This window comes from Vulpes vulpes, chromosome 7 (genome assembly GCF_048418805.1).
Source record: "Vulpes vulpes isolate BD-2025 chromosome 7, VulVul3, whole genome shotgun sequence".
Taxonomy (NCBI): domain Eukaryota; kingdom Metazoa; phylum Chordata; class Mammalia; order Carnivora; family Canidae; genus Vulpes; species Vulpes vulpes.
The window spans coordinates 39,123,383-39,184,330 of NC_132786.1; the positions used below are offsets into that span (position 1 = coordinate 39,123,383).

General features: G+C 49.6%; 1 protein-coding gene and 1 pseudogene across 2 annotated transcripts; both read left to right on the plus strand.

Annotated features, from left to right (window-relative positions):
* The first annotated feature begins 33,902 nt into the window (after positions 1–33,902).
* On the plus strand, positions 33,903–34,399 carry LOC112916261 (large ribosomal subunit protein uL11-like; annotated as a pseudogene).
* Positions 34,400–44,779: 10,380 nt separating this feature from the next.
* DUSP4 (dual specificity phosphatase 4) lies at positions 44,780–60,490 on the plus strand. 2 transcript variants are annotated; one of them, XM_025993536.2, is made up of 4 exons: positions 44,780–45,593; positions 54,609–54,754; positions 55,747–55,966; positions 56,479–60,490. In XM_025993536.2, exons 1-4 carry the CDS (start codon positions 45,185–45,187, stop codon positions 56,862–56,864), a joined length of 1,161 nt encoding a protein of 386 aa, XP_025849321.1. In that variant the 5' UTR covers positions 44,780–45,184; the 3' UTR covers positions 56,865–60,490. The 2 variants fall into 2 exon arrangements, with proteins under 2 accessions (XP_025849321.1, XP_072619676.1); XM_072763575.1 differs by lacking the exon at positions 44,780–45,593 and adding an exon at positions 50,001–53,592.
* The last annotated feature ends 458 nt before the right edge of the window (positions 60,491–60,948 follow it).

The following is a 60,948-nucleotide window of genomic DNA, read 5'->3' on the forward strand; positions in this document are numbered from 1 at the left end:
AGATGTCATTTTCATCATTTCAGAATTTCATCATTCCTTTATTTACCAAGTTCTGACTTTGTACTAGGAATTGTACTCACTCTGGGGATACAGAAGTGCAGAAAGCACTCGCCTAGGTCATTTGCTTAGATCTTTGACTATAGATATTAAAATATGGGTGAAATAAAAACTTTATTCACCTAAGTAACTTGGCTTGTCAGCCTCTCTGAATCAGTTCCTTCATCTGTAAGATACACATAATACCTACCTTGCAAGGGTTTTTTTTTTAAGATTTTTTTTTTACTTATTTATCCATGAGAAACCCAGAGAGAGAGAGAGAGGCAGAGGCACAGGCAGAGGGAGAAGCAGGCTCCCTGAGGGGAGCCCAATGTGAGACTTGATCCCAAGACCCCAGGATCACTCCCTGGGCTGAAGGCAGATGCTCAACCACTGAGCCTCCCAGAAGTCCCTACCTTGCAAGGTTTTTATGATTAGCAACAACGCCTGGTATATGAAGAGGAAACTAAACAGCAGCTATAAATATTTCCTTTCATATTTCATAAGGAGATATTTTTGGCAAAGAATGAGAAGGTAGCAGAAAAGAATTTAAATGATCTGATTATCAGTTGCCATTTTTACATTATTCTTTATTCTAAGACATCTTCATGTTTGTGTTTCTTTTTTAATTTAGTAATTGGTACCAATCGGCCTTCCAGAGCTGCTCTAACTAGTTCCAGGATTCATAGCAAGTAGCCTGGGCTTCCCTGGAGAAGAACCACCTCAGAGTGGACCCTGTGTTTCCATGGGCCAAGCTTGCTGAGAGCAAGTATCACCTTCCCACAAGCTCTCAGGAGGATCTGTGCCCAAGGGAACCTGTCACATGTGGGGATCTTTTCTGCCTTCAGGTCAGCTCAAAGGTGGGAGAGGCAAAGCGAGAAAAGATGGCGTCTGTAGAGAATCAGTTGGCCAGAGGGACTTGAGAAGGTATGCATGCAATAATTTTCATCAGTGTGAATGAATGTGTCCCCATGAGTGGGTGTCCATGATTCAGGGCAGGCCCCAGTGCCTAAGGATGTGCATCATTTAGAAGTCTTCCCCATCTTCCTCCGTGTCAAATAGAAATTGAGAAAAGAAGCTGCAAATGGAGGAAGTTTTCTTGAGATAACCATCTTTGCCATCTCGAAAGAGTCCCTCAACCCTCCCAGCAAGAGTGATGACATTTGGACCGTCTAGAAAACATGCAAAATAGCCGAGCATTTGCTTAATCTTTAGGACTGGAGCAGCAATGGAAAAACAAATTCAGTCCTCACACCCTGGGGAGCTAATCCAACCCAGTGAGTTTTGACTAACAGGCCTGAGGAATGGGCAGGTCTTAAGGTGTGAGGATGGTGCTTTCAGTCTGGTGACATGTCACACTTGCAGCGCCTATGGAGCCAGTGAATATGAATGTCAGAAGTATGAATGTCAGCCAAAGTGAAATGTTGAGGCTGAAGATAAATATTTGGGAGTCATCCTTATATAAATTGTAATTGAATCCTTGAAGATGAATGAAAATAATTCAGATTCTGGACAGTGAAGGTAGGAGTGGTAAGAGGATTGTGTGAAAACCATCAAGATTGCTAAGAACAGCAGGCCTTCTCCATGGTGCGGCTAGAAAAGAAATAAGAAAAATAAAGAGGAACTTTGGGTTAGTCCCTGTCTTTTGTTTCAACCATTAAAGCCTCAGAATGCCAGATCTTCCTAAGCAGCATAACATAAAAATTAAGAGCACAGGGTTTTAGAATGAGGTAGACCGGGATTTGAATCCATTCTAAAATGTACTGCATGTTTGACTTTGTGCAACTAATTTAAGCTCTGAGTTTCAGTTTCTTCATCAATAAAATATGATAATATCTACAAAATATGATAATATCTATAAAATAGCTGTTTGTTAGAGAATTGCACTAGAAAGTACATATGTATATCTCACAATGCCTTGTAAATAATGTGTGTAAAAATGATCAGTAAAAATAGTATGATTATGATTATAACGAAAGATAGGTAGGTGTCCAACAAAAGCCCATACTCTTCCTTCCATGATGTAGAGTTGTTGCAAAAAAGTGGGTGCCCCGGGGTCCCTGGGTCAGTAGGTTGAGGGACAACTCTGGATTTTTGTGCAGGTTGTGATCTCGGGGTCATAGGATCAAGCTCCATTTCAGGCTCCATACGGCAGCCTGCTTAAGATTCTCTCTCTCCTTCTCTGTCCCCCACTCCCAGATCTCTCTCTCTCTCAAAAATAAATAAATAAATAAATAAATAAATAAATAAATAAATAAAGCTAAAAAATGGATTCCCAGTCAGAGACTACATTTCCCAGGCTCCCTCGCAATTAGGGGGCCATGTGACTGAGCTCTGGCCAGCAAATGGGAGATATGCACAACTCCCAGGTCTGGCCCATAAAACCCTGCCATGCAGTGCTCCTCCGTTTTTTGGGTTTTGTTGTTGTTGTTGTTTTTTCTCCTTTCAACTGATAAGAGTGTCAGTCTTGGAAGCCACATGTTGGAGAGAGCAGAGCCAATGGAGCCAGGGTCCCAGAATTATGATGTGGAGGAGGGTTATCCCGCTGAACTCTTCAATCACCCACTTGTTACGTGAGCAAGAAATGAATTTTGAGTGTGTTAGAGCCATTACATATTTGGGGATCTATTTGTTACAGCAGGTACAAACAGCAAATAACAAATAAGGTAGCAGTTAGCCTATTCTGATGGATTTTATCTTTTGGTGTCGTGGCTTCTGAGAGTCAAGCATGCATCTAAGAGGTACTGAGAGATCATAGTATTCTGCTAGTCCCTTCAGATACCACCTCTACTCGTTAGGGTGCTAAATACTCAGAGACGCATGCTCTAAACTTTTTGGAGGTTTAGAAGTTGATAGGGCTAGGGTTAGATATAATAAGCTTTTAATAATACACCATCAGAAACAAAGAAGGCTCTGAAAGGGGGCAAGGCATATGAAGTTGAAGTTTGCAGAAATGTGGTCAGTAAGGAATTTCTTGTGGCAACGTGCCAGTGGGACTCTTGAGGGTGTTGGGGGGCACCTGACTGACTTAGTGGGTGGAGCATGTGACTCTTGACCTTAAGGTTGTTGAGTTCAAGCCTCACACTGGATGTAGAGATTACTTAAAAATAAACTAACAAATGTCCAATATTCCTTTTTATGTTACTTACATTGCTGAAATACAAACCTCCTTCTCCCAAAATTTAAACAAGTTTGATATGTCTACACACACACATACATACATACATACACACATACATACACACACACACTGCATCTCTATACTATATATCCCTAAAAGTAGTACCATTTTCTGTAAAGATATGGCTGAAAAGCTTTGGGAAAGCCAAAACGTAAAAGATTAACTACATTGTGCTCGGACAGAAGGGTATTAGTAATCATGAAAACTTAGGGGGAAGGGGGTGGAGATGAGACGGTTAAAAAAAAGAAGAAGAAGAAGGATCAGACTTTGCCAGTGTTTGTCAGTGTCCAGGAAGAAATCCATTGAGCCTGGTTGACTATGGTATGTCCATACAATGGGAAAAAATCAGATATCTTGGAAAGATATCAAAAGTATAATGTTAAGTGAAAAAAACAAGGCATATCATGGTGTGTTTAGAGCACTAGAAGTTCACATAAAATATGAGTGAAAGAAATGCACAAACAGGTATGTCCCTACATATATAGAATATCTCAAAAAGGAAACACGAATATTGGCAGGAATTGGAGAACTTCAAACATTGGGTAGGAGATGACTGTTTTCACTGCATCCTCCTTTTTTATTTGAATTTTTTAGCAAGTGCATGCTTATTATTATTTTCCAGGAATAAAAATAAGTAGTAAATAAGAATAACAGATAATCTGAAAACCTGTTTTGTTTTGTTTCATTTTACTTGAGCAAGTCTGCTATGCACAGACAAAAACAATGAAAGGGTAGATAAAATTGAATGCGCATTCAAAATTTATTTCTTTCCCTCTGATTCTAATTACACCAAGGCCCTTTCTAAAATTATAACTGGCGGGGTACCTGGGTGGCTCAGTGGTTGAGCGTCTGCCTTTCACTCCAGTCGAGTTTCTGGGGTCCTAGGATTAAGTCCATTTCTCCCTCTGCCTATGTCTCTGCCTCTTTCTGTGTCTCTCATGAATAAATAAATAAAATCTTTAAAATAAAATACAGTTATAATTGGCAAATCTACAGAGAGAAAATGACCTGCCCAGTGAGTGAATTATCCTCTGATCCCTTTGTGGTTATATTTCTTATTCTAAATTGACCATCTGCTCTTGGGAGTTTGAGTATAATAATTGTGCCCATCTCTGCCTAATCAGAATACCTACATCTGACACTCTAGCCACAAGGCCAGATCTGGTAAGGGGATTTCTCCTGGAGATTGGTAGCTGGTCAGTCTGGAACACTCCATTCACCAAGGGAGTGGCTAATGACCAGAGGGGAAGAAAAGCAGGTTGCCTAAGTGGCCTATGTTAGCCTATGACATAGGCTATGTCAGCCACACTCCCCGCCTCCACTCTGCAAGCTCTTCCACCTGCCATTCATCCAGCCCTTTATCCCATGGAACCCAGGCCATTTCTGGGAGGAAAGGGAAGAAATGCAAATTTTTCTCACTAGCCAATGGTTCTGTACCTCATTTGAGGGTTAAAATATGAGCAAAGGTCCTGTCGTGAACCAAAAGAGACAAAACCACAACAAAAGCAAGCCTGGGCTATCTAGAGACTGTGTCATTAAAAAATGATTTCATCCCGCTCAGCTCCAGAGATGTGATTTACAGGAGGCAGTCAGCCTACCCAGGTGGTGGTGGGAGCTCAGTTTTTAATAAATGATAGCGAGTAGGTTTATCTCGGCCTGTGACTATGAGTCACCATATTTGAAGCTTTCTGACAAACACCATCAGAAAGAGATGACCTTGTCCAGGGGACTTTTTCTTTCAGGAAAACAAAGTGCATTTCCTGATAGTGGTATTGAAGCACCAATGTCTCCAATCAGATCAATGAGAGAGGCGGGGGCCGGCCACTGAGGACCAGACCACATTGTCGCCGGCGTCCCTTTCTCCTCCAGAAGTCTGTGATTCAGCGTGCTTGGAAACCTGGTAGGAGGAGCAGCATTTAATTCTGACTAAAACTGAAATACAGTGGGAGAGGAGGCTAAATTACGTTTTGGGGAAAAAAGCGATATGCTTGTGATTCCTGCTGCCACTAATAATAGTGCAAATTAATAACTGGCCTAAAGCTCAGCAACCATTTGTCACTTCAGATTCCTTTTCACTGTGACCGACCACCTCTCCACAGTGCGAAATGAGGAGACTGTTCACAGGTGCACAGGTATCAGGGGTGTGTTGGGCTGTGGGCCAGGGGCGTGAAGGAGGGATTCTTGGTGAATCTCAACAGATGTAGGAGTGACAGGGACATTGCACTGTCAGAGGCCACAATGTCACCCCTTTGACAGACACTTGCTGTCCACAGTCTGGGAGCTGGACAGAGCACAGCTTAGAGGTGCTTGGGGTAGCTTTCCAGAGGCAGTAGTGGCCTGCTGCAACCCCCTTCTCTCCTCTCCTCTTCTCTCCTCTCTTCTCTTCCTTTCTCCCCATTTCTTCTCCTTTTTGCTTCTTGCTTGAAAGTGCCATTCTATTATCTGATAATAATTTTTTTTTTTTAAGGCAAGAAGAAACAGGTGCTTGGGATCAGAGACAGAAGTGGCACTTTCTCGCTCAGCTAGAAGAGGGAAGACAGATTAGAGTCTGAATCTCAATCCCAAAGAAGAAAAGTACAGGTCAGTCCAGAGCAGAGCAACCAAAAACACACTTTATTTCCAGTTTTTGTTTTATTGTAAATTTGGCCCAAAACAAATGACGCCAGAGGCAGTAAACGCTTGTCTGTGTGCATGTGCATGTGCATATGTGTGTTTGCTTATATAAACAAAAAAGATCTCTGGAAAAATACACAGAAACATAACTTTGTTTGCTTCCAGGAGGGAACTTCTTGCACTTTCTTAATGTTGAATGAGGTGGGTATATTACCTATTTAAGCTATACATCAATAAAATACATAGAAAACAGAAAGCTTCTTAACTAATGGGTTTAAAGAAATGGTGGTTCCTATCTGAAAAGTAATGAGTATAATGTTACAGGGAATTGAACCTATCAGCAAATGAAACACTTCTAGGGGGATCCCTGGGTGGCTCAGCAGTTTGGCGCCTGCCTTTGGCCCAGGGCGTGATCCTGGAGTCCCGGGATCGAGTCCCGCATCGGGCTCCCGGCATGGAGCCTGCTTCTCCCTCCTCCTGTATCTCTGCCTCTCTTTCTCTCTCTGTCTATCATAAATAAAAAAATAAATCTTAAAAAAAAAAAAGAAACACTTCTAGATGAAAGTCACAGTAAGAGGTCTCACAATCAGACACAAACACATACATACCCCACTTCCAATACATGGTGGGGTAAAGAGGTTATAGTTTTGAGACTCAAGAATATGTAAACCTTTAATATTTCTATTTTGATCATTGTACAGGTAACACATACCAGATGTAGAAGATAATGAAAAAATATTTTTTAAATAAAATTACACTCATTCCCACAATCAGAATTAACTACCTCGAGTACTTTCCCTGCCTAGAGGAAGTAGATTTAAGATACAAGACCACTTTTTGGTCATATCTGACAAAACCACAATGTAGAATTGGCCCAGAGGGAGAAATCCCTTTTAAAAAAAAATCTGCCAACCCCAAACCCATAGCTTGATGTTTGAATATTTTCCACTTAAAGTCTTTCAACAAATAAGGCATTTTTTTTCTCTCTCTTGGGATCATCAAATATCTGATTCCTGCAAATGTGGGGAAGGTCCTCTAGGATCCCTTCAGAAAATATCTGGGTTTTTCCTAATCTGGATGGACTAGGTTGAGCTTTTCCAGAAAAGAGGTGGACTATCTGATGATAGAAAGGTTCTGACCCTGTAAGGTCAGCGACACCCCTTTGCCACCCCTTTGCCATCCACCCAACACTCCCTCCAAAGAAATAAAATTCCATGTGTTTACTTTATTTTATTCCTTAAGTTAAACTCCCTTTGGAGGGCTACAATAAAGTGAAATAAATCCCAAGATGCCACAAAGAGAAGGATGGAAGGTATAGTGTTGAACACTATTTAGAGGTACGGTGCCTCAATATGTACTCAACTTATTCACACCATGAGCACATTAGGCTCACTTTCCTTCACATGGCATTGTGATAGAGTATTGCAATTAAAAGCAGGGCTGTGGAGCCAACCAGACTAGAATCCCATTACTGGTGCTGCCAATTATTTAATTGGGACTTCAGGCTACATTTTTATTCTCTTAAGTCTCTATTTCCTCATCTATGAAATCAGGATAATAATACCTTCTTCAATGGAGGTTTTTATGAGAGTTAGATGAAAAGGTATTAAAAAGTTAGCCCGACACAGGAGGCATAGTGCACACTGAGTCAACATTATCTGTTACCATTGTTCACATACTGTGGAAAGGAGAGTGCCTGGCTCGTAGGTGAGTCAACATTGCTCATAGTTTCCTGTCCCTTTCTGCTGTTGCCAGTCTTTGACACTTGTTCTCATCCGTTGGGAATAGAGAAAAAAAAAATCCATTTAATTCCTTGTGTCTGGTTCACTTTATTAGATTCAAAGGGTTGAGTGAAATTGGCTTTTAAAATATCTATGAATTTCAAATGTCTCCGCCAGCTTTGGTATCATTTCGTAGCAATAACTGAGAGCCAGTTAAGTTTTTTTTTTATGTCAGACATGGTTAGCCATAGTTAGCCAAATTCTTATATTCTATTTTTCCAAATTCTAGAGCCCTTGACTTTTCAGGAGCCAGAAAATTAACAACTGCTGTCATGGGCTCCATCTAGTTCCATCCTTGCCACCCCCACAACCCACCTCATATGAATGAGCAAACAACACATTGTCCAAAAGGAATGGATTTTATCATTTAGGATTCAACCTAGATCACAGGTGAGCTATCTTTAAGAAAACTCCGAACAATAAAAAGATGTCTTAAAATGTGTTGTTGTTTTTTTCTAGTCTCAAATGGTCTGGGAAGCTTTGCAAGTTTTCAAAATCCTATTGGTCCCATGTGAAAAATGGAGATTCCACCCACAACTACTTCCAGCTCCCTAGACAAGAAAAGAATATCCCAGTTGCTCAAGGACCCAGCAAGTGACTTCAGAGGACTCGAGAGTGCCCAACCACTCTTTTCTAGATCATTGTGCGAAAGGGCCCAAGGTCACAGAATTTGGAATTTTTTTTTACATCACAAACTAGGCACATTTCTTATATCCCACAGCAGTGAGAAATGTCAGCATATAAGGCACTTGTGTTCGAAACGAACACTTTCCCACCAAAATAAAGATAGAGCCATGTAGATTGGCTTAAATCCAACTTGCTTGATATGTTCTGTAAATTCCTCCAGTGTGTTCCTAAAAGGAGACTATGAGAACACGTACTGTACTCCCACGGCTTTTCCCCTTTTCCCCCCTCCCCTCTTACCATTCCATTCCCACCCCACCCCTACCAAGTAACAATAACCTTTAAAAAATTAATAAATAGGATGCCTTGCATTTGTGTGATAGATTTTCCTAAAAGGAGGCAGTCTGAGGAGGGAAAGTAAAATGAAGTAACTTAAGCTGTTAATACAAGGTACCACCACATTGAATAAAACAAGGGCTACTGGACCAAAAGTAATTCTACCCCCAATATCTCAACATTGAGGAAATGAAGAAAAAAGGAGAATACAAAACCCCAGACCCAAGACATCGGTGTCTAGTAAATAGCATTTTTTTTTTAATCTAAATTGAGAAGAATCTATGCAAGGAGTCAGGCACCTGGAGGACAGTTGCTGAGAAGGCAAAGCAGGTGGATAGAGAAGAGGACTTCCTTGACTGGGGATGCGAGCTGTCGGGAGAGGGGAATTAATGGATATAGGGCAGCCATACATCCCAGTTGGCCTGACATCATCACTGACATTATGCCAGTTTAGGGAAACCTCCTTTACCCATTCTTGTTTGGGCAATAAATTATATATTCACTCTATGAATGCCATTATAAAGGCATTAAATGTTCCATGAGGGACAATAAGAAAGATTCATTTTTTAGAAGAGATAAAATAGAGGTGAGTTGATTGACATTCCATAGAGGATGTTGCGAGGCATAAATATCAATAGAGAAGAGTTGATACTGGACAGAGGGGAGCCCAGGCTATTATTATCTCTCAGGGACATGACAGCATATTATCACCCTTTGTCCTTTGAACTGCCTGTGTATTTTGTACTTGCACCATTGTCACCATGGATAGCACTGTCTTAAACTATAGCTATGTGCCCGTCATACATAGAGAGTATTTCTTCTACTTGGAGGTAAATTCCTTAGGGTAGAGATGATGCCTTTTTTTCCTCTTTTTATCCTCATCCAGTGGCAGGAAGACACAGTGATGAGAAGAGGTTTGTGTGCAAAGAAGTAATACATTCTTATATCTCCAATTAGAATGTTATAATTGAGGCTGCTATCTGCCCACCAAAATCCATTTCATCCTTATCTCTGGGCACATAGCCGACCATATTTCCCAGACTCCTTTGCAGTCAGGAGCTCTCCATGACTGAGTTCTCCATCAACTGAGTGTGAATGGAAATGGTATGTGTCACTGCTAGGTTTGAGCCTGAAAAAGTGGCTGTGTCTCTTCTGTATTCTTTTGTTCCTTCCTTCCAGCAAACCTGCCCACCATCCAAGCTTCACCCTTGTAGCAATTGTAAGACCTTGGTTGATGGTACAAAGGACTAGAGGAAGGAAACTTGGTCTTTGCTAGTTTATGTAGAGGAGAGCTGTCTGCCAGACTGGAATGTTCCTTTGGACTATTTGTGAGAGAAAAATAAACTTCTATCTTCTTTAACCACTGAACTATCACTACATCTTTATTATTATAGCTAGCCCTGACCCAATTAATAGAAATATACATTCCAGTAGGTTGCGGACCTTGTCTGCTTTGTTTGTGCCTCACAGACGCAAGTATTTGTGTATTTTTAAGTATTTTTAAACTAATAAAATTATTAGTTTAACACTGAATGGGCATTAACAAGTATTCGTTAAACTAATGAATAAAATCACTGCCCTGAAGTGAGGATGAGAGAAAATTTGCTAATTTAGAAGGAAAAAAAAGAAGCACATATGAATTCAACTGTTGTTTGTATCCATGTATCAGTAAGTATAAGCCAAGTTATGCTGCAAGAACAGAAACTCTCCAATCTAAGTGCTGTATAAGAACAATGTTTTATTTATTGTTATCACTCATGTGCCCATCATGGGCTTACAGGGGGTTCTGCTCATTGTGTGAGTCAAGGATCCAAACAGATGGAGAACTTCCTAGATAAATGCTGTCAGTCACTGCCACAGGGAAAAAAAAGATGACTGTGGAGGGTCTTGAACTAGCAATTAAATGCCCCATTGAAAGTGACAACTGGCCCGGTTTTCCAGAGATTGTCCAGGTTTACCACTATAAGCCCCACATCTTGGGAAACCTCTTAGTCTCAGGCAAATTGGGATGGTTGGTCACTGTTCTAGCCCAGAAGTGACGCATATCATTTTTATTCACTACTGCATGTCCAGAACCAGTCACATGGCTTCACCTAACCACAAGTGGGGCAAGGAATGACAATCTGAAAATGTGACCTGAAGTGGGAAGAACCAGAAAATGTTGCCGACCTTCATCAGCATAATCCCTTATCATGAACTGGTATTCTTATTTTTTTTAAAGATTTATTTATTTCTTTTAGAGAGAGAATCTGCATGAGTGGGGGGAGGGGCAGAGGGAGAAGGAAAGGAGAAGCAGACTTCCCAGTGAGTGGGGAACCTGACCCAGGCTTTCCATGCTTGATCAGAGACCACGACCGACCGGGGCTGAAACCAGGAGTCAGAGGCTTAATCAACTGAGCCACCCAGGCGCTCCATAAATTAGTATTCTTATTTATAATTCATTCTCTCATGAGCTTTTTTTCTCTTTGCTTTTGATTCTATGGAAATGTTGTTATATAGGTAAATGCTGAATTTGGCTCAGAGTATTGCATTCTCACCCCTATGCCAAGTTATGCAGGCTCTGTGGAAAGAAATCAACTCTAAACCCTGCCCTCAAAGAGTTTAAAATTATTAGGGGAAGTAAGATACAAATGTTATATGGAAGGTGGAAACAGAAGAATACGAAGAGGATGAGGCATAAAGAACCCAGTTGGGAAGACATTCCGAAGAGGAACCCAAGAGGAAGCGTATTAGCCCCATGACAACATTCTCTCCATTTTCCTTCATCAGATGATAGTAGCCATTAAAACCCTTCTGCCTTAAACAAGCAGAAAAGCCATTCCCAACCTTTCTGTATGGAAAATTAAGAAAATATTTAGTCTTTTTTTTTTTTTTTTTTTTTAAGAAAATATTTAGTCTTGAGAAACGTTTGGCATTTTCCTATTTCTGGTTGTGATCCATGCAGCCCGAGAAGAGCCAGTGTCATACATACTATTTTGGTACATCTAATCCCAATGTTGAAAAAAGTACAATTACTCCAAGTCAAGGAGAGAGATTTAACCACAGGTTGTGTTCAAATTGGATTCCTTTCGGTTTTGTGGTGGCAAGTCAGTCCTGCCTCCTACACAGGCTCTGTGGGCTATTTCATAAATGCTATCCTTCAAAGCCCTGTGAGGTTCCTCCATGTGATTAAAGTCACCAAGAAGTTTTATGATTGAAAACTCCCCTTTGCCTAGGATTTATTTAGCTATTCCTCTGACACACTCTCGCTAACTCTGTAGCTCCGGTGGGAATTGTACAGGGAAATTTACTCATAAGTCACAAAACCAAGCTAATATGACAAGCAGAGAAGAGCCATCTGGCAAATTGTTTGTAAAACACTTTCCTTGTGTTTGTTAAATCCTGTTTCCTTGTAAGTCACTTACCAGGAGACCTAACGCACACAGTTGAACCAATTCTAAAAGTCCCTCGAAGCTTTCTTGGTGAATATCAAGGGCAAGAGCAAAGTAAAAGCCTTCCAGGTATAAAATGCAGGCTTAGAAAGGAAGACTTCAGCTTCCTTCAGTGTTAGGCATTACGAAAAAGATGCAGGCATTATGAAACAGACTCAGAAGCTTCTAGAACTTCTAAAAAGTGACATTAACAAAACTGGCCTGTGGTAGGTTAAAGTGCCAGACTGCTTCCTTGGAATTTACAAGGGAGAGAGAGAAGGGTGCGCACGCGCACACATGCACACGCACTCATGCACACGTGGTCCCCTCAGACTCATAGGGCAGGGCCAGAGTTCTAAGATGGTCAGACACGCAGCATAGCAATCCACTCAGGACAAGAAGCATGAAAATGAAAAGGCCTCAGACTCTCATGGAGCTGTTGGGGGGTGGGGAGCAGAACCTATTAGACAAAATTCAATCAAGCCCAGCAGAGTCTTTAACTAATAAAGCACCAAACATACTCCATTTCGTTTGAAAACACATTTTACATCTCTCTAGTTACCCTCTTTGGGCCGTGGGACTATGATATGCTAAAAGACTAAATGGGTCTTGGATTAGCATCTGATAATTAGCAATCCCTATTTCTCACTTTGGTTTTTATTCATGGCTTAATTAGTGAAGACCATATTGACTCTTGGGGTTTGGAATAGCAGAGCGGAGCTTCACCCCCTAGCCCGCAACCCCTTTCTCCCTGCCCCCTTCCTCCCCTCTGCCTCACTCCCTCCTGACACCAGAAACACAGGTGTGGCCCTCACTCAGCCTCAGCTGCTCAGACTGCTCAGCAGCTGACAGTGTGGGCTGGGCTGTGGACAGCTGTTATCACTGGGGTTCCTACAAAGGGATAGACACCAGAGGTAGAGACCCGCAAAATGGATCAAATTTGTTTGAGTGAACCGAGGCGATGACAAAACAGGAATTTCCAGCCTGAAATGAATAAAGGGTTTTATTTTATTTTATTTTAATCCAATTTGCCAACATATAATACCCAGTGGTCATCTCATCAAGTGCTTAATGAAAGGTTTTATTTATTTATTTATTTTAAAGATTTTATTTTATTTATTCATGGGAAACACACAGAGAGAGGTAGAGACACAGGCAGAGGGAGAAGCAGGCTCCATGCAGGGAGCCTGATGCAGGACTCGATCCCAGGACCCTGGGATCACAACCTAAGCCGAAGGCAGACACTCAACCACTGAGCCAGCCAGGTGCCCCTTTCACTTATTTTCAAAGCAAGGAAATGTCATCCCTATTCTCATTAGCCATCTGAGCGGGAGAGATGAGATTGAAAGCCAGGTGTGCTCTGTCTTACAGGAAGGATGGGGACTCAGATCTGCGGCTTATTCAATGTTTATATTTTCACCAGCCTCCTCCGGGGATGCTCCAGGCTGCTTTCCCACCCCGCAAGGTCAAATCCCACTTCCATTCATTCACTGGAGTGGCTGAGTGACTTGAAGGTCAAAAGCCTTTTTCCCTCTGTGCTCTCTCTGGCTTGACACCCCCAACCGCCACCCCCCACCCCCCGCCCCCGCCCCCGGCCGCCCCAGTCAAGTTGAAAGTAGATAGGAGAAGCAGGAACAAGAGGGAAACAGTCTGGCTGGTCTTCCCCTGATCGCAAGTGTGCCTCCCACCCTTCACCCATCTACCATGTCCTGCCCCAAATTTTCAGGTCTCCCCACCACAGGTTTGAAGACATGGGACAGAACAATGACCACCAGAATGGTGAGGAGGACAAGGCCAGAGAGTTCACCTGACTCACAATTGGGAAATCAGAAAAGTTGATCCACACCTGGTGTTTCTTTGTTCCTAGACTTTGAAGAAGAAAATTCAGATCAGAGGGGGCACCTGGGTGGCTCAGTCAGTTAAGTGTCTGCCGTTAGCTCACGTCATGATCCCAGGGTCCTGGGATGGGAGCTCCAAGTAGGGTCCCAGCTCAGCTGGGAGTCTGCTTCTCCCTCTTCCTCTGCCCCATCCACCCTCCTCATGTTTTTTCTCTCTCTCTCTCTAAAATAAATAAAATCTTAAAAAAAAAAAAAGTTCGGATCACAATGTTGCACAAGCAAATCACATCACAGGTCCTGGAAAGCACTGTGCGTGTTGCAGGGGGAGGGTTATGTTGGGGAAAAGAAGCCCAGTGTTGGAGGGCCTGATGGCCTATGTGCGACCCACAGCCTCCTCCCGCCCGGAGCATAGGTAATTAGGTCCCAGCTGCGTGACAGCGTCCACAGGGTCTTCAGGAAGACAAGTGTTGAAATACAGACAAGGGAGGAAAGAAACATTTGCTTCTCTTTGTCCTTTGTTTTACTCTCAATATAACAGGCCCCTGAATTCATTGGGAAATAAATGCAAACACAAAGTGCTCCAAAAGAGATTGTGAAATTTGTGAAAACAGATGATGGGAAGGAATGAGGTAGAGGCATGGCCCAGAGAGTGGTGGTGAGCCCAGGGGTTCCACTTCCAGGAATTTGTTCCAAGAAATAACTGGATAAATAGATATGGGAGTGTTTGCATCTTAGCATTATTTATAATAGTAAAAAAAAAAAAAAGAGAGAGAGAGAGAGAGAGAAACTATCAATAGGGCATAAGTTAAACTGTGATATATCCGTAGAACAGAATACTATGGAGCTATTTTAAAACTTTTTTTTAGCAATTTCTTTTTTTTTAAGATTTATTTATTTATGATAGACAGAGAGAGAGAGAGAGAGAGGCAGAGACACAGGAGGAGGGAGAAGCAGGCTCCATGCCGGGAGCCTGATGCGGGACTTGATCCTGGGGCCCCAGGATCATGCCCCTGGGCCAAAGGCAGGCGTTAAACCGCTGAGCCACCCAGGGATCCCCCAAAACATTTTTAAAAAAATAAAAAGTAAGAAAAAATTAAAACATTGTAGGGGCACCTGGATGGCTCAGTGGTTGAGCACTTGCCTTTGGCTCAGGTTGTGATCCTGGGGTCCTGGGATCAAGTCCCGCATCAGGCTCCCCACGGGGAGCCTGCTTCTCCCTCTGCTTGGGTCTCTGCCTTTCTCTGTGTCTCTCATGAATAAATAAATAAAATCTTTTTTAAAAATTGTAAAAACAACATTGTGATTTTGCATTCGACCTGGTTAGATGTCTACAGCATGCATAATAAGTTTAAAAAGCAAGTTGCACATGGCATTGATAGTATGATTCCATGCTTTGGTTTAAAAGCATTTTTTTTTTAAATTCATCTATTCATGAGAGACAGAGAGAGAGAGAGAGAGAGAGAGAGAGAGAGAGAGGCAGAGGGAGAAGCAGGCTCCATGGGGGGAAGCCTGATATGGAACTCGATCCCAGAACTCCAGATTCATATCCTGGGCCGAAGGCAGGTGCTAAACCTCTGAGCCACTCAGGGATCCCACCATGCTTTGGTTTAAAAAACACAGGCACATGCATGTGTGATTTAGTGTTTCCCTCAAAATTATTTCTATACTATATTGGTATAGAAAAGGCTGGAAGAAATCACACTGACATGTAAATGGTCATTAGGGGTGGGTCCTGGGATCTTTCTTTATATGCAGAATGTCTTCATTATCTGAAATTTTTATAATGAAACACTTTCACACATAATCAATTTTCATTTATAAGGAAGCAAGGCCTGGGCTTCCGCCCCGAGACTCAGTGGGAGCCCTGACGTCTGTGCTCCGAAGCACACATGCCGTTCCAGCCAGCTCACAGGATGTCATGTGCATGTGCCAGGGTGCCCTATGCAGCTCGAGCTGCCCCCTGATGCCTGGCAGGAAGGAAGCTCCCAGGATTCTGTTTCTGTCCCCAGCTGCTTAATGGAACAGACTTGAAGATTTGTGATTTTGGTCACTCCTCAGAGGAAGATGCAAACACCAAATAAGAGAGAGAAACCAGGGCAGCCCGGGTGGCCCAGTGGTTTAGCGCGGCCTTCAGCCCAGGGTGTGATCCTGGAGACCGAGGGTCGAGTCCCACATCGGGCTCCCTGCGTGGAGCCTGCTTCTCCCTCTGCCTGTGTCTCTGCCTCTCTCTCTGTTTCTGTCATGAACAAATAAATAAAATCTTTTAAAAAAGAGAGAGAGAGAGAGAAACCACATGTAAGGAAAAATATAATAACCCTCCCCTGCTCCCACCTCAAATACACCCATCTGAATTTGGATATTTCCTGAGGCCAAGTTCAGGGTGATAAAAGAGACTCTGAAGGTAACCTCTGGTTTCCAGATAAAACAAAGCCTTACTTGAGGTCAGACAAACAGCAAAGGAGAACCTCTGCCTTGTGACATTTTCTGAGGACATCATCTCCCTTTGCTGCCTCTCCACCCCAGCAGTTTAAATTCAGACTCTCCCTGGTGGCCGCATGCCATTTTTTCCGCTATTTCCCCAGGCAAAGGCCTGGGCAGGAGGATTAAAGCCCTTGGAGCCTGAGCTGGTGAAGGACCAGGGCCGGGAGGGAGTACAGAGTGGAAAGATGACAAGAGAAAAGAAGGAAGCGACAGGAGCAAAGCCAGAAGCAGACCGGAGTGTCCGGGTGGAGTGTAGACCCAGCGGTAGACACGAATGCTGAGTCCTGGTGCCTCTGAAAGAGGGCAGGAGGGACGGGAAAGAAGTCTGGGCCCCTGTCGGTGCGTCTGGGTGCGAGTGCAAGACTATTAGCTCCATCAGTTCACAGCGTGAGAGTTAAAGGCTCATCCAGGTGGGGCACCTGCTTGGCTCAGCGGTTGAGCGTCTGCCTTCGACTCAGGGTGTGATCCCGGGGTCCCGGGATCCAGTCCCATGTCAGGCTTCCTGCATGAAGCCTGCTTCTCCCTCTGCCTGTGTCTTGCCTCTCTCTGTGTGTCTCTCATGAGTTAGTAAATGAAATCTTAAGAAAAAAAAAAAAAAAGATTCATCCAGGCTTCCATAGGCAAGGAGGAAAAGAAGGAAAGGGGATTGCCTTCCAAACCCCCTGCAAGAGGGAAGATTCTCTTTCTGAAGCAAGCAAGGGAGATGCAGTGGGCCTGGGTCTGGCCAGAGCCCTGGAGCTGTGGTATTAAAGGCTTGGGTGGTGCTCAGGGGCTTCTCAACACTTTGTTGCTCAGGGACAGGGCAACAGAAAGGCCTTCACCTCTCTTGGGGGGGGGGGGCAGGTGGGGGAGAGGGGGGAGGAGCCGGCAGGGGTCTGAGGCTCCAGTTGTTATTACTCCTCACTTCCTCTCCTGCTATTTCCATTCCTGTTCCCGCACACACCACCTGGAAACACAGCTTCCTCCTAAAATGACTGTCCTAACCCAAGGCCTTATCCAGCTGGCTGACACTATCTTGACTTTTTCTTATCAAAATTTAAGAATCAGCTTTTTTTTTTTTTAATGTGGTTTAACAAACTTCAACGAGCAGTTTATGAAAACCAACCATTCCCACCACCACAGCCTCCAATCTTGTGATCTAAGTTTTATTACCCTTATTTTTACAGGAAGAGCCTGAAGCTCAGAGAAGTTAAGAGCCTTACCAGAGGTTACACAGCCTAACAGGTGGTAGAGCTGAGTTGTGAATCTAATGTGTTCTGACATCTTTGGGGGAGTCATAGTGACACCACGTAAGACAAGATGCAGACTCGTGATCCATCCAAGAGCAGAAGTTTGATATTTTGTTTATAAGTATTAGGAGTAAAGACATTTAATAATGACCCAAAGGCCAACTTGTTGGGTGGCCCCAAGGGTAATAGTTCCAAATGTTTCCAACCATCTTTAATAATCCACTGAATATCTAGCACTCAACATATATTTGGTCTGCTCTGAAATACTTGGATCTTTTATCTTTTACCCTGAGTCACTGAGAATGGATTATAGGTTCATGGCTGGTTTAGGGGCCAGTTAACAAAGCGTCCACTGATGTTGAGGTAAGTGACCCAAGTCCCAGGTCCCAGTGTGTTATTTTGCTTGAATGAGCTGATGATCCTTTTGCTAATTTCAGAAGGACCACCTTCACCACTTGAGCCTCAGGCACCTGCTACAAGCAAGGAGGACTGGCCATTCTGAAGGTGTTGCTCAGCCCCTGACCCTGCAGTTCTGCACCCACCCATGACACCTGGACACCCTGTGTCCCCCCAGCTTCTGCTTTCCCCCTGTCTGGGTTCTAGTTCTCTCAGCTGGTCTGTTCCCACAACCCCTTTACTATTTTAGTCTCCCCCACTGGACATTCTGTGCATGGGAGGTTGTAGGCTGGACTGCACCCACCATCCCATCAGGGGGTAGTAGACATGGCTTCTTCTCCAGATGGGACAGTGCTTTCTCTCCTGAGGGTACCTCTCAACGAATAAGATCTTTTATAGTTAATAGCACCCTGGGTGAATCTGAGGTCATGGGCATCTCCAGATGAAAAACGCTTAGCAAAGCATCTTCAAGGAAAACTTTTTGGTCTCTCCCTTCTGCAAATTTTCTCTCTCTCTCTCTGTTTAAGATTGTATTTATGTATTCATCCATGAGAGACACAGAGAGGCAGAGACACAGGCAGAGGGAGAAGCAGGTTCCCTGCAGGGAACCCAATGAGGGACTCGATCCCAGGACCCCGGGATCACGACCTGAGCCAAAGGCAAATGCTCAACCCCTGGGGCCACCCAGACATCCCTGCAAATTTGTCTTTTCATGTTATTTTCTACAAGGGCACATTTCTGAAAGAAGGGTGACAGTGTGACTTTGCCTTGCCTTCCTTTTCTTTCTTTCTTTTTAAAAATTATTTATTTATTTATTTATTTATTTATTTATTTATTTATTCATGACAGACACACTGAGAGAGAGAGAGGGGCAGGCTCCATGCAGGGAGCCTGATATGGGACTTGATCCTGGGACCCCAGGATCACACCCTGGGCTAAAAGCAGGCACTCAACCATTGAGCCACACAGGCGTCCCGCCTTCCATTTCTTTAAAACTTAAGGAACACACACCCCCCCCCCCCCCCCGTAACCCATAACTCCCTGTGTTTGGTACTTCTGCTTTCTTTTTCTACCCTGTCAAGTTGCTCCCTTTCCATTCTTTGGATTCCTCAGAGGGTAAGTGTGAGGGGACTCCTGTTTAGAAGCTCTATGTGCTAGTCACACACACACACACACACACACACACACACTTTTGTTTATTCTACACACATTATCTCCTTTAATCCTCACAACAAACCCCTGGAGGGTACTATCATCACCACTTTATAGGTGAGGAAGCTGAGCCTTGGGGAGGAGTAGTAACTTACCCTTAATCACTGCTAGTGGCTTGTAGGGTAATTTACAAACAGTAGAAACAATGTGATACTTGGACAAGACACCTCTCATCTATACCATGGGAGCACCTAGCGAGGGAATATTTGAGGATAAATCAGGAGTGGCTGACAGAGGAAGTGCCCTAATCAAGAATGAATACCTGCAGAGGCTGTTCCTTAGCATTTAAATCATAGTATATCACTTTACTTTAAAGAGATTATAAGGTATTATTATCCGGGGGTGCTAGAAATATTCCTATTGGTGAAGTGAATAGGTGTTGTATTCTATTTTTTTTTTTAGAGATTTTATTTATTTATTTGAGAGAGAGAGAGAGAGAGAGAGAGTGAGAGAGAGAGAGAGAGAAAGCATGAGCAGGGATGGGCAGAAAGAGAAGCAGGTTCCTCACTGAGGAGGTAGCCAGAAATGGGGCTCCATCCCAGGCCCCTGGGATCATGACCTGAGCCAAAGGTAGACGCTTAACTGACTGAGCACCCAGGCGCCCCATGGGTGACACATTCTAAAGTAGATCACTGGTTAGAAAGACGACACAACCCCCAGTGCCATTGCATAAATGAAGCTTAAAAAGCGGGCCAATCCAGTAATTTAATGCCAAAGGGCCTCCCCACTGGTCCTGGGTCCCTCTGGTTCCCTGCGGAACTACCAGAAGGCATGTCCTGAAGCCTTGAGGAAAGCTTCCATGCAAGGTCATTTCCAGAGCACTGTGAAATAGGTTGAACAGGCTGTACAATTGCACCAGTGTGCTAATAAACAGATGTGTGATAGCATTTAGCCTACGGCTGGCTTTCACCGTCGCTGGGAACACCACTTTGGGGAAAGGAACACGAACTCACTTGTCTCTGGCCTCCGTCTCTGCCAGGTGGTCCCTGCCACGTCCTGAGTGACCAGACCGCCTTGTAGGCCATCCCACGAACAGTGAGGGGCCAGGCTGGAGTGTGGGGCCAGGTCCATCTCCTCCAAAGCCCACGGGCCAGCTCCTTCTTAAAAGAAGGGGGGAAGGCCAAGGTGAGCAAACAGAACCATTGGAGACCAATGGCTCTGTCGGCCAACAAAGTAGGAAAAAAATCCTCTTTATTGACTGAACTATCTTTAATCTTCGGGATCTTCCATTAAGTGAATCCTTAGAAATCCTACTCGAGTCCTAAATTCTTTAAAGGTCAGGCTTGAATATATAATCCACTTGAAGTCCTAACAGGAAACAAACGATGTTCAGCTTGAAGTATGTACTTAGAATATCTCATGTAAAATTCAGTACTCGGCCCACGAACGGGAGGGGCCTGGAGTGGAAACCACGGATACAAGTTTCTCAGTGTTCCCTTTCAAAAGGTCAGATTTATTTTAACTCTGGTGTCCCTGGGCCCGGCCGGGGAAAGGCACCCTCTCTTTCATGTGGTAAGACTCCAGGCTGCTGCTGTTTCAAGCAATCAGATTGTCCAGATCATCAACAAATACTTATTTTTAGACCTGAAAGGATGAGAATTTCCTATCCTTCCACTATCCTCTGAAGGCAGTTGGGGCCTTGTTTGTGAGTATTATCAACAAGGATATAAAGCAGAAAATCTTCCAGATTTTTTTCCATCCGCACTGACAGTTGGCTGAGAGCATTTCCGAATGGGACCCAAAAAAAGAATACATTGTGAGCAGGAAGGTCATCCCAGTGGGAATGAACAGTGAGTCGCGGTCTTTAAAACACACGTGCTTGTTGCAAGAGATTGCTGTGTTTCCCTGAGTGTGTTGATAGTGGTGAGCCCCACAGATCACGCTGAGGTTGTCACCTAGAAGCCCAGTTTTTGGAGTTGGAAGGGGGTCTCGAACTAGATGAAGGGGGTCTGAAGAGCTAGATGTAGAACTTAAAGAATGGAGGAGTTTGGGATCCTAGGGTCCTTCCCTCACCACCACTTACTAGAAACTCAAGCGCCTGTGGATGCCAGGCCAAGTGCTAGAGTTGGGGCATCATAGACAACAATCTCTAGATCCTTCTATATGAATCCTTTTATGATAAAGAGTCACACTGGGGACAGAGTGTCCAATAAACTTCCTCTTCACACTTCTCTTGAGACCTTCAGTTGTGGCCGAGAAGAATTTGAAGTTTTTAGTATTTGTCATTTAAGGACATCAATTCATCTCGGCATTGTGACAAACACACTGAAACACATTTTCTACCCTTTATGCAATCAACTTCCAATCCACAGCCAAGTGTCTGGTTTCCTGAAGAGCTGAGCGGTCAGAGCCCCTGGCTGGGGTAAATGAAAAGCTATCCATCATCTGGCTTTGTTTGATGTCTTTATGAAGATCTGGAAGCGTCAGTCTGAAGCAGCAACCGGAAGCCCGAGAGGCAGTGCATCTGAGACCTGGTGGGTTCCCTGGGGCTCTCCAGGTGAACTTCTTGATCCTAAAGGGAGGAGTTCTATGCTGGGGTCTACCAGCATACAAGAAAAAAAGAGCTAAGGAATGGGGTCGGGGGTAAGAGCGAGAATCCAACCTATTCTAACTTTACTCTGGGAACTCTTAACCTCCTCCTCCTTATCTCCAGAGCCCTCCCCTAGACCTTTCCTCCCTGTCTGACACTGTCCTTTGACTCTATACCCTGGAAGGTGTGTCTTTCCAAAAACCAAGGGTGATGTGAAAGCTAGGATGACCCAAAAGCAAGAGGACCTAGTGATTTCAACATCTGACAGCCTGTTTATTCCTTTTCGTTCATTCAGTGTGTATAGAACATTCTCTCTGTGCTAGGCTCTGTGCTTAGCACTGATGCTCTGGTATAAATGAATATCTACGTTTGTCCTGCTAACACTCTGTCTTACTCCCCAGGAGCTGACCGAGGTCATCCAGACACCTCATGTCTTGAACTAGGCTTGAAGAAGTCCGCATCCCTCTTTGTCTTTCATCCATTCAACAAGACTTATTGATTTATCCGCCATGTTCAAAATGCTGTCAGGGTACACGGATGAATTAGGTAAGCATCCTGTCCTCATTGTCCAGGAGAGAAGATGCACGTATAAAAATAGAATGCCCATTTGGGTTGTTTCCAGTTTGGGGCCATTATGAGAAAAGCTGCTATGAATATATTTATATGGTTCTTTTTATAGACATATGTTTTCATTTATCTTGGGTAAATATGTCATCCAAAGGTCCATTATCAGGTGAATAGATAAATTGTGATATATTCATCCAATGGAATATTACTCAGAAATAAAAAGGAGTGAACCACTGGTATTTGCAGCATCATGGAAGAAACCCAAAACCATTATGATGAGCAAAAGGAGCCAGGCACAAAAGAGTTCATTCTGTACGCTTCTATTTATATAAAGTTCTAGAACAGGCAAAACTAATCTATTGTGAGAAAAATCAGGACAGTGGTTGCCTCTGGCAGGGGGGATTGACTGGAAAAGACACATGAGAGAAAATTCTCTATCTTGTCCTCTCCGGGGTGATGGTGACACAGATGTACACAATTGTCAGAACTTACCCATACTGTACATCCACAATCTGTGTACTTTATTATATGTAAATTCTGCTCTAATAAATATTTAATTAGAAAAAGAAACAAGGCTGCACAGGGTTTATTTGTATTCAGAATAAAAAGTTAAAATATGACCATGAGGTGCTCCTCACATATGTTTGTTGGTTACCATATTATTTCTGTACTGTGCTTAAAAAATTATTTCTGTACATACTCTTGAAAATTTAACAACAAAAAAAATCTTTCAGAAGTTCAAAAGCAAGAAATGGATATAGAATAATCAAACTCTAAGTTAGAAGGGAACTTAGAGTTCATGGCCCAACTTCCCATCTTGAACTGGGATGTCCTTAAAACATGGCCATCAGGTGGTCTTCCAGACTGGACTTGAACACATTGAAGGAGAGTGCTTACTTCCTCTTGAAACAGCAGATTCTTTTTTTTTTTTTAAGATTTTATTTACTTATTCATGAGAGACACACACACAGAGAGAGAGAGAGAGAGGCAGAGACACCTATGCCAGAGACACAGGCAGAGGGAGTAACAGGCTCCATGCAGAGAGCCCCACATGGGACTTGATCCCGGGACTCCAGGATCATGCCCTGGGCCAAAAGCAGGCACCAAATCGCTGAGCCACCCAGGGATCCCCGAGACAACAGATTCTAAAAGCAAAATGGGGAGTGGAACAGCCAGGAAGATACAGCAACAGGGTGCTATGAAAATCCAGAGGGAAAAGAGGACGCCCACATGGCCCATTCTCTTTAGGAGCAGGCTCCTTGGAGAGCCACCACTCATAGAGCACTCACTGGGGCCTCCATGAGAGAGGCAGTAGTGAGCAAAAGCTCGCCACATCGCTGCAAGTGGCAGAGCTGCAGCCATGAGGTTTGTCAAGGCTTCAAGTTCTGGTTCTTTCCTCTCTGCCTTACACTCTGTCTCCAGCACTGATCTAGCTCTAGGGCCTCTTGGATGAGCTGGTCTGGAGGAGCATGGGGTACCAGGGAGGAGACAGCCAAGAGGGAGTCTGACCTCCTAAGGAGTCAGGCGTGGGAGGCCAGGCTAAATGTGGGTAGATGCTGAGGAGACTCACCTCCCCTCCACTCTGGACTCGGGCAAAGTAAAGAGAACATTCTGGAAACTGCAATCTAAAATACAAAGGAATCTTCTTCCTGGCAACGTTGACCACATAGCGGAAGGGTGGGGGCGGGCCAGCTATTCCACAGACTTCACAGTGCAGCAAAGTGGCTCTGCTGACAGAACCTTCCTCCTGCCAGGGCTTCTCCACCACTGGCAAAGCAGGTCCTGAGGGCCCGGTAAGCCTGACCTCTCCCTGTGCAGGATCAGGTCTGGAGACAAGCCACAGATTAGCTTTCTTATCACTTGAGGGTCTAACGTTACCAGCAACAGAACAGAACTCAGGGTAATCTCGGCAAGAAAATGGATGTATTACACAGACACAGTGTAGTTTCCAGAATTGAATAATCAAGCCTGAGAAGGATAGGAATCAGAGCCATCTGCAATCTGAGTAGCAGAAGCATATCAACAGGCCCCCTGAGACAAATCCATGCCAGGTGACCTCATGTCTGCTCAAGAGAAAGAGAGTCTGATCGGCCACCCTGGTGGTTGTGTCCATCGCAGGCAGGCAGCTTGATTGACAATCCCACCAAAATTGAGGAAAAGCCAATTTCCCCACAGGAAAATCATGGTGCTGTGGCCTAAAGAAGGAAGAGTGGGGCAGGTGGGTGCCCGGCGCAGATCCACTGGATTCAGTACCTGGTTAATGTCCTTACCGGACACAATGCAGGGCATCTTCCAGGTGATGTGATATTACGGTGCGTCATGGCACATTGTGGCTTCCCGCAAGTCCTCTCCCTGCAGCCTCCCTGCTTGCATCTCAAATAGGAAACAGAGGAAGTGAGGGTCGAGCACGCCAGAATGTTTTCCCAACTTGTCTCCAAATCCACCAGCCGAGCTCTGCTCGCAAACACGAGTTCCCCAGGACCCCCACTTTGGACGAACCCGAGTTCAAGTTGAGTAGAAGTTTTCTCTGAGCAATCCCTGGGATGGCCGGACTGAGTCACCTCTGTCTCCACCTGGCCCAGCAAGACTCCAAGTGTCTCCTCGCAAGCCCTGCCCCAAGTGGGCATCCGGGAAGTCTGCGCCTTCTCAGGGCCGTCAAGGGGGCTAGGTCCACAGGCCTGAATGTCATCTCAGCCTTGCCCTGCCATCTGGGCCGACTCCCAGGGTGACCAGGATCAGGAGGTGGGCCAAGGTCGGGGAGGAGGCAGGGCTGGGGACACAGGACGCAGGATGATGGAATGCCCGTGGGGTGACATCAGCTGCAGGCTAGAATTCTTACACCCTGGCTAACTTCACTCACTCGTGCACTAGAGTGTGAACCCCTGGGCTGTGAGTTTGGTTGGTGGGCCTACAGCTGTGCCGCCGCCTCCTAGAGCAGCCCCTGGCCCACCTGGGAATCCGGAAGTATCTGCACCTTGAACAGGTAACACGAACACTGCTCTGCCTCCTTTGCAAAACCAGCCTGGGATGGCTGGGTAGCTGGGCCTGTGTGTGGAGAGGAGCTGGAAAGTCACCCCTGGCCGTCGGCGCCAAGTGACCCGCAGCTGGCCAGCTGCTCTGCGGGGCTCAGCGCTGGGAGGAGTCAGGAGCCTGGCCTCGGTGCATCGGCCCCTCTGGGCAGCTGCTTGCCGCAGAAGCGCCCCGACAGACGGACGGACGCACAGAGGAGGCCTCAGCTAGAGAGCGCCCGCAGGAGAACAGGATGGTTATGTAAGACCGAGGGGGGATCAAAGACCTGCCCAGCGCGCTCCCCCACATTGCACTATTCTTGGGCTTCTTTTCTTCCTTTAGCTCCAGAGGATGTGATGAAAAAGAGGGAAAAAACCTGCTGCTGAAAGAAGCCTCATTCGCTCAGCTTGAGGGACAAGCTCTCCTCTTCGCTGAGGCCCCTCAGGAGCCCCCCAGGACGTGCCGGGGGGAGAGGGGGGGCTGGAACCACTGGTCTGGTCTGGCTGGAGTGACTTCCTTCCTGGCCTCCCGTCGCTGTCCTGTTTGCCAAGGCCCAGTTAGCAGTTAGCCACCTGCCTCCCAACCCCGCATCCTGGTATTGGGGACCTGGGGGGGCTGGTGATCGTGGGCCCTAACTACAGCCACCTCTGGCTTCCTTCTATCCTGCTTCTCCCCTGGTTTCTATGGTCAAGAAGGCCCTCCCCTTGGCCACCAGCTGTGGGGGGGGGGGGGTGGTAAGGAGAGCTGCCTGTCAACGCTGTCCCTCCAAATAGCCCAGCCAAGATCGCCTCCTGCTTTGCCCAGCACAGCTCCTCCGGACCAGAAGAGGGGGTTCACTGCACCCTAAACTCTCTCGTGAGCCACCTTAGTGCTGTGTTCCCCTCCCCTTGTACACACCAGGGAGCCTTAGGGAGGAGGATCAAGAGTGAGAATCTAGAGCCAGACGCCTGAATCACAATTCTGGCTCTGCCGCTTCCAGGTTCCTACCCCAGAACCCCAAGATGCGCCCCAGACTCAGTGCGCCTCACCGTCCTCATCTGTAAAGTGGGGGTAATTGTGGGACGTGCCTCATAGGCCGGGTGTGAGGACTGACTGGGCTATCGTAGCCCCTAGAACTGCTCCTGACATGGAGTGAATGCTCCAGAAATATTTGTAACCGTGATCACATCTCTTCTCACCCCTCGTACGCTTCAGGGCCTAACCAGAAGTCTCATCGGGGTCTCTCCCTTCTCCAAACTCCAGAGTCCAGCCATCGGAATCATGAATGGTAATGCTTTCGATCACATATTGTTCATAGGGTGTGACCCCATATTTTTCCAGTCACTCCACGGGGGAGGCTGAGCGCCCGGCTCAGTACAAGGTGTCTCCCCTGGCCACCAGCTACCTGAATCCCCACCAAGTCTCCATGAACTAGGATGTTTGGGGGCGGGGGGAACAGATTTCTTACAAACGGGTTTCAAAACTCTCTCTTAGGGCTTCCATATTTAAGCTCAAGCAACCAAGAGTTACTTTTCATGATCCTAGTGTGTGTTTAGTCCTGTGGACACAAAAAGATTAATCAACCCATCATCTGAGCTCGAGCCAGAAACCTTTGAGTCATGCCTCCCTCTCATGTGTCTCTTCCCCTTAGTCCCCATGTCAATCTGTCACTGGGCCCTGCGGCTTTCACCACATCCTTCCTCTCCTAAACTTCTTCATGGCATAGCCCTAATCAGGGCCCCTCTGTTTCTTGCCTAGACTGTTGCAAAAAGTCCTCCCTGGTCTCCCTGCTTCCAGTCCCTACTGCTAAAACCCCAGAGGTAGCTTATCAAAATACAAATTAGATCCTTTCATTCTAAGAGCTAAAAACTGTCAGTGTTTCTTACTGTCTACCGAATACAAGTTCAAATTCTACACGAGGCCACTATCACTGCTGTTCTACAAACCTAAAGGGCTCAGCTCCCACCACGTGGGCTCCCGCACACATTCCAAGCATCTCATCCTCCTGCCTTGACCACACTCTTCCTCTGCCGAGAACAACTTTCTTCCCCGACTCTACCTGGCAACCACCACCCTTCCTTCAAGACTAGATCAGATGTCACTTCCGTGAACTTCCCCCTAGTTCATCTTGGCATCTTTCTGTTCCCATAGGACTTGGGACAGTCCTTTATTAGGATGCCTGTGACTGTTTGTAGAATTTCCTCTGCTGTGTGATGGCTCCCAGGGGGAAACATGGCTCCAGCTTTGTTCAATTGGCACCCATCCCTAGCGTGCATTAGATGATGGGGAGATAGGGCATTGACCTAACATAAATAGCACCCTAAAGGCATTTGCCTCGCATTCTTCTCTAGCTCACTTTAGCAGTATTGATCAGAAGGGTGGTTTATACTCCATTTTGCTCATCCCATTCTCTCACATCCACTCCAGCCAAGGGGTGGATTCTCGCCAAGGGCACTAGAGACCTCCATATCGTGAAACCTCAGGTCTCTGTCCTCAGCTTCCCAGTGGATCACCATCTCCTCTTGGCTCCCTTTCTTCCCCTGGCTCCCTGGGCCGGCACACAAGCTCCTGGTGTTCCTGGTGTTCCTCATTGTTGGCTCCTTCTCAGACTTAGCTAGTTCCTCCTGTGTCCCTGACCTCTTGATGCTAAAGAGTCTTAGAGCTTGATCCTGGGACCTCTTCTCTTCTTTATCTACTTTCTACTTCACTCTATGGGTCACTTTATCCAGAGTCATGGCTTTAAGCACCATCTCTATGTTGATTACTTCTGAATTTAAAATTCCTGCCTATACTTCTCTCTTGAACTTAAAGTTCCTATATCCAACTGCACACTCCACACCACCGCTCCACCTTTCAAACTTGTTAAACTGAAATCCTGACCTACCTCCCCACTACCTTCCTCTCCCTTTCCCCATCTCCATCTTCCCCCTCATCCAAACTTCCGGTTGTTCAACTCAAACTTGGAGTTCTTTCTTTGTCTCACACCCCACCTCTGATGTGTCATCTAACCTGCTGCTCTGCCTTCAATGTGTGTGCAGAGTCCAACCACTTCTCACTGCTCTGGCCAGTTTCACCTGGCCTATTCCAATAGGTCTCTATCTGGTCACCTTGCTGTGGCCATTGCCCCCATCAGTTTATTTCAACAAGACAACCTGATCGATCCCATGAAAACCTGAGCCAGATCAGGTCATTGCTCTGTGCAAAACTCTCCAGTGGTTCCTATCTCACTTACATTAGCCTGAAAAGCTCCATGTGAGATGTGGCTCTACTACCTTTCTGGTGTCACCTGCTACTGACTGCTCTCTCCCTCCCTCCTTGACTCAGCTTCAGCCACACTGGCTTCCTTGCTGTTCCTCAACTAGGTCAGGCACACTTTGCTTCAGGGATACTGGACTTACTGTTCTTTCAGCCTACAATGCTTCTCAAAGATGCATGCTTATCACCTTTAAGTCTTTCAAAAGGCCCCTTTCCCAGGGAGGTCTTCCCTCAACACCTGTTATGATACTTGTCATTTCTTTAAAATACTCCAGTGTGGTCAGTCGTGTATTACGTATGTGCCCGTTCATTTAAATTTTCATTCTAGAGACGGTCAGTTAGTGTGTGGTCAAGAATGCCCAGTTCAGGAACGCCCAGCTGGCATTCCACTGGAAACGGCCACACTCTAAGGTGGTTGCTCTGAGAATTTCTGTGGTCTCCATCTCAAGCAGCAACCAACACTGCTAATTAGCACAATTATTTTTTTTAAAGGCCTTTATTGGTAAAACTACCTGTTAAGTAGCTTAGTGAAAGTGAAGAAAGGGCTTTCTTAGGTAAAATTAAAATTATGTCTCTGGATTGGCTCCACTAGTTCATATAATCAGTTAGGGACACAACCTACTCTTACATAAACAGGGTGTAAGAATCCAGCAAGGCTTGTAAGCGGCATCCATTGGGAGAAACTTGCTCCCTACATCCAGACATTGGTTTGGAACAATCTGTGGTACATGACCCCAACTAGAAGGCACAGAACCTTGGAAATGTGGAAAGGTCACGGGAACTCAGAACAAGTTTTATGAATGATTTCAGGCTTGCTTTGCTAATAATTACTTGGTTAATAGATGTCATAAGAAGAATCTGGTGTGAGATGTGTTTTGGTTATTTCCTGGTGGTGACATTATGAGGGAGTGTTGACCCCTCATCTACCTCAAACTTCTCAGTGGCCAGCATCATCTGCCAAAAAGAACCTAAGAATTGAGCATATGTGAACCTGCTTAGGTCAAATTTCTGTCAAATTTCTAAAACCGTCTTATGTAAAATGTTTACCATCCTCCCACACTGCATAGCTCTACCCCTGTTTTATTGTTTTCCATGGCCTATTAACATCTAACATCCTATATGTATTAGTTTTTTGGCTTTATTGCCTCTCTCCATCTGTAGATGATATAAACACTACAAGGTCAGGGATTTTTATCACAATTTATTTGTCTGTTTTGCTCACTACTATAGCCCAGTACAAATAACAGTGCCAGGTATAATAACAATGCCTGGATATTTGTTAACTGAAGGAATAAACAATGAGGGAGTGTTGAAAAGCTTTAAAAGAAAAGAGGATTACTTTTGCGTGGAAAATCAAGAAAATGTACATCCAGTCGTGACATAAAAGAAAGACAACCAGAGTCGTCTAAATGTATAGACAGGAATTTATTGTTTGCCAGGCAAAGAGAGTCACATCCTTTAAAAAAGGTCAATGAGTCTCCTTGAACTGAAAGTGAAAGAGGCAGATATAATGTCAACAGAAGTTTTGTCCAAATTTCCAGTTGATTCAAAAGTGAAGCTTGACGTCTCTCTTCAGATGGGTTACTGTTCTGGTTTTGTGTCACTTGGATGTGGGGCAATTCTCAAATAGGTCCACGATGGGTTGCGGGAGGCCCTGGTGGCCTGGTAGTCACACGGGGGCAGACTCGTCTGTGTATGCTCAGAGTGGGGCAAGATCTTTCTTCAGCTGTCTCAAGAGATGTGGTAGAGGGGCATCTGGGGCAGAGAGAATGTTTCCTGAGCCAAAGCACTCCGGAAAGAACAATACAGAGCACATCCAAGACACAGAGCAGAGGGTAAGTCCAGACGAAGGCTGAAGATGTTGGGAGAGGAGATAGACATCCTACTGGAAACCCCTTGAACACGGCCAGCAATGGAGTCATGGGACACTTGGAATCAGGAAACATGATCAGAGCTGCGTTCAAGGTTAATCGAGCAGCGGTGTGGGGATAAGTCTGTGGACGCGTGGCCAGGCTGGGCGGGAAGCACTGGGGCTAAGAGACATCTGTGTCTCCATGGATATCCTGGAGAGGGCTGGGAATCCCTCTTCCTCTGCCATGTTTCCCTCCCTGCTCCCCAGCAAAGCTTCAGGCAGATGCTGGGGCTGTGGAATGGCCAGTGGCTTATTGTCTGCTGCACTGGGACGAAGGGGGTACTTTTAAGGAGCCAATACCCAATAACTCTCACACAGCTGCTACCCCTGCCAAGCAAATTGTGCTTGCTCCTCTGTCACCTCTTCCCCTTTTGGCACCTCCTGGAGAAGATGGTAACTAGGCTGAGAAGGGCAGGGAAAGGCAAAAGAGAGGCAGGAGAGAACACCGCCGCGGACGGGCCGGCTTGGGCCCATGCAACACCCTTCACAAGGCTGACCTCTTCTCTCTGGTGGCTCCTCTGCCAGAGAGGCCTGCCCACCTGAGTCCCGGCCACAGCAGGGCAGGAGAGCATGGGAGGGCCGTGGGGGTGGCACGTGGAAGGTGCTGATTCCAGCAGGCCTGCAACACGCCTTCTGATTGAGAAACTCCTTCCCTGTCTTCAGGGACGTCCTCCACTCGCTGCCTTCTAGAGCAAGGAGAGCCAAGCTCCCCCAGCAAGCTGGCACTCTCCCCTGTCGCCTTTGCTCTCTCCAACTGCTCTTAGCAATTGCTTCTCACTCTCCTGACAAGCCACAGGTCACCTTCCACAGCCTGGGAAACTGCTCATCACTGGAATCTGACAACTAGTACAAGTGGCTTTGCCTTGGCCTCCATCCAAGGCTACAGTGTTTCGATTTCAGTGTGTGGCCACCTGCTCTCTCCCCTAGGAGACCTCTGCCCTCCGTCTTCTTGTCATGGGCAGGTGCCCTTGGGGAGGAGGCTTCCTAGCCCTCCACCACAGCCACTGCCAGCCTGGCAGGACACCAAGATCCTTCCCTGGAGGTTCTGAGATATTATGAGGAGGGGGGCATAAGCCATTGACCCAGCAGGCAATTGCTCACCGATCAGAAATAAATGCATCTGGGCACCTGGGTGGCTCAGTCAGTGAAGCATCTGCCTTTGGCTCAGGTCATGATCCCAGGGTCCTGAGATCGAATCCCAAATCAGGCTCCCCACTCATCAGGGAGTATGCTTCTCCCTTGTCCCCTCCTTTCTGCTCATGATCTTTCTCTCTTTCTCTCTCTCATGCTTGCTCGCTGTCAAATAAAATTAAAAATAATCTTTTTTAAAAAAAGAAAGAAAGAAAGAAATGCATCTGTCTGATTTCTAGATGGGCATGTCCTTGGGGACCTCAGAGAAGTGAGTAAGCCAAGACGTAGGGTAGGGCAACTGAGTCTTGAACCAGGTAGCATGTCGCCCTCTTCTACATCATCACACTGAATCCTCAGGCTAACCCCAAAGACTGTGTATTTTGTCCCATTTACCAGCAGAGGAAACCGAGCTCGGGAATGCTCATTAACCGACCTAAGAGCACACTATTAGAAACAGCCGACCTGAGCTCCAAATCCAGGTCTGGCTGATACTAGAACCTAAGCTCTCTCAAGCCACACACAACTACCTCCTGGGAGAGTGTAAAGAAGAATGACATTGAAGATTTCAGGCCCCTTTCTGGGAAAAGTTCACAACAGTTCTATTATGTCACCAAAATTCATATGTTAAAATTCTAACTCCCAGTACCTCAGAATGTGCTGTATATATTTGGAGATAGGGTTTTTAAGAGGTAATTAAGTTAAAATGAAGTCATAAGGGTGCGCCCCAATCCAACATGACTGGTGCCCTTACAAGAAGAAGAAAGTAGGACACAGACACGCAGAGGAAAGGCCTTCATGAGGACACAGAGAGGAGCTAGCCACCTACGATCCAAGGAGCCACCCCTGCCAGCACCTTGACCTAGGACTTCTGGCCTCCAGAACTGAGAAAATACATTCGTGCGGTTGAAGCTACTCTGTGGTCCTTCACTGTAGCCGCCCAAGCAGACTGGGATGAGTCCCCATTTTCTGGGTGCCCATTATTTCCTAGGCCCTACACAGGGGATCTGACACGGAGTTTTGTTCAGAATAGAGTCCCATCCGGGTGGGAGTCAGGGAGGCTTGGCCCTCTCAAAACAAGACTAGAAGTGTAGGAGGGAATCAGAGTACATAGACACTGACCCTGCCTGATGGCAGACATCAGCTGACCTAGAGGGCCTGGATGGGGTGGGGGTGGGGGGGTGGGAGGTGGGGGTGTGGGGGGAGGCCAGGCCTTTCTTCTCCTGGTCTAACTCATGGAAGGGCAACTGCTTTTCTCCTCTGTGATGAGGACAATGAAATGCAAGAGGCCTCACTCTGCGGGGCGGGGGGGGGGGGGGGGGGGGGGGGGGGGGGGTGTTGGGGGGGGAGGGGGGCCTCCCTGGTCCTCCCTGGTCTCCCCTGTCAGTCATCACCTAGAGACTGCTTGACCCTCCAAAGTGATAACTGCCTTTACAGAGGTGCAAACAAGTGGGAAAAACCAGACTGGAGGCAGAATACAGTCCATCTCTGAACTTCTCGAGCCCCAAATTTGAATACAGCCTCTCAAGAGGGGACAGGAGTTAACACACAGAAAGGAAGAGGAAGAAAGCCCCTTTGAACAGCTAGGGTCGGGAAGGAACCAGGGGCTTTTACAAGAATGAGCCCAGGTCTAGAGAGGGAGGTTGGAAATGGGTGTTTCAAGAAGAAAAAAAAAATTGTTTTCTACACACCCGTTTGTGCAGAGTATATGTACATACAGACACGTGTGTATATGAATGTGTGTGTATATGTGAATGTGTGTGTGCACATACTTCATCTTCTGAAATGCACGGTCTCCAGGAATTTCATACAGAGAAGAGGCCTTTGCAGAGCTGCCCTACCGGGAGGGCATAAACCCACCTGCAACATTTTTCTGGATTCTTCAGTCAGTTTGGAGAGAAGGCAAAGAAACAGGGGCCCTCATCTGTAAGACCGAAAGAGTCTATATTGTTAGCATTCTGCAGTTTGGTGTCCTCCAGACTCACTTCCAAATGGACTCCCTGATCATTTAAAAGACAATCTCTGTGGGCACCTGGGTGGCTCAGCAGTGGAGCGTCTGCCTTTGACTCAGGCCATAATCCCCGGTCCTGGGATTCAGTCCCGCATCGGGCTCCCTGCAGGGAGCTTGCTTCTCCCTCTGCCTGTGTCTCTGCCTTCTCTGTGTCTCTCATGAGTAAATAACTAAAATCTTTAAAATTAATAATAAAAACATGTTTTTCCCAACCCCAAAGACGGCAAAGTTACTGCTAACGGCCCCCAGTCCTGTCTCCAGCCTTTCCTTTTAAAATCGCCCCCAGCTTTTGGCTTTAGGCTCAGAGGAGGCAAAGGGGCAACTGTCTTCGGTCATCCCGAATCCAGGTTCATCCGACACCAGCTGCCTCCACCATGCCGCTGCCGAAGTTTGACCCCGAGATCAAAGTCGTGTACCTGAGGTGCACTGGTGGTGAGGTCGGTGCCACGTCTGCCCGAAGATCGGCCCGCTGGGTCTGTCTCCAAAAAAGGTTGGTGATGACATGGCCAAGGCAACCAGTGATTGGAAGGATCTGAGGATTACAGTGAAACTGACCATTCAGAACAGACAGGCCCAGATTGAAGTGGTACCTTCTGCCTCTGCCCTGATCATCAAAGCCCTCAAGGGACCACCAAGAGACTGAAACAGAAGCAGAAAAACATTAAGCACAGTGGAAATATCACTTTTGATGAGATTGTCAATATTGCCTGACAGATGCGACACTGATCTTGAGCCAGAGAACTCTCTGGAACCATTAAAGAGATCCATCCTGGGGACTGGCCAGTCTGTGGGCTGCAATGTTGATGGATGTCACCCTCATGACGTCATAGATGACATCAATAGTGGTGCAGCGGAATGCCCAGCTAGTTAACTACAAAGGAAAATATTTCAATAAAGGATCATTTGATAAATAAATAAATAAGATAAATAAAATAAAATAAAATAAAATAAAATAAAATAAAATAAAACCACCTCCAGCACCCCAGGAAAATGTCTCCTCTAGACCTGTACCCACTGACGTGGGTAAAATATTTCGCAGCGGTGCTTTGCTTGCTCCACTTTTATTCACATGTACAAAACAGAAAAAGGGAAAGCCTCTGCTGGACCCCCACCTTCTAGAAGAGAATACATTCTGACCACACTTCATTCCAAGCCTGAAAAATATCCCTTGTGAAAGGGAACCAAGGGTATGTGGTGTTTCTACCTGGGCCCAGGAGCTGTACCCTTCAGCTGGGCTCTGTGGCTCTGGGTCCCCCACAAGCGCCCTGCAGGGCCTCAGCCGTGCCAGCAGCCAGCTCCGGTCAGAAGACGCCACAAAGCTCATGCCTGTTCGGGGCAGGGTCGGCAAGAGCCCGGAGCTCTCGGGCGTGGCTCAAGCCAGAGGAGCCCCAGGAGCAGCTGACCCAGGGGGGCGAGCTGGAGGCCCAGGGTCTGGATGGGTCTCTCTGGAGAACTGAGCAGCGGGCCAGGCCGGGTCGTGTCCCCCCCCCCCCCCCCCCCCCCCCCCGCCTCCCGCAAGCATCAAAACCACATCAAAGGTGCAGGAGGTGGTGGTGGGAGAAGGGAGAAGGCAGCAGCAGTGATGGTGTGGTGCAGCAGGTGGATCCTACAGGGTGGTTGGAACAACGGGAGGGGCACAATTGAAGCTGAGTGATGGGCGGGGGGGGGGGGGGGTGCAGAAGCTCTCTTCTGAGCCATGGCGGTGATGAGCACCTTAAAGCATGTGGGTTCCCAGCGCTCGGTGCAGAGCTCTGGCTCAAGGATTATAAGAGTTCGGCTGAGGCTCAAGAACACAGCTTACGGTGTTGTTGGCACATGATGCGGGCAGTGGTTATAACGTGCATTTGCTGAGAGTTCTCCAGGATGACTTGAGTTGCTATTGAAAATAAGGAAAACTCAGGATCCCTGGGTGGCGCAGCGGTTTGGCGCCTGCCTTTGGCCCAGGGTGCGATCCTGGAGACCCGGGATCGAATCCCACATCGGGCTCCCGGTGCATGGAGCCTGCTTCTCCTTCTGCCTGTGTCTCTGCCTCTCTCTCTCTCTCTCTCTCTCTCTCTGTGACTATCATAAATAAATAAAAATTAAAAAAAAATAAGGAAAACTCAGTATAGAATGGCTAGCCTGGGGACGCCTGGCTGGCTGGCTCAGTGGTTGAGCATCCAGCTCAGGGTGTGATCCTGGGGTTCCGGATCAAGTTCTGCATCAGGCTCCCTGCAGGGAGCCTGCTTCTCCCTCTGCCTGTGTCTCTGCCTCTCTCTCTGTGTCTCTCATGCATAAATAAATAAATCTTAAAGAAAAAAAGAATCGATAGCTTGCCTCAGACTGAATATTTGTGTCTCCTCCAAATTCATATGCTGAAACCATACCCCACAGGGTGATGGTACTAGGAGGTGGGGCTTTGGGAGGTGATTAGGTCACGAGGGTGGAGCCCTCAGGAATGGGATTAGTGTCCTGGTAGGAAGAGACAAGTGAGAGCTCACTTCCTCCCTCTCTGTTCTGTACCATGTGATGATGTCATGAAAAGACAGCCACCTGCAAACCAGAAAGCGGGTCCCCCCCAGGTTCCAGATCCGCCAGCACTGTGATCTTGGACAGAATCTCCAGCTCCTGGATCTGTTGTTTAAGCCACCTGGCCTGTGGTACTTTGTCATAGCAGCCTGATCAAACTGAGACAGATAATTTGCCCAGTGGGAGAATTGGAGGCTACCTTTTAATCAAGGAAATTTCTTATATAACGTTGGTGAAAAGACAAGCACTGTGCAGAAAACAGAAAGAAAGAAATGAGTGAACATATGTGGAATTTAAGAAACAAAACAGATGAACATAGGGGAAGGGAAGGAAAAATAAAATAAGATGAAAATTGAGAGGGAGGCAAACCATAAGAGACACTGAACTCTAGGAAACAAACTAAGAGTTGCTGGAGGGGAGGGGGATGTGGGGATGGGGCAACCGGTGACAGGCATTAAGGAGGGCATGTGATGTAATGGGCACTGGGTATTGTATGCAACTGATGAATCCCTAAATCCTACCTCTGAAACTAATTTAAAAAATATAGATTTGGAACAAAAAGACATTAAAAAAGGAAGGAAGGAAGGAAGGAAGGAAGGAAGGAAGGAAGGAAGGAAGGAAGGAAGGAAAAAGAAAGCAAGAAAGCAAGAAAGCAAGAAAGAAAGAAAACAAGTGAAAGGCAGCAAGTGCTGGAGAAAGTCAGAGGAAGGAAGGGTTGGTTGCCCTTCCCACTCAAGTGGTCATAGAAGGTCTCACTGAAATAGTGAGACATGAGTGTGTGGATGCATGGGGCTGGGTGGGGACATATGGAGGAGGCTGGGAGAAGGGGGCATGGAGCCGTCAGGACACTGGGAAGCAGCACAAAGGATCCAGGGACTTTTCACAGTATGCTGGCCAATGGGCAAACATCTGGCTTAACACCTAGACCAACTCAGTAGCCCAGCCTGATGACACAGAACCAACCTGTGCTTTCCAATGCACCTGGAGTTCTGCCAGTTGCACCTCCATGGAGAGAATATTATGGGTAAATCAGAAATGCTGCCTCACAGACATCTCCTAGCTTCTTAAATTCTCTAAATGAACAGGAATAAGATTTGGGGAATGACACTCCCCAAAATCAGTCTTGGTGTTAGTAACACTCCCATTGAGAAGATGTGGAAAGTGAAGTTCAGAACCCATCCAAAGTTGTTCCCCGGCTGCCAAATGGCCAAGTTAGCATAGAAACCCACATTTGTCTGGCTCCAAAGCCTGTCTTTTTTTCCCTGTAACCAAACAAAACCCAGGTCTGGGGAGGATTCAAAGCAGTGACATCTGGATGGGCCTTCAAAAGGGATCTTTGGTAAACTAGAAGAGAAGATAGACCTCGTTACTTTTTTCTTTGGTGAGGAGGTTCAAGACTGTGACAGGATACAGGGCACTGGGAGTTTGGGGAAAGAAGAGAAATAGATTAGATTAAAAATGGAGTTGGCTGGGTGCAAATTAGCTAACCTCTAATAAATGGGATAAATAGCAGGATGTAATTAACCACTGCTTAAAGAGGACCCTGGGTATTTCCCTCAGGGAGCAAACCCCTGGGGATTGTTATGCTAATCCAACGGAAAAGGTAGAAGGACACTACAATTCTTATCTGGGAAAGAATGGAGCACATTTGAGCTATTCTCCTTTTGTCTGTGGATGCCAGATGGCCCAAATCATTTTTTTAAAAAAAAACAAAAACTGGATTACACAGAAGATGAGATTATATGGAAGAAAATGTACACTGTCAGAGGAACAGCTTTCATAGTGCGGGACGATGGAGGCAGATGTTGGGAGCGGGGTGCGGGGGCAGGTGGGGCTGTCATCCTGTAGGAACATCTCAGAACTGCCGCCCACTGGAAGCTTGAGGGAGAGAGCCGAGTCCTTTAGCTCGTCCTCACCTCTGCTTCTCCTTTTGTTCCTGCGCACGGCTGGCCGGGAATCTGAGTATCCCATCCAGCTGGGGGAGGCTGTTCAGGCCTCGGGTTCCAGAAAACTATTACCTCAACTGAAGAGAACCGAGCAATCTCAGGCTGTGTCAAAGCCTTTTGGCGGCTCCTGGGTGGCTCAGTTGTTGAGCATCTGCCTTCAAGGGCTCAGGTCCTGATCCCAGGGTCCCAGGGTCCAGTCCCCCACTGGGCTCCCCATGAGGAGCTTGCTTCTCCCTCTGCCTATGTCTCTGCCTCTCTGTGTGTGTCTCTCATGAATAAATAAATAAAATCTTCAAAAAAGGAAAAGCTTTTTGCTTTTTGCTAAAATTGTTTACTTGTCAATTAGGTGGCTATTTTTCATTCAGGAATTGTTGGTTCTTGGCCTGTCTACCTGAAAACTGGGGAATAAGGGCTTCAGGGTTTCTAAATGGCTAAGGGTCTCTAAAGCCACTGACTGGCTGAGACCTGCTTATCCTTGGAGCAAAGCTCTAGCTGAAACTCTGATATTCCTCTTTGCATTGCCCAGCACCTGGTCAAGCTGTGATATGGTTAGGGAAGGGATCAAGATGTACCCTCCCAAAATATGCCTCTTTGGCAGAAAGATGGTTTTGAGGTGAAGGCAAGTGTCAAAAAGCAGACATAAGAAGAGCTCTCTGCTCCCTGCCCATCTGCCTGAAAGCAGTATATAAATTTCCCTTGTGCAGGTGTCTCCTCCTTCCATGTAAGGAAGAGAACAACCCTTATCGCCAGAGACACAGATGGCATCAAGATGAGTCTGTACTAATAAACCTTCCTAAATAATCTTTATCTGCTGTTAGTTTCCCCCATATATTTCCTAGTTGCCTTTCCATAATTTATCAGCCCTAGAAGCCCAGCCCTCCTTTCCTTTGTTCATTCATCTATAATCTATTGCTCTTTGTTAAAACGGCATATAAGTGCTTAAGTTTAACCACTTCTTTGGCTTTCATGTCTGTGAAGACCTTGTGCATGTAAAAAACAAATAAATAAAACTAACATCAATTAAAATTAAATGGATTTTCTCCTGTTAGCCTGTCTTTGTCAGTTTAATTTGCAGGCCCCAGGTACAAACCTAAGTGGGTAGAGGAAAGATTATTTTTTCCTTCTCCTACAGTTATGATGAGAGTTAACTAACTGTTAAAGAAAGCCTCAGTGAGGCCAAAATGTGGAAGCAAAGAGGAGCGTACACATATAAAAGGTAGGACACACACTCTGAGCACTTACTGGTCAGGAAGGACTGTGTCCAGGGCTGTCTGCAGAATGAATGTGGGGATGTCAGTGGATGATGATGATCTGGGGCTGTGATGGCAAACAAGAGGCACAAAATGGGTCTTCTGTGACTTTGTGGAATTTTGTTTTTGCTTTACTGTTTCTCTAGTGAAGAAATAATGCACCAAAGTCCCCTATTTTCTGCAATAGTCTTTTTTAAAAATTTTTATTTATTTATGATAGTCACACACACAGAGAGAGGCAGAGACACAGGCAGAGGGAGAAGCAGGCTCCACGCACTGGGAGCCCGACGTGGGATTCAATCCGGGGCCTCCAGGATCGAGCCCTGGGCCAAAGGCAGGCGCTAAACTGCTGCGCCACCCAGGGATCCGTTTTCTGCAATAGTCTTAACTTGGGGCTGTTTTGTATTGTTTTCAATTAAAGAAGATTTAGGAGATATATAAACAAATGTGATGAATGCTTACTTCTTGGTAAGAATTTTTACAGAAATAATTCCGTAAGTCCCAAAATCTTTTCTGAGCATGCACTTGAAAGTTTGGTTTGGAAAATATGTTCACCAAGGCTGGATCCTTAGATATTTTGTTGTCCTAAAAAAAGTAAATAATAATTTTGTTTTTCCTAGTTTTACAGACGGTAAAATTAAGATCTAGAACAACTAAAAAAAAAAAAAAAAGATCTAGAACAATTGACTTGCTTGAGATGATGTCGCTGTCACCAGTAGAGTCGGGCCCGCACCTAGGTCATCTGGCATCTAGGTCGGCTCATCATCCACAGCATAGATTTTCTAGAGAGCTTTTGCATCATCTTGGCTCTTTTCTAGCTTCAGGCCAATCACTCATCTATTTTTAGCCGGCAAAACCACTGGGGAAGAGAGAGGTTAACAAATGAAAGGAAAAGATATAAGGCACAAGGACAGAATGAATGTCAGAGGTGGGATAAAAGTTAAAAAAGAAAAGAAACAGGACCTAAAAGAGAAGTCAAGGATAACATTCAAGTAGATGAAATGCATTTTATTCACATTGGCCTTTTTCTTCCATTTCCCTAATCCCATTGCACAGGGCAATCCCTTTCTTGTCTGAATCCCCCTGGCATTTTGTTTGTACTTCCCTAATGACATTTATTAGATCCTGCCTTGCAGTAACATACAGTGACATTCCCAACCCTGACTAAACAGACTAAATGATAAACTCTATGAAGACACAGTCTGTGGTCCCCACACCCCCACCCCAGTATTTAATGTGTTTGTTGAATAAATGAACAAAACAATATTCACAGCCTCTGCGACCACCCCACCCCCCACCAAAAAAAAATTGCTGAGCCCATTTTAATCTCCTGTTGAAAGAAGTATTTGTTCCTAAAATTTGATTTTGCAGAGCCGAAGTCTTATCAAGCTGCTTGGGACATTAGTACTAAACATACGAATAAAAATAATCAATCACCTTTGCTCTCCAGGAGCAAAAGAGAGACATATAGGAGCTAGAGACTCTTCTTTGCCTTGTGGAGTTGTCTGGCTTTGGAGGGGGGTGGGGGGAAAGGAGATGCCCTCCAAAGTTTGGGCTTGGGGTTGACAGGGAGCTCTCCTGCTCACATTCACACAGGGCTAGGAAGGGAGTAGACCTTAAAAACTGCCCCAATTCTTCATGGGCAGAGGAAGAAACAGAGACCTAGGGTCAGTGGTCTTGTCCAAAATCATAAAGCTAGATGGTGGCACAGCCTAGATCGAACAGTTTTCAAATAGTGTAGTGAATCAGGCAAGGTACTAAAACCTTTCTGCAGAGACCCAAAGGTTAGAAACCCAGCATCTGAAACCATTAGCAAGTGCTACGGTATTATGCATAGAAAATAAATGTGCCAACGTCAGGACTAAACCTGGAGCCTATGCTTTTGACATTGCTTGGTGTTCAGTTTGTATGTTGAAGAACCTTCTACTGTTTTTGAGTTCGGACTTGGTGGGCAGGGAAGACAGGCGTTCCTCAATTCCATTTGTACATGTTGCCTAAGAACATGCAGTAGACACACACTTTTCTGCTTTGGGGAGCATGAGACAGCTTAGCTTCCCAGTCCTTGGGAACATCCTCACCGTCAGAGGGGAAGCTCCTGAGTCAGCGGATCTAGGGAACCCAGTCAAGGGGTCCACGCAAAGCAGATAGCTCCTGTTCCACGGGAGAGTGATTAACAAGGTACCTTCTCTGCTCAAGAAAGAAGAATCCGCAGACCCTTTCTTTCCAATGCCACCTTGATTAATTCATTAACGGGTTTTCAGGCAAGTTTTATTCAGGCACTTTGGGACAGGGCAGTGAGTCAGAGGTTGGCATTGACACCAGAATAGAAGCCATAGTCCTCTCTGGGGATCTGACTCTGGGCTTTAAATCCCCAGATCACACAACTTCCTAATTGGAAAGAAATGTTCTTAAACGAGCAGGGGTTTTGCCAGGCCTGCCAGTGACTAATAAGGTCGGTCTAAGGACTGTCTGATGAAAGAGAAGTTGGATTTACATGTCACAGTGAATTTTTAAAGTATTTTCACCCCGAGGTTTACTGCTGAATATAAATAAAAAATCTCTCCTTGGGCAACCCACCCCAACTCCTGCAGATATGCCTCCCTTAATTAAATTAACTTTGAAATGACATTCAAACAATGTCTTCCACCCCAACGCCTTTGTTTTCTCCAAGATCTACCTTACAGACAAGCTGTTTCACAAGGTTCCCGTGTAAACGGATTGCTTCCCACTCTCAGCCTGCACACTAATTGGAATTGGAGTTTTAACGTCTCTACAGCCAGTATTGGGGGGCGGGGGGAGCTCACACCGTATTCATGACACCGCGTACCAAAAGGGCCTGCACACTGACAAATAATACCAAAAATTTTAAATGGGAAAAATTTATCTGGGGGGCTTAGAGGTGATCGGAGCCATACAAAATTTAAATTTCATCTGCTGAAATTCATTCACACAACTGAAGGCTAATTTCCGAGTTGCAGTGTTTTGTGTGTGTGTGTGTGTGTGTGTGTGTGTGTGTGTGTGTTTTAGTCTGAAAAATCGTGCATTCGCATTCGTAATGAAACCCGCTCTCGGCTCAGACACATGAAGCCCGAGGCCGGGGCTCCCCTCCCGAGGGCGGGCGCGCAGGCGCGGGCACACACACGTGGACACACACACACGCACACGCGCCCGCCCACACCACCTTCCTTGCGAATCGCCCGCGGGATTTATGGGCTTCGCCAGCACGGATTACTGTCAGGTGCAGAAAGCAAGCCTTTGTCCTTGAGCATTTTCCTCCCCCCCCCCCCCTCCCCGGATTTGACGGTTATTTACGGGCCACGTGAGCGCAGGGCGGGGGGCGGGCAGGGAAACAAAGGCTCGCGGTGCGCGGCCAGTGTGGCCCCGGGGGCCGCTCCCCGGCTCCGGCGACACGTGTGAAAGGAGCCCAGACCCGCCTCGGGCCGAGAGGCTCCTCCGAGAGAAATCTCGTGCAAGCCCTTGGGAAGGGGTCGGGGGTTCCCGGGGCCCCGAGAGCTCGCAGCCGCGGGCCCCCTGGAAAGGGCGCACACTCCTGGCGTGCCAGTGAGAGCGAGTCTTGGAGCCCTGCAGCCGGCTCCGCAGATGGGAACCGGACACAGGCCCCCTGGGCCCTCGGGGGGAAGCCCCCGCCCCCCCCCCCCCCGGGAGAGGCCACGCAGCGAGCCGCGGGCCGCTGGCCCCCACCCCCGAGGGCCGCCCCCGGGCGCGGTGTGGCCCCTTCCAGGGCTCCTGTTAGGCTGAGCGGCGTGCCTGCGGCGTACGGTTTGGTAAAAAGTCCTCAAAAATGCAGTGTTTTAAAAGACCTTTACAATTAATTAATTGCAAAAAAAAAAACCAAAAAAAAAAAAAAAAACCTGGAAACCAAACATTAAATCTCAAATAGAGACGGGACCACCGCAGGGCCTTGCTGAGCCGCTCCGTGGCGCGAGGTCAGAGGAAGATCCCCTCCTCGGCCCGGGCCGGGGGCTCCGGGGATGCGCGGCGCAGAGGGAGGGGAGCGCGGCGGCGGGCCTCGGAAGTGGCGGCCCCCTCCCGAGCCCGGCTGCGGAGCGGAGGGGGGCCCCGGGGCCCGGAGGTGAGAGCTCCAGGGAGCCGCTGCGCCGGCAACAAAAGCCGAGCGGAAGGCCGAGCTGGGGGCGGGAAGGACCCCGAGGGTTCCGCGGCCTCCGCTGCCCCCGGGGGGGCGGGGGGATCGTGCCTGCAGGCGAGGCCCGGAATGCGCGCCTCGGCCCCGCGGCGACCCGGCCTCCAGGGGCCCCGTCCTTCCCCCCGCTCCGCTCCGCGGCTCCTTCTCACTAACAAGACTTGGCAAGATGTCGGGCGAATAATTTTTGGCTTCTGTCGCGTCCCCCCGCGGCGCGCACAAACCCCCAGCCAAAGGCGGCCTCTGGGCAATTAAGTGCCTAAGTCAAACTGGGGGCGGGAAGCAGGCTGCGGGGCCTGGAAAGAGCGGGGGGGGGGGGGCGCGAGGCCTCGGGTCTCACTAAAGCCTTTGCGCGTCAACTTCTCGGGGTCTAGCTTCGCACGAGGTAGACCCTAATTGTCATTTCCGGAGAAAGCAACTCACACGTTGGGAAGATGGGGGGGAGGACTTTTCCAAAAGCCGAGAAGGTTAGGTCCCCTCCCTCCCCCCAGGATTCAGTAAACACCTTTAGGAAGCGTGGACGGGAGTGGCTCCCCCGCCTTCTCCGTAGGAACCACATTCCGGCGATTAATGCCTCCCTCTGGGTCGTAAAGCAACAAACCCAACACCTCGCGCTCGCTGGGCTTCGGGGCAGGAGGGCTTTTCCCTTTCATCTCGGGGGCCGGGGCTTGCCCACGTTCCCCGGGAAGCTATAAAGCTGATTTAATGGCTCGCGATGAAAATCGATCACGCTAATGCACCAGCTAAGGTCTCGAGGAGGCGCGCTGGTCAAAGGACCGGCCGGGCGGAGCGCGCGCGCCCAGCCCCGGGGCGAGGAGGTCCCCGGCCGGGCCCCTCCGGTCGGGGGCGGGGGGGGGGGGCTCCGACGCCGCTCAGGGCGAGGCCCGGACGCTCAAGCTCAATGAACCCTAAGCGCGCCCCGGACTCGGTTAGGGTCGTCTGGGCGCCGAACGCCGCGGCGGCGGGTGGAGTGGCTGCACGGCGACTAGTGTGCGGCGGGCCGGGCGGGGGCCGGGGCCGGAGCCGGGGCCGGGGGCCGAGGCGGGGCCGGGGGCCGGGCCGGGGCCGGGGCGGGGAGGGCCGGCGGGCCGCGCTCCATTCACAAAGTCCCCGCGCTGCCGCTCGCCTGCCCGGCGGAGGCCGCCTCCCGCTTCCTCTAGGTCTCGGTTTTATGAATGGGCCTGCCGGCGAGCGCCGAGCGCCCTGTTTACTCCGCTCTTTGTGACGTCGCGTTCCCATGACCGGGCGCCAGCGGCCCGCACTCCATTCAGCGCCGGGGAGGGGCGGGCGGGGCGGGGAGCGGCGCGGGGGGAGGGCGCGCGGCCCGGAACGGCAGGAGGCGGGGCCTCGGAGGTAGTAATGCCGCGGCCCCCTCCCGGGGGAGCGCAGAGGAGCCTTGACGCGGCTGGCAGCCCGGGACGCGACTCCGGCAGGGCCGTGCGCGCGGCTCCGGCTGTCGGTGGGGAGCGGCGGCGCCGGCGGCGGCTGCGGCGGGAGCGGCACCGCGGCCAAGATACAATAGGGGCCGGGGCAGGGCGAGCCGCGGTCCTCTCCCGTAGCACACTCCCCGCCGCCGCCGCCTCCCCGTCCTGCTGCCCGAGGCCGCTCGGACTGCTATGTAACCCGGAGGCCGCGGGCGAAGGGCACCGGGGAGAAGCGGCCCGCCCGTGGGAGGCCGAGGGGGCCAAGTTTGCGGCCACTTCTGCGCGCGCCTCCCTGAGCCCCGGCTCGCCCCTTCCTGCAGCCCGGCCGGCCCAGGTGCCCTTCGCCTCGTCGCGCGCCCGGCGACCATGGTGACGGTGGAGGAGCTGCGGGAGATGGACTGCAGCGTGCTCAAAAGGCTGATGAACCGGGAGGAGAGCGGTGGCGGCGCCCTGGGGCTGCTGAGCGGCGGCAAGTGCCTGCTGCTGGACTGCAGACCGTTCCTGGCGCACAGCGCGGGCTACATCCGAGGCTCGGTCAACGTGCGCTGCAACACCATCGTGCGGCGGCGGGCCAAGGGCTCTGTGAGCCTGGAGCAGATCCTGCCCGCCGAGGAGGAGGTGCGCGCCCGCCTGCGCTCCGGCCTCTACTCGGCGGTCATCGTCTACGACGAGCGCAGCCCGCGCGCCGAGAGCCTCCGCGAGGACAGCACCGTGTCGCTGGTGGTGCAGGCGCTGCGCCGCAACGCCGAGCGCACCGACATCTGCCTCCTCAAAGGTAAACTCGGGCGGCGGCGCGAGCGGGCGGCTGGGTGCAGCGGGGCTTGGCGGCCCGGGGAAGAAGTGCCGGGGGGGGGGTGGCTCGAGGCCGGGAGCATCCCCGCGCACTCCTTTGTGCGCGCCGGGGCGCGCGGGTTTGCCAGCTTCTTGTGCGTCTGTGTGCGAGTGCGAGCGCCTGAGGTCCTCCGAGACGGAGAGGGTGCGTCTCCCCCGCCACCTGCCAGCCCGTACTCTTGGGGCGCTCTGCGTTTGTGGACACCCCCCAGCCGGCAGGCCTCCGGCCAGGCGACCCCACGGCGATGCCCAGCTGTGGCCCAGCGGGTGGGGACGGGCCCGGCCTGCTGGCTCGGGGCGCCCGGGCCCTGCTCCGAGTCCCGAGACCCCGCGGGGGTGAAGAAGGGTGAGCGCCGAGCGGGCCCCGGCCCCGTAAGCGCGGAAAGGCAGCCCGGCTGGCGGACATCGTGCCGAGCTCTGCGTCTCGTCCCCCGCTGCCCGGCTCCGAGCTCCGCCTGGAGGGGGCCGGCTTCGCCCGGTCGGGCTAGACCCCAGCTCCGGGGGCGGGGCGGGGCGGGGGGCCGAGCAGGCGGGGGACGCGAGACGGGACGGTGCCCCTGGAGTTCAGGCCGCGACCTTTTGTTCAGACGGGGCTCGGCTCTCGGCTCTCGGCTCTCGGCTCTCGGCTCTCGGCTGGCGGCGCGTGCTCGCTTTAAGGGGATCCTGGCGAAACTTCGGGGGACGCGAGTTCTTGTGGGATCTGGAGGCCGGGGACCCCCGGGGGCGGCGCGCCGAGTACCTGGAGGGCCCGTGCGCCGCCCGCACCTGCCTGGCCTGCTGCGGCCGCGGCCCGGGGGGGCGCGGGGGGCGGGGCGGCCCGGGGGGGCGCGGGGCGGCCCGGGGCGCTGCGCCCCTGCCTCCCGCCGCCGCATTCCGCGCATTCCTGCGCCCGCGTCCGGTCCGGCCTCCGTGCCCGGGAGGCGTGTCAGACCCCCGCCTTCAAAGAGCCGCTCCTGGCCCCGCGGGCGCCCTTCGCCTCCTCCGCCGTCCCCTTTGCCCCCCGGACCTGCGCCCCCGAGAGGAAGGGAGGTGGTGGCGGCAGCAGGGGCGGAAACCTCCCCGCGCCGCTCTGCCCAGGAGCTCCCCCCGCTCGGGGCCGGCGGGCCCGGCGCGCCCCTGCCGCACAGCGGGGGGCTTTGTTCTCGGCAGTTGTTTCCTGGCCATTTGACCTGTCAGCTGCCGGGGAGGTGCTGCCGTTGACCTTCGGTTGAACCACTAAGGCGATTTTGCTGATTTTCCTTTTTCTGCGAGGGCTGCCTTTTGCGCCCCCGATCGAGCCTAATCCTCTCTCCTCCCCAGAGCGCTGTTCGAGAAAGCGCCGGGCAGGGGGCGCCCGGCCCTGGCCCTCGTGGCCTGCCCGGCCGGCTTGGGGCGCGGGTGCGGGTGCGGGTGCGGGGTGTGGAGCACGCCCGCCCTCCCCCGCCTGGGGCTACGGTCGCGGCCACGGTGCGTCCCCTCGAGCGGCAGGTCCCCGCGCGCCCCGGGGCCCCAAGCCTGCGCCCTCGCCGCGGGCCCCTGAGGCCGGGGCCCTGCCCGGGGCGGCGCAGACCCACGTGGAGTCTGGGTGCGTTTTGTTTTGTTTCTCTTCCTGGAAGGAACCCGGAGGGGATGGCCCTGGGCTTCCGGGCCCGAGGGCACTTAAGCCCCGAGGGAGGGAGGGAGGCACAGTTCTAGGGTTTCCTTCCTCCGGCTCGGGGCACCTCCCTGGCCCCCCGGGGAGGGTGCGCGGCCGATGGACTCCGGGAGCCGGCGAGGCCGATGCTCTGGGTCAAGCCAGGGGCCTCCCGGGGAAATGACAGCCCCCGAGGAGGACTGGAGCCTCCGAGTAACATGACAGCCCCCTGGCTGTTGGCCGGGCCTCTGGCCAAAGGAAAAGGAGTGTTCGAGGGGCTCTTTCCTCCCTCCCGAGGCCTGCTCCGCTTCCCGGTGTCTGACCTGGTGCGGCCCGGGGCAGCGGGAGGCTTCCCCCGTCCACATCCGTTAGGGCCTAGGCCTGGGCCGCAGGTGGAACTAACGCCTCCTCGGGAACAGGCCCCGGGAGTAGCCAGGAAAGGTTTGGCTAGGTCTTCTAAGCCGAAGGAAGCCTGCCTTTGGAAGCAGCCCCCCCATAATGAAGAAGGGGTGATGGTGCTGCTGGTGGTGGTAAGGGGCTAGTCCTGCAGGGATGGTAGGATGGTGGCCAGGGGTAACACGTTCATATTCTACTTAACCTAGCTTATTTTCATACATGTGCTAAGGAAGAGGAAGTCCTAACACTGTTCCCTTTCCTCCTCTTGACCCTCTGGTGAAAAGCATCCCTAGGGAGGCCGGGAAGAACGGGGAAGTGTTTGCTCCCACACGGCTGGGAGAGGACATCATGCCTCCTAAGTTCTGGTGGAGAAGATGTGGGTCCATGGGAGGGCCCTCTGGGGGGCAGGGAACTAAAGGGAACCTGGGAAGAAAAGCCCCTTTGGTTATCTTTAGTAAATGCCCGGATTGGCAGGCGATCTGCTTCCCATGGGAGTTGCTCATTTTAATTTCCATGTGAGGGGACTCTGTGTGTGTCTCATTCCACGTGCGGTCGTGATTGTGGAGTAGAAGTTGCCAGACACTAAGCCGGTGGAGGACCCTATGGTTGGTCTCCGCCAACCTGCAGGGACAGAAGAGCAGCAGAATATTTTCCAGAGTTGTATTATCCTCCCCAGCCAAAAGCTATCCAGTTCTACGAACTAATTGTGTTTAAAAATCTCAGTTTTCTGTTTCTGCCACTTGGAAGGGCAGTAGTTACTCGTGGCGGGGAGTTGACTAATGCCACACGCAAGAATTCACGGTTAGAGTAAATGTTACTTCTGTCAATAAAATGCTGCCTAGCTTTTACATTTCCTAGTGTTATCTAAGTTTTGCTAAGAGCAATAACCTAAATCATAACATTTTCTGATCTTTTTGCTAGTAAATGATTCCTATGGGCATAAACCTTTTTCTTTTTCTTTTTCTTTTTCTTTTTAACTTTCCCCTCTAAGCTTACTTTATTTAAAATCTTGTAAGGCATTTTTAGGGAAAGTTTAGAAATCTCAGCTTCTCAGATTTAATTACAATACACATCTCCCTTGAAGTCCCTTTCTGTTTCCTTCGTAAATCCTCCAACTGGGGTTTTCAACCCTGGTCATTAGACAAAAAAGATCATTTTTCTCACCCTAATGGAAGTCATTCTTTGCGTCTTTTATTTCTCAAATAAGTCAGTCTTATGCAGATTTTAGGTATAAAAACACTACTTTACTTTTCTCCTGTGTAAAATTCATCCGGCTCGACTTTTGTCCGTTTTCATGAGAGTTCTGATTTAAAAGTTGTCCTGGTGCTGTTTTGAGAAAGGGCGATCAGTTCAGATATTCTAGCTTCTTCCTCCTGGAACTCACATATGCTATAGTCCTAAGGCCAGACCAATACAGATGGTGACATTACACTTTTTGTAGAAAACAGCCTGCAAGGCCGGTGATGGAGAGGGGAATGCCCAGCCAGCAGCCCTGGTAACTCTGGTGACCGTCTTGTCTCTGTTCCCAGTTGCCCAGCCCATCCTAGCCCCCCGCCCCCATGAGGTCAGTGGCATCAAACAGCAAACCCCAGGGTGATATGAGGCTGCACACCTCCTCCACCCAAAGAGAAACGGATTAGCTTTTCTTCTTACAGGCCACAATGCCCACTGCAGCCAGAGGTTGAGAGCCTCAGAATTACACAGAGTGGTAGGCCTTAAAGATAATCTCCTTCGATTACAATCTATTAAAGAATGACGATGAGTGAAGCAAACTCATTACTTTTTGCATCATTTGATACTGGATGCTTCCAACGTACACAAGTAACTAAAGATGGGGTGTATGTACAAATTGAAAGTGAAAATCTCATCATTATTAAGCCTATCACAGCTCCCTTGGGCATGTTCTTGAGGCTCATAGGAGAAACGGGCTTTTTTTTTTTTTAAGATTTTATTTGAGAGAGGGAGACAGACTCCTCCTAACCCCCCCACCACGTGGGGTTCCATCTCAGGACCCTAGGATCATGACCTGAGCCAAGGCAGATGCGCTTAATAGGCTGAGCCACCCCGGCGCTCTGAGGGTGGCCTTTCTAGGGAGCCAAGAAATTCCTTTAAAACATCAGAACATCTGAAACCAGATAGCCAGTTTCCTTACCAGGAGGCAGTTGCCGCCTAACAAAGGAAGTTTGACAGGAAGAGAAGTTCACTCCCAACGGAAGCCAGCGGAAGCCCACTTGCTGAATGGAGCAGATAGCCCAGAAGTTCTGGGAGGGACCGCAAACCAGACCCAGCTCCAGAGCAACCATTAGGTGTCAGCCAGCTGGCGCAGGACGCACAGGTAGGTCTGTGCGTGGGGCCTGGAGGGAGAAGCTCACTTAGGTAAATTTTCAATACTGCTCAGAATCTACAAGGGTGCTTACTGAATTAACACCCACATCAGGGGAAGTTCTCAAAGGTAAATGACCCCAGACTTCCTTGCTTGGTGGCGTTTGCCTTGTATTGATAAGATGTCAAGAGTAAGCCCCTGGCTGCTGAACGGGTGACATTTCTCAATACTGAAAGGGCAATTGGAAGAGCGACAGCCTTACTAAGATCCATGACCACTGTCATTACCAAATGACTGGCTTCCCCCATCACAGACCCCACTAAGAATCCTACTGTGATGATATGATCCCCACTACACCAGCCTGCCTTTTCTAGAACACCTTCACGCATACTGTCCCAGCCCTGCTTGGATGTGTGGCCAGTGCAGTAAGCTGTGACAGTTGTCTCACTGTCTAAATGTGAGAAAAAGAGTGTGGAGTTCAGCTATGCAGGTAGTTATTCCTCAAGAAAGTTCATGGGGGGGGGGGAGTTGAGGGGTGGGATTATATTCCTTTTTTCTTCTTTCTAGACTCTCTCAAGTTTCAAAATTAAGAAATGTGAGCTTTAAGACTAGAAAGCTTATGAGTAATAAGGACATGGGAAGAACGGGTCAAAATTAGTCAGAATATCTGTCATGGAATTGCATTCTGTTGGACATAGAACAGGTGGAAAGTCATCGGTGTATGTGTCATGAAATTGTATTCAGAAGCTCGAAAAGCAGATCTTAGAGACACCTGCTGTCAGTTTGTAGTTTACAAATAAGTTTGTGACATTTAGGATCACAGAGTATTGGAACTTGAAGAGGATACAGTCTAAAATCCTGACATCGTGACCCTGAAGGGATACATACAGTCACACTGAAACCAGAGTTCCATGAAATTATATACCCTCTTTAAACGGGATGCATTCTAGAGGTTTCTATTGTGTTATATCCCATTAAATAAAATGGGCTGGTCACGATGTCTGTGTAACAACCTGTAGTTTGAAAAGCACTGGAAAGAAGCAGAGTTTGCTGAACTATCAGGAGTGTCCTGTTCAGATACTTTCTGGTTTTGCCTGAAAATTCTGTGTCTTCAATGGAGTGAAACTGGCAGGCTGTGCCTCCCCCAAGAGAACCACCAAGAAGGCAGAGATGGTCACACTGGAGGGTGGGCTTCTTTTTGTTTGTTTGTTTTTTAAGATTCTATTTATTTATCCATGAGAGACACACACAGAGAGGCAGAGGCAGAGGGAGAAGCAGGCTCCCTGTGGGGAGCTGGATGCAGGCCTCAATCCCAGGACCCTGGGATCATGCCTTGAGTGGAAGGCAGATGCTCAACCACTCAGCCACCCAGGTTCCCCGCAGGGTGGGCTCCTGGTGCCAAACTAGGTGGCTTCAAGGCCAGTGGGCTGAACGCTTGGCCCTGCCCTTCCCTGGGGTGGCCCTATACTTCAGTTGCCTCTTCTTAAAATCCGGTCCAGTCTCCTCAAGGGCTGCTGGTTGGACGCTTGTTTGGGAAGAGCTGGGCACATAGTGAGCATTTCCTCTTAACAGCGGCTCTCATGTTTACTAACGTGGTCTTGTGGGGTGTGGGCATGAGTGGTTTCCTACCTTGCAGTCTTCTGCCCCTACCCACCCCCCCAACACACACACACACACACACACACACACACACACACACACACATGCCCTTGGCCCATCGTTGCCTGTTTTACTCATCCTCATGTCCCGGGCCTGCAGGTCATTCACCTGCAAGTCATTCACCTGCAAGAAGGAGCACCTTTGGCACTGGTCCTGCTAACAGGGCTAGCAACGGCTCAGGAGGGAAAACCCGTTCATCACTGCCCCTGGCCTGGGAGCGGGGATGCTCCTGTCCCGGGAGCAGATCTGCTTCCTCACTTGGTTCCTTTCTGCTTGTTCTTTAGAGATCTGCCGGAGGGGCCGGGCTTCAGCAGTACTGTCTCTGTTCCGTGCAATGCTGTTTTCTCCCACTCTGTCCTCTTCCCAGAGGCCTGGGGGGGCGGGGGCGGGTAGGCAGATGACAAGTGGCCCCCCCTCAAGCCTGGCCTGGCCCTGCCCAGTCGGCTGCCTGTGGGCTGACTTAGGATCCACCCAGAGCCAGCGGATGTCCCCGGTGGGGACCGGTCCTGGAGCTCAGACCGTGCAATGCCTGCCCTTCTACCGTCTGACTTCCAGATCTCTGGACTCTGCGTGGACAAAAATCCATAAAGCCCAGGAGGAGAAGGCTGTCCCAAGTCTGGGAAGATGCCAGTAATGCTGGGTCCCCTTGTAGGTGCCAAAAAAGGAAACCGCTTCATTATGTGTCTCCCCGAGGCCAGGTGCAGAGCACTGGCTGTTCCAGTCAGTCCTCCCCGGGCCTGAGGGTTCATCACATTTGCAGGGGAGCCAGAGGCTCAGAGAGGTTCCCAGGCAGCCCCAGGCTGCACAGCTGATGATTTGCTGGGTTGGGATTCAACCCAGACCTGGGAGTCTGACGTGGGTCAGGCTGGTGTCCTGTCCTGGACCTTCTCAGCAGTGGGAAGAAGGCTGTCACCCCCTCTGAGGCCCCTCCCGCTTGCACTGCGGTCGGGAGGGGGCCGTGTTCCTCCTCTCTGGCCTTGCAGCCTGGCCCTGGCCCCCCGGTGCCCCCACCACTGGCTTGCCAGTGGGCACTGCTATTCTGCCTGTCTAGGTGATGAGCTTTTGGAGGGCACTGTCCATGCCTTACATTTATTTGGAAAAAAAATGTATTTGAGTAGCTCAAACTGTGTAAGTATAAACAGATTAGTTTTACTTAAAAATCTTCAAATCCTGTAGAACTATGTAGACTTTGCATGTAGGTGTTCACCACCGGTTTCTCGATTGATCCATTTCCCCTTCCACCTTTCCCAGGGGGAACATTTAACAGAGTTTCCCAGAGTCCTGTCTGGGGGACTGCAGCTGAAGACCTTGCTGGGGGCGCCTGGGGGGCTTGGCCGCTTAAGCGTCTGCCTTGATCCCAGGGTCCCAGATCCTCGGGCTCCCTGCTCAGTGGGGAGTCTGCTTCTCCCTCTGTGCCCCGCCCCCCCACCAAATAAATAAAATCTTAAAAAAAAAAAAAGAAGACCTCTGCTGACTCTTCCCCCATCCTCCATTCAGTGCATTTGGGGCAGTATGTTCTTAGTCTTCCCAGGAAAAAGGGGTGCAAAGGAGGGGTGCCCCTGTGCTGAGATGACCACTAAGGCCAACAACACTCCTGAAACTGCCGGTGCCGGTCCCCTCCGGCGGGCACCCCCCCCCCCCAGGGGACTCTGGTTATTGGGCCTCAGCAGGAGGAGTGAGGCCGGTGACCCGGGAGACAGCCAGCTACGCCCCTGGGGGGAACGGAGGGAATGCACAAGAGGGGAGCTCGGAGAAGAGTATGCCCCGCTCCCTTCCTCTGCAAAGCAGGAGCTGTGGGGGTGGGGCCTCACGGACCTGCTGTCACTGAGTGCGTGCCCGGGGTGGCCCCCAGCAGGCGGCCTTCCCCACCTGGGCTCCACCCGATGGGCCTCTCCCCCACCCGCCGCCCGCCGAAACCGCCGGGGAAAATCCCAGCAGCTCCAGCCGCTGCCGGTAGGTCGTGCTGAGCTCTCGCAGAGCCGCCCGGAACTCCGGGGGCACCAGGGGCACCCAGGGTGGCGGGGCTCCCGTCTGCCCGCCCCCAGCCCACACCAGGCACGCACCCGACTCCAGGGACCAGTTGACCGATTATCTTTTCCTCCTTAAAAGACCTCCCTTCCCCGAAGACGATCCCACAGATAACCGGTCACTGCGGAGCTCAGCAGCTGGGGGCCTGGGAAACCCTGCCCTGCCCGACCCCGTGTGCAGCAAGAGGGACCTCTGCGTGCGCCCCGTTTCCTCTGATTTGGGGCCCTTGTTGATGGAGCCGCGGAGGCCGGGCGGTTGGCGCCTGTTCTGTTGCCGAGATGAGGAGGGCTGGTGCCGGGCTAGTTGCTTTTTCTCCCTTCTCGCCCACATTGGGGCTCCTCTGCAGAGGAAGGGCGGGGGTTGGGATGACGGACATCCCTGCAGGCCCCGGGCGGCACCAGGCCGCGTCCATGCGGACCCACGGTGGCCATCCTGCCTTCCACGCTTTACCAGCACCCTAAGGAGCTGCTGTGCAGGGTCCCATCACCGCCCTAAGGAGCTGCTGTGCAGGGTCCCATCACCGCCCTAAGGAGCTGCTGTGCAGGGTCCCATCACCGCCCTAAGGAGCTGCTGTGCAGGGTCCCATCACCGCCCTAAGGAGCTGCTGTGCAGGGTCCCATCACCACCCTAAGGAGCTGCTGTGCAAGGCCCCGTCTGCAGGTGCCCTGCTCGCCCTCCGTTCTGTATCTGCAGCCCACACCTAAGGCTCCTTCCCAGAACTTTCCCTTCCAGCACTCAGGACGGAGTCTGGGCCCGATGAGGCTCTGTGAAGGCTCCGTTGCCGTTATCGCTGGTGCCACAGCGCCACCCAGTGGCCAGTGTGGGTCCAGCCTGCCCCGGCTTCCCAGCCCTGCTCCTCAGCCCAGGGGTAGGACTCAGGCACTTTCTGGATTTCTGCTGGCTTCGTGACCCTACTACCTGGACATGCTTCTCTTTTACAGGTGGTTATGAGAGGTTTTCCTCCGAGTACCCAGAATTCTGTTCCAAAACCAAGGCCCTGGCAGCCATCCCCCCTGCTGTGCCCGCCAGCACAGCGGAATCCTTGGATGTGGGCTGCAGCTCCTGTGGAACCCCCCTGCATGACCAGGTAGACTGGGGGCCCGGCGCAATGTGGGGGCAGGGAGGCCTATTTTCAGGTTTCTGCTTTTCAGAGGCTTGAGATGCAGTGCCTCAGGTTGGGGAGAACGCAGGGAGCCCTGCTTGTATTGGGGTGGGGTGTTAGGGCGGGTGCATCTGTTCCTCGGGATTCCTGCCTTTCCCTCTTCTTAGCCTCATTTGGAAAAATAATACAAAGACATAACTTTGTGACTTAGCCTCTGGAGTTCCACGCAGATGGGCGAGGAGTGCTGAAAACAGAAGTGTGTGACCTAATGCTTAGAAAGGAGAGGGCACCTCTTTGAAGGCTCACCCCAGGGCCCTGAGGCCACCCCGTCCCCTAAGAAAACCAGCTTAAGCTGCTGCATTTCTTATGAGCCAACTCCTCCTAGCCCTTTCGTTTAGATGGAGAGGGAGTGAATTTATGGGGCCCAGGAACTCTGCTCCCAGATCCCAGATCATTTGGGTTGATCTGGCTCCGAAAATGTCTCGGATTTTGGCCTGTGTTACTTAACACTGCCAAGATCTGTCCTCTTGTCTGTGAGGCCGACAGGACCTGTTTTGAAGGTGCCAAGTGAAGATGTATCCTACATATAAGTCCCTAAACCAACACACCAGGTAGCCTGGCAATTAGGTGTAGATTCATGTTGCCAAGGGTGTGGCAAGGCCAGCGTTGCGGTTGGCACCTCATTGATTAAGGGACAGGTGGGGCCCACGCCACCTTACCTGTCCTGACGACTCTGCTCCCAGCAGAGCACAGTGTAAAGGTGAGAGGAGCCCACTGGGCCTGTCCTCCCGCCATGAGCCCCAGCAGGCTAAGGGGAACCTGGGAGGCCTGTGTCCGCAGGCCTTCTGCACCCCACCCCAGCCCTCGCCCGCCTGGGACCGGCTCCCTCTCCCTGTCCAAGCACCCCCACCTCTTCCCCCTGTTGCCTTCCACTCACAGTGTCTGGGGGGCCTGTGCTTTTTCCCTTTCTGGTGCAGGGGGGTCCGGTGGAGATCCTTCCCTTCCTCTACCTTGGCAGTGCCTACCACGCTGCCCGGAGGGACATGCTGGATGCCCTGGGGATCACGGCCCTGTTGAACGTCTCCTCTGACTGCCCAAACCACTTTGAAGGACACTATCAGTACAAGTGTATCCCGGTCGAAGACAACCACAAGGCAGACATCAGCTCCTGGTTCATGGAAGCCATCGAGTACATCGGTAGGTTGGCTCCTGCAGGGCCGGGGAGGCCGGGTGCGGGCAGGTGAGCCGGAACCCGAGGGCTGGCCTGCCCAAGGAGGGACTTGGTGGGGGGGCTGTCTCCAGGGCCTTTCTCCCTCTGCCTCTACGGAGGGCTGGCTGGCTGGATGTTGGTGGGTAGGGGATACCAGATGGACTCTCACTCCCGCCACCACTGTTTCCCTTGCACGTCGCCAGATGTGTAGATGTTTAAGGCTTTGGGGCAGGGGAGGAGGACAGGTAAAGGGAGAATTGGGTCCTTGGTTTTGTTTGTGCCAGTAGAAATCCTTGAAGGTATGTTGGGGTCTAACAGGCCGGAACCCGGTTTTTCCCAAGCTTGGTGCCTTTGTTTGGTGCCATCTCAGGAATAGGCCAGAGGGGGTCTAGCTCCCTTCAGTGGGCTGGGCATGTTGGTCCTTGGAGGGGTGTGCCCCTCCCTGCCTGGCCCTGTCCCCATCTCGCCCTGCCCGCCCTGACCCGCGCCTCTGCCCCAGATGCCGTGAAGGACCGCCGCGGCCGCGTGCTGGTGCACTGCCAGGCGGGCATCTCGCGCTCGGCCACCATCTGCCTGGCCTACCTGATGATGAAGAAGCGGGTGCGGCTGGAGGAGGCCTTCGAGTTCGTCAAGCAGCGGCGGAGCATCATCTCGCCCAACTTCAGCTTCATGGGGCAGCTGCTGCAGTTCGAGTCCCAGGTCCTGGCCACGTCCTGCGCCGCCGAGGCCGCCAGCCCCTCGGGGCCCCTGCGCGAGCGCGGCCAGGCCACCCCCACGCCCACGTCGCAGTTCGTGTTCAGCTTCCCGGTGTCGGTGGGCGTGCACGCGGCCCCCAGCAGCCTGCCCTACCTGCACAGCCCCATCACCACCTCCCCCAGCTGCTAGGGCCCGAGCCCGGGGCTGGCGAGCTCGGCAATAAGGACCTCGGCCGCATCACAAGCCGATAGACAAACCCCCCGACCTAGAGCAATAACGGCTGCCGCGGGCAGGGAACACCTGGGTTTGGTTCGTGTGTCCGTGTTACTTTTCAGATAGGAATTTCTTACCTCATTTTTTTAAGCAGTAAGGCTTGAAGTTATGAAACCCACAGATCCTGGCAAAGGTGCCCACCCAGTTTTACTAAGGGGGGGAGGGTGGGGGTGGGTGGGAAAGGTACAAAAAGAAAAGTTTGCCAGAAGTGCCTGGTTCTGTGTGCTTCGTCCTTTTTTGTTCTTGTAACAGGTTTTGTTTCTTTTTGTTTTTCTTTGTTTTTTTTTCCGGGGGAGTGGGGGTTCGTGTTTTTTTTTTGTTGTTGTTGTTTTTAAAGAAATCTTACAGGACATGGTTTTCCTTTCGAAATCACCAACAGGTGGATAATTATGCTTAATAATAAATAAAAGTATTTATTAAGAATTTGCTCAGAGTATGTAAGTGCAAGGAGTCTAGTGACGGTGAATTTAGGGTGTATTTATGTCCGTGTCTGCGGCGGAGCCCCGTCGCATGCAGCTGTCAGAGCAGTGGGAGCTAGAGGGTACGTCCTAGGTATGGATAGGGTGGCCTGGCGGTCAGCTCACACTGGTAGCCATGGGGAAGCAGGCAGGGTGGGGTGGCAGGAGGAAGAAAGAGAAAGGTGGCTTTCGGATTCTCTTGAGGCTGGTTGCTGGCCACAGGCATCAGGAAAGCAGGGTGAGGGGCCAATGATACCACCTTTTCTTGTGCCCCGTAATTCCATTTGGCGGTGGGAGCATTTTCTCCCAGCCTTGCCTGAAGACCTGCATGTCTTCTGCGATAAATGCCATATCGTATAAGGTGCTCCTGAATAATTGGGTGCAGCTGAGATTTTCCTACAGCGAACCATCGAGCCAAGGCCACTGGGGAAACCAGCTAACTAGACACAGACCAGATGTGAATCCTCTGTGATTGGAAGTTCCATCTTCTCTCCTCTGCAGAAATCGGTGTCTTTAATTTTAGAAGGTTTGCTTAGAAGGAAGTCCACCGACAAGTTCTTGCCTTTTTAAAATTCCTGGCTTAGGTGAATATTTTTAAAGGCTCTTGTTTGAACAAAAAGAGGGGAGTGAACACCATGTTTCAGCTCTAGAACGGAAGACGGCGTGAGTACGGAGCTGGCTGGAGTGCGGAGCTGGCTGCTGCGCTTCTATAACGGGCGCCGTGGGCACTCGGGTGCCGTTTCGGAATTCTTTCTTGGGATAATGCCATTTTAAGGAGCCTTTCCAAATGGAGACAAGGCTTTCGGAGGGAGAAGGATGTTTTCTGTGGGTTGGGCTTGGGGGGAGGGAGGAGGGAAGCTACATGTTACTTCGTCTGTAGTAGTGTGGAACGGTGTTGTTCCAGAGTGCCAGCGTAGAGGTATTTGCAAACTTGTCTAGAAATGAGAGCATGTTTGTTTTTTTTGTTTGTTTGTTTTGGGGTTTGTTTGTGTGTTTTTTTAGCCCCTTGTGAGTCTAAATCTAAATGAACATTCTTGCTCATCCATAAATAACTTCAAGCCTCAACATCAGAATAGTGTTGGGATGCTCTCTCTCATCCTGGCATCTCCGACAGGACCAGGTTCATTTCATTTCCTTCCATAACCATGAACCTGTGTTGGCATCACTCATCCTGCCTTTGTCCAGCCCTGTCTTTGGGTGAGGCCACAGTTCCCACTTCCTGTTTGGAGGGCCAAAGGCGCCCTCCATCCCTGGGAGCTGCTTGGCTGAGTAGGTAGGGGTGAGGTGAGAGGGGTTGGGGTTCCTGGACAGTGGACCTATTTAGAGATGGCACAGTTGGCCGTTCCCACTTTTTCCTCGATTCCTGGAAGTTGCTCTATGTTCTGTGATGAGTGAGGTCCTTTGAGTCCTGCAGCTGAGAGAGCTGTGGGTTCCAACCCCCGATCCACCTGGGGCGGGCGGGCGAGGCTGTTGCAGGCAGAGGGAAGTAATCCGGAACAGACTCACTTTCTATAGGACAAGTGTACATTTGCCAAAACCTGTGTATCATGCTTTCCCAGACTGGATTCCAGCCACATGGACAGTCGGAGCTCAGGACCAGCCCCAGACACGTCTTTCTCCCTCTTTCCAATTCAAATCTGTCACCATATCAGACTGCTGGTTTTAAAGCCATTTCTTTGTAGTTGATAACAGCGTTGAGTCCCAGAACTCTCAGATAAGAGGAAATTGGCTTGATTGGAATGGGGGATTTTTTTTTTTTGTCATAATTCTGCCATCAGAAGCCTCTTTGATGACTCAAAATAACTCTACAACGAAGACCCCACCACAGGGTCTGCTCAAATGGCCAGGTGGATTTCAATCGGCATCTCTCCCATGAAGTGATTTCTGGTAATGCAAGATTTCTGTAACGACCAGAAAGTATTGCCACTTTGACGGATCCTATCAACTGTGCTGTCGGCTACCTTGGATCTTTTCTAGAGACCAAGGGATGCGGTCTGCTCCCTTCTGGAATCTTGTGTGACCCAAGGATGTTTGTGGAGCACGAAGGGTAATGACTTGACTTCCCCATGGAGAAGTCCTAGGCTGAGGCTGCTGTGAGCAGGTAGCTGGGAGCTCATGGCTTTAGTCATCCCTCCCGAGGCCAGTTTGCTCAGGTGCTCCTCCTGGCTGGATTCCAGAGTTTTCAACAAGGTTGCAAAGCCAGGAGAGAAAATTTGAAAAATCTGTGGACAGAGGGAGGTAGGATGATGGTTGATTCGGATGGGAGTTGGCCACCAAGCCCATAGTATCAAAATGGTGGTTCACCTTGGCTGGCTGTCGGCATGGGCTGGGGAGTTCTGAAAACCTTATTACCAGGCTATCCCAGGGCAATGAAACCAGGATTTCTGGAGCTGGGACCCAGGTGTCCGTGTGCTTCAAAACTTCCTAAAGGCTTCCTTTCCATGTGTGGCCAAGGTAGGGAAGACCTCCTTGCTTTCTGGAGGGCTAGGTGCTGTTGGAGGCAGATCTTAATAACCCAGAACTAGCTGGTCTCACAGAAACCACAGCCAAGGGTTTGTCACTGGCTCAGCAGGTCTCGCCGCCAGTCCCAGCCCGGCTGAGGGACAAGATGATTTCTCTGAGGAGCGCAAGGAACATGCGATCTCTCAAACAGGGCACCTACCATGCTCCTCCAAGGCAACTGATCTATGGAGAATTGTGAGGGAACCGAATACAGTGTCTGGAGGTTGGGATTTTTCCTTCAGTGTTCCTTGTCTAGCAAGAAAGATGGGGGAGTTTCACCTCTTGAAGATACCCCTGCCCCCCCCCCCCCCCAGGAGCACCCTGCCCATCCTTAGAGCTAATGAGTCATATGAGGAAGAGGCTTCTTCAAGACAGAGCAATGCAATACTTGTAACTTTTGTAAATAGCCCCATCTTTCAGAGTGCTGTCATTTCTACATTTGATATGCTTGTATTTCTGTAGAATGTATATAGTTTAGGGGATTTTGTTTGTTTTATTTTGTTTTTTAGAACAGTCGACATGTCTTTTTATTTATTGCTTGAAAAAAGATCATTTGAAGAAAAATAAATACGTTTTCAACCATGTCTGGCCTGGTTTATCCTTTCCTTAAAAACTGCACTGCTGTGATAACTTGGAAGGGAACCAAAGAAGGTCTGGGGCGTTTGATAATCCTATGTACCTAGTGACATCCACGGTAAGAGTAGACTGGCTGGTAAAATCAGCGAGCCCAGTTTTGCTCCCTGAACACCACCCAGGGACAGTGACTGGAGCAGGCTGACCTGCATCTCTAAGAACCTGGTTTCTCCAGGCAGAGCCTCTGATGGGAAGAAATAATTGAAGCATAAGAGACAGAGAGTTCCTTCATCTGAGAATCTGCTTCTGGCCAGGCACACGATGGCTCCTTGGCTTTGGAGAAGTCTATCAAAGGGCCTAAGCACAAGGTGACATGTAAGGCGTTACCCCGTTTGGACACCCCTCCTCACCTGGCTCACACAGAATCCTAGGAAATTTTCCTGACTTCATAGTCCATTGGGATCATG

Excerpts from the sequence above, each read along its gene's own strand:
- DUSP4 (XM_025993536.2), top strand. The coding sequence starts at position 45,185 with ATGGTGACGGTGGAGGAGCTGCGGGAGATGGACTGCAGCGTGCTCAAA. Across the intron at positions 45,594-54,608 it reads CGACATCTGCCTCCTCAAAG|GTGGTTATGAGAGGTTTTCC; the intron begins GTAAACTCGGGC and ends TCTCTTTTACAG. Across the intron at positions 55,967-56,478 it reads GGAAGCCATCGAGTACATCG|ATGCCGTGAAGGACCGCCGC; the intron begins GTAGGTTGGCTC and ends CCTCTGCCCCAG.